Here is a 58,225-nt window from a genome sequence, read left to right as displayed (position 1 = left end):
AAAATCTCTCCAAATATAGTTGCATTCTGAGGTGCTGGGGGCTAGGACTTCAATATATACATTTTGGAGGGGGTCACAATTCAACCCTAACACTTGGTAACATTTTTATCATCATCACTTACACCTCCAATGAAGAGGCATTCCCCACTTTTCAGAATTTCCTCTGCACATCAGTAAAAATTTTAATATCTTCACAACTAGAAACCAGGGGCTATTGTTTCATTTAGTTTTAACTCCCCATTCTGACACTGGAAAAAGGCAGACCTAGGGAGAAGCTTCATCAGAAGAGGAGAGGAGGAGAGTACTCTTCTTAATCACTGTGGCGAGCTTTTCTAAGCTCTCATTCCAGACTCCCCAGGAGCCCTACCTATCTCCCAGCTGGCAGAAGGCAGGGATAACCTAATTGTGTGTGTGTGTGTGTGTGTGTGTGTGTGTGTGTGTGTGTGTGTGTGTGTGTAAAATTCACATCTCTTGATTCTGAACAGTCCTCAGGAAAAAAAAGTAGTGGGGGTCAGCGGAGGTGGTGGCAGGAATGAGATGACCTTACACTTGCCTCCTAGTAGCTGAGGCAGGTCTGTAGAAAACTGCTAGAATTTGGAGAGATGTCCCCATAAAGGTGAAGATGGCGTTTTTGAATGCCCCTTGGAGACCATAGGCCTAGCTGTTAAACCCACTGTGAATGAGGGAAGAAACCAATGGAAAGTTGAGAAGTCCTCAACGAAAAGTTGAGAAGCGTTGGTGGCCCACTCCTGCCACTAGTGGGAGCTCTAGGTTCATGCCGCCATCAACCCGAGGATAGGCTAGAATACGGGGTGAGGATATTTTGGTGGGGCCTTGGACTAGGGGATGAGAGGCTGAGGTCAGAACTCTCCCCTGCAGTGCTATCTTTTGAGAGTCTCATTATTCCACACAGTTAGTTTGGCAAGAGAGGCCATCTCTTCAGTTCCTTACATATTGTGAGATCTAGAGACGAGGGTGAGGGCCCAGGAAAAAACACCCAGGAGGCCAGAGGGCCTGCTTCCAGGTTGTAAGCTTTAGTTTGGCTGGGAATTGGACAAAAGGCATTCATCTTAAAAACTCCAGACATTCACCCTGGAGCAATCTCTAAGATGTATAGCAAAAGCTTTCTTGAAATAAAGTGGTCCCCTCTGAACATGGTGCCTGAGAACCAGGGGTAACAAGAAGATGCTGAGGTGGGCATGGGCATCTTCTTCCCCACCTGAATGCATCTCATTAAGACTAACATTATTATTTTTAATTCTGCAATTTGGGACATACCAGGTTTCTCCTCTTTCCAAGTCATTGTTTTAGGAAGTTTGGTGCTGAGCACAATAGTAGCTTTGTGGGGAAAGCTACTATTGTGCCAAAGGAAACACCTGCTGAGAACCAAATGCGGATAGATTCTTCCCCCAGGCCTTAGAACAAGGTCCTGCTGGCAACACACTGTTTTTTTGTTTTTTTGTGTTTTTTTGCAGTACGCGGGCCTCTCACTGTTGCGGCCTCTCCCGTTGCGGAGCACAGGCTCCGGACGCGCAGACTCAGCGGCCATGGCTCACACGCCCAGCCGCTCCGCGGCATGTGGGATCTTCCCGGACTGGGGCACGAACCCGTGTCCCCTGCATCGGCAGGCGGACTCCCAACCACTGCGCCACCAGGGAAGCACAACACGCTGGTTTTACTTCGCTGTACTTATCACTGTTTGTAGTAATGCATTTCGGGTAAGATGATTTGATTAATGTTGATCTCATCTACTAACCTGTGGACTCACGGGGCATAGACTGTGTCCATCTGGTTCATGCATGAGCCTCAGTGATCAGCAGATTTGCTGGTCCACAGCCTCTGCTCTTTTAAGACCTAGAATGGAATACCCAAGGGTGCTTCCAATAATTCCAAAAGGAGGTGTTTTAAAAGAGAATACACTTTGGCTCAAAGCTCTGAAGAACCACTACTTGTACAGAAGTATTTAGTCCTTCTCACCGGAGACACTATCCCATCATAAAAGTCTTTTGCGTGGTTTCCACCTAAACATTTTGGCTTTTGTGTGTATCATATTAATGATACTGGTTGGCATGAAGTAGAAGTTTCCACAACATAAAATACAGATAATTAGTTTTTGGAAAGATATGCAGTAAAGCAGCCCTGGATTGAATTTTAGGTATTTTTAACTATAATGTGCCAGGAATTATTTATTCTAACTAATATTTTTGGAGCACCCGGTGAATGTCAGCCTCCATGAAAGAGACAAGAAAACAGGATTCTTGCCATCACACAAGGGTCCTACAGCAGGAGGGAGAGAGATGCAAGAAAGCAAACAAAAGAACTGCAGATGGTGGTTAATGCTAGTAAAGAAATGAATAGGGTGCTCTGCTCGAGAATAAACAGATTTTCAGAGATAGCCCTAAGGACATTCCGGCAAAGGAAGTGGCAGGGACACTGCTCCTGGCAGATATGGGCTTAAATCATTAAGAACACAGTCCTTGTGAGTAGACTTGTCCAGTCAGCAGGAAACGTGTCATAATAGGAGCATGTACAGGTTGCTGTTGGGACACACAAAAAGAGAGCACCCAACACCAGATTTGGGGGAGCTCCGTGGAGAAGATGTCACCTGAGCAGTAGACTTATAGCGAGCAGGTCGAGGGACATTCAGAGGAGGGGAAGAAAGGGTTCCAGGCAAAGAAGACAGCACATGCAAAGCAGAGCCTTCACTTAATTCAGAAACCAGCCATCAGTCTGGCTGGGTGCTTTTAGGTCCCAGAAGAGGCTAGAAAACGGTGGATTGAAATCAAAGTGGCAGGATTTTATACTAATTGTTCAAAGTTGACATCTCTGAAGAGAGTCATCAACTGTTGTTTGTCCTTAGTTCCAGCTCAGACTTATAAAATTTTCTGCTAGCACACTGGTGCAAAATCTGAAATTTAAGAACTTTATTTTTCTCTTCTGCTAATTTTCCTGGTGCCAGCCGTTTCTCATCTCTTTCTTTCTTTGATTCCGTTGTCATCTCTATTCATTATGTTTATCACATGGCAGCTGGAATAGTTACACAGTCAGACTAAGAATTTTGGAAATGAATTATTGCCTTAAAAAGGTTCAGTCCAGGGCTTCCCTGGTGGCGCAGTGGTTGAGAGTCCGCCTGCCGATGCAGGGGACGCGGGTTCGTGCCCCGGTCCGGGAAGATCCCACATGCCGCGGAGCGGCTGGGCCTGTGAGCCATGGCCGCTGAGCCTGCGCGTCCGGAGCCTGTGCTCTGCAACGGGAGAGGCCACAACAGTGAGAGGCCCGCCTACCGCAAAAAAAAAAAAAAAAAAAAAAAAAAAAGGTTCAGTCCATCAGCTGCACAGAGCCATTGGGTTTTTATTATTTTATAGTAACCTGTGGCGCCAAGCCCATGGGGGCCACTCTCTGTATTACTTCTTTTGTCTCTATATATGGATAGTCTTGAAGACAGTGCAGAGAGCTCAGAGCATTTTTTAAATTAATTTTTATTGGAGTGTAGTTGACTTACAATGTTGTGTTAGTTTCTGCTGTACAGCAAAGTGAATCAGTTATACACATGCATACATCGACTCTTTTTTAGACTCTATGCCCATATAGGTCATTACAGAGTATTAAGTAGAGTTCCCTGTGCTGTACAGTAGGTTCTTATGAGTTATCTATTGTATATATAGTAGTGTGTATAGGTCAATCGCAATCTTCCAATTTATCCCTCCCCCGCTTTCCGCCTTGGTAACCGTAAGTTTGTTTTTTACATCTGTGACTATTTCTGTTCTGTAAATAGGTTCATTTGTACCATTTTTTTAGATTCCACATGTAAGCGATATCATATGATATTTGTCTTTCTCTGACTTACTTCACTCAGTACATATATACAATGGAATATTACTCAGCCATGAAAAAGAATGAGATCATGCCATTTGCAGTGATGTGCGTGGACCTAGAGATTCTCACACTGAGTGAAGTCAGAGCATGGTTTATTAAAAAGAAATTCTTGGGTTTTTTACTTCTATCTTTTGAACTCCCCACGCCACCCCCAGCAGTAACTTCTCTTACCCAATCTTTTATGCTCCACCCTCATCAGAGTCGCAAAATCACTTTCCCTACTGGAGATGTGTTATTGATCTGTGTGTTTAACCTTAACTCCCCCCGACTTCTCTCCTTGCCGTCTCCTTAGTCAGTCTATCAGTCTAGCTCCTCTCGCTTTGTCCTCTCCTGATGCCTTTTCTTTATCTGGCTCTCTCTTTCTTTGCCCGTCATCCAACTCCGCACCACACAAGTCTCATAACCTGGCAGAGACAGACACAGCCCAGAGAGCAGGCGCTGGCATCCAACTGTGTGGTGTGTGCAATGCCAGCCTCCCTCCCCACTTGACAGCCTCAGCTAAAGTCAATGACCATTCCCAAGTCTCCGTTTCTTCTTCTAATACTAGTCATAAGCTGATTTAGTTAAGAGTGTTTGGCTGTAAATAAAAGGACACCCAACTAAGAGTGACCCAGGCAATAGAGACATGTAAGAGTCTCTCCTCATGAGAACTCTGGAGGCAGGTGGTACAGGCATGGCAGGGCACCTCCACAATGTCTTAGGAGCTCAGGCTCTCCCACGCTTCCCCCTCCCTTGTCATCCTCAGCCTTTCGGCTTGTCTCATGCTGGTCACCTCCTGTTTCCAAAATGGTCACTTCAGCTCTGGGCTGCTTGATCACAACTGAAGTCAAGGAGTAGAAGACAGATGCTCCTCTCTCTCTGAGGCATTGTCCTTTGATCTGGAAAAAGAAGCCTCCCCAGAAGACTTGCCTTAACTTCCCATTGCTCAGAATGGAGTCACGTGACCACTCATAGCTATAAAGGCAGCTGGGGAGGCGCACATCTGGCCAAACGGGGCAGGACACCTCGGTTTATTCAGATCAGTGATGAGCCATGCCATGGTGCAAGCTAAATTGGGGTTCTCTTAGCAAAGAGGCAGGAATAAGCAAGGGATCAGTTGGTTTTTTTAAACATCTTTATTGGAGTATAATTGCTCTACAATGGTGTGTTAATTTCTGCTTTATAGCAAAGTGAATCAGCTGTACATATACATATATCCCCATATCTCTTCCCTCTTGCGTCTCCCTCCCTCCCACCCTCCCTATCCCACCCCTCTAGGTGGACACAAAGCACCGAGCTGATCTCCTTGTGCTATGCGGCTGCTTCCCACTAGCTATCTATTTTACATTTGATAGTGTATATATGTCCATGTCACTCTCTCACTTCATCCCAGCTTACCCTTCCCCCTCCCCATGTCCTCAAGTCCATTCTCTACATCTGCATCTTTACTCCTGTCCTGCCCCTAGGTTCTTCAGAACCTTTTTTTTTTTTTTTTTTAGATTCCATATATATGTGTTAGCATACAGTATTTGTTTTTCTCTTTCTGACTTACTTCGCTCTGTATGACAGACTCTAGGTCCATAAGGGGTCGGTTTTTACTTGCTACTTCATGATGCTGCCATGAGGATTAAATAAGGTGTCACTCTTGGAATGATGCCTGGCACTTAGTAAGAGCTTAGAAAATGTTAGCTATTATTTTTTATTTCGATCTCAATCATTTTTGGTCCTGTCTCATCACCCCCTGGCTGTAGCATCCCAGTGTCTTGTGAGTAGCCAGTTCATGCTCACTTTTAACTGTGTGAACCTGTGTGCTATGTGGCACAGATGAAGAAATTAATGTTTATAGGCAGAGCTGAGGTGATAGATGTGACCTACAGGAGGTACAAGGGGCTCAGAGCATGAAAGGAGCGTTAAGGGTTTGGAATATCTAACCAAGTGAAAGATGGAGGTGGCTGGGGACACTTGGCAAGATTGTTGGACAGTATTGTGGTGAGAGACTCTGAGACTACAGAGACTGCACCCATCTCCTGGCTGCATGGTTTCCCCAAAGCAGCCCAAAGGCAACATAGAAGAAGGCAGAAAGTAATATGAACCCAGGCTTGGAGCTTTGCCTTGCGGATGAGCTGACAGGACAAGGAGACAAAGTGACTTGAGAATACAAGTCCAAGAGTGGGTAGACGGATGGACAGTAGATCCATGACACAGACATGGGAATGAAACTCGGAGAGGCTGATAAATTAAGATGAAATGCATGGGGGACGTGTGTGTCAAGGGATCTGGGATCTTTTTAAGTCCAAGAACAGGTACAGTCAGTGATGGTGAGGAAGCTAGTGGGGAGAGTGGGTACCTGGCTGAGTGTCTAGAGGGGGCAGCTCAAGCCGTGTCCCTTACCAAATGAGGACTGAACAAACCCATTCCTGCCTGCTTGTGCGACACACCGCAAGTTGACCTCATTTGGCATATGTATTTCTATAAGATTGTTTACAAGTTTCCATTTTTCTGTCAAGATTGATCAATTCCCATGTATTTCTATTACATTTTCACTAATGTGTTCCATCTCCCAATGTATCACCAGCAGAGCAAAGACTGACAGCACTGGCACCATTGCCTTCTCTTGGGTGATACTCAGGGATGAATCTTTAACTGGGGCCTTGACCTGTGACATGAGGACCCCACAGTCACTGCCCTACATTTGTCATGCTGACCCGAAAGCCGCAGGCACAGAAGTCACTTACCAAGAGAGAGGAGGCGTCCAGTAGGGTCTCTACCCTAGGATCTTAGGCAGAGACGCAGGTGGTCAGCCATGAACATGACAGCACCTGGTGGTGACTAGCAGACCAAGACCACCTTCCAGTTTCTCCGTATGGGTCCCCAGCCCTGACCTTTTCACCAACTCCACATTTCTATTTCTCACTGCTGGACACATCCATGGGCAAGGGTGGGCATCTCACACTCAGTGTTTTCAAGCTGGAACTCTTGGTTTTCCCCTTCTTACCTCCTCCTCTCCTTCATCATTCTTAGTTAAGAGTGTCACCATTCAATATATATACAATGGAATACTACTCAGCCATAAAAAGAATGACATAATGCCATTTGCAGTAACATGGATGGACTAGAGATTATCACATGAAGTGAAGTAAATCAGAAAGAGAAAGACAAATACCATATGATATCACTTAGATGTGGAATCTAAAGTATGATACAAATGAACTTATTTACAAAACAGAAACAGACTCACAGACATAGAAAGCAAACTTATGGTTACCGAAGGGGAAGGAGGGGAGGGGAGGGATAAAATTAGGAGTTTGGGATTAGCAGATACAAACTACTATATATAAAATAGATAAATAATAAGGTATAACACAGGGAACTATATTCAATATCCTGTAATAAACCATAATGGAAAAGAATATAAATATATGTATATATTAAGTTTTATATATATATATAAAACGGAATCACTTTGCTGTACACCAGAAACTAAAACAACATTGTGAATCAACTATACTTCATTTTAAAAATATACAAATATATAAAATTTAAAAAAAGAGTATCACATTCAACCCGTCATCCAAACTACAAAACACTGAATCCTCTGGGTTCTCCACACCCTGCTCTCTCTTCCCAACACATCCAAGCTATTCTATTTTTGAAAATATCTCTTGAATCCCTCCTCTCCCCTCAAGCATTTATACCGCCTCAGACCAGGCCTTTTTATCAACTTCCCTGCTGGACGCCCTACCTCCAATATCTCTCAACTAGGAAATAGGGCTACCCTGGGAGCAAGTGACCCTGGTGGAAAGGGACGGACAAATAGTGTAAGTCACAGTAAGTGGCCACTGAGTCTGAATAGTCAGTGACCTACCACTGTTGCAGCTCCTGGAACTAGGGCAGCGGGAGACGCTCTCTAGTATCGGGTATGAGGGGAGCGGCTGATACTCCGGCAGGCCAAGTACCACGGCTTCTGATTAGAGCAGAATAAGCCACGCAATCACTACTATGATTAGCTCCGGAAATTCAATTCTGTTTTGATTCAACACTAGGCCTGCCACGGTTTCCAGGTCCTGGTCAAGGCATTAGGGCTATCAGGCAATGAGTGAGATCAACATGAGCCTTTTCTCGTGAAGGAAACTTACAGCCTAGATGGGAAGAGTCATTACTCAAGTGTGTTGAATGTTACAAAGGAGAGGGGCAGGGTCCAGTGGAGTGTAACACTGAAGAATTTAACCCAGTCTGGGGGTTTAGGGAAGTCTTCCTTGGGAAAGTGATTCGAAAAGATAAGAAGAGATTATGCAGGTAGGTAGAAAAGGGAGAAATTGTGTCCCAGAGAAATGGACAAAAGAGACAATTGCCTTATTCATCCAAATTCAAAATACATTGGACTTTGGCAGGGTATAGAAAGGTTCTCACATGAGGCACATGGCCACAATACAGCTGCTTCTTTAAGACATCTAGTTTTAGCACCACTATAGTTTTCTCAAATATTCCACTGACATATCTCTAAGCCACTGTAAGCTAAAATTTGTGATGAAATACCATGTCTTATTTTCAACATTCATTTATTCATTTGTTCAGCAAATAGATTGACTATGAACTATATCAGGCACTGTTCTGGGAGCTGGGGAACAAGTGATACATGTGATATGAACAGAGGTCCATGTGATATGACATTTGTTTTTGAGTGTTGGCCTTAGTATAAAACTGTAACTCTAGGAAAATACCCTAAGTTGTATGCCTTCCCTTTTGTGTACCTTGTACACATAGCCACACATACATCTCCAGGGGAGCACATGGACCTCAATTTTGAGAACCCTGGAGAGTAGTAGAAAGGACTGTTGTTTGGGAGTTTTTGACTCAGTCCTGCTATGAAAGCGACTTTTGATCCCAGAAGTTCATTGAGCCTCTCTGGCTTCCACTTCCATGTCGAAAAAAAGAGTTCAACTAGATGAAATCTGAAACCATTTCCAGCTCTGCAAATATATAAATTTATATACTATGGAGTTGGAAGAGCCCCTAAACTTATCTTGCCCGTCAGGTACTTAAATTGGTCATTAGTAGAATCTTGAGGAAAGAGTGGCCAAGTGTCTGGGGCACTTAAGAACAGAAATGAGAAACGCAGAGCAAGAAGCTCCACTCCAGAGACACACAAGCATACAGAAGCTTTGCCACGAGGTCACCTTCCCCTTATGTCTGCAATGCTGGGGGAATATACACATCTGTCCGAATTCTTCCCCCAGAACTCCCTGAGTCAGCCAGAAGCCAAGTCACAGAAAGGTCCACAATAAACCCAAGACGTAGGTGCCTTTGCTTTCCTATCTCCTCTCCACCCTCATTGCTCTGGGAACATGAAAGTGAAAATTCTCTGCAGCCTAGGGGAAGGTTCTGCGAAGAGCAGAACGCGCAAATGCAAATCACTCCCTTTTTCTTATTCTGGAGGAGGATAGGAAGAAGATATGGCCTTCGTGTGAACAGCGGAATTTAGAAGAGGCAGCACTCCTCCAAAAGTCACCTCCTAACCTTTTCAAATGCTTACTGTGGAAAAGTCCTGGCAAGGGTGGTCTCTTTTTTTTTCAATCTGGAATTTTCTTCTCAGTGGTCATTGCAAAGCTGAAAATCTTGGAAATTCCATTTTGGCTTGTTTCTGTGGGACTTTCATTGCCAACAGAGACAGTTTCAGATGAGCCTCACTTAAAAATGTGTGTTTCAACTCCCCACCCCCAAATTCTAGTGTGCCAACTCCACTGGGCTTTGCCTTCGCTCAGAGCGGACCTCAGGTGGGCTCACTGAGAGCTCTGTGCTGAAGCCATCCAGGGTTATAAGGTGGTGCTTCCCCCATGACAACCTACCACGCATGTGCATGCTTGAAAGTATGATAAAATCAGCTTTATGCTCAGCCTTATGGGAAAAGAATGGAAAAATGGAACAGGAAAAGGTGAACAAATTTCAAAGGTGGCCCAAGGTTTCCAGTGGAGGGGACAGGGGGCTTCCTGCCTTTACTGAGTAACACAGTTAGTTGACATTTATTGCTTCCTTACCCATTGGCACGCGCTGTTCCAAATACTTTGTATGCATTAGCCCATTTGATCCTCACACTATGTCTATAAGGCGAGGTGCTTTCATTTTTCTCACTTAACAAATGAAAGAACGCAGGCACAGAGAGGCTGAGTAACAGGCAGGCTGGCTCCAGCACCAAGGCTTTTCGCCACTATGCCACATTGACCCTTGGGGAGCAGAAAGGAGGCAGGCCTGGCTGAAGGATGATTGCATGGCCATCTATAGGTTCCACAAAGCTTGGTAGTCTAGGGAGAACTGACCTCTTCCTTTCCACACCTCTGGCCAAAGCACTATCCACTATTAGTTTGTAAAACTGTGGCCAGAATGTGAATTTTCCTCCTATTTCTATTTTCTCCTTCCGGCTGACCCTTCTTTGCTCTTCTAATTTTGTTACCTTCCATGTCACTAGACCAGAGTGGCCGCAAACATTTGTTCAAAGCAGGTATATTTAAGAATGTCCACAACACCTAAGTAATGTGTACACACACACACACACACACACACACACCCCAAAATAGAAATTTAAAATACATTAAATTTAAAATACGTTATTTTCCCACTTGTTTAATAGAATTAGATTCAGAACTGAAAGGAAACTTACAGTTCATTTAGTCCAATAGGTCTCTGCTGGAGGCAATATCACCTGGGTGTGTTACAATGATTGAAGTTGGAGTGTGGTGTTACTTGTATTTAGTCGGGGAGCCAGGGATTTTTTTTCTTTTTTTCATTAAAGTATAGTTGATTTACAATATTGTGTTAGTTTCTGGTGTACATCAAAGTAATTCATGTATGTATATGTGTATATATATATATATGTGTATATATATATATATATATATATATACACACACACACAAATATATATTCTTTTTCATATTCTTTTCCATTATGGTTCCCTGTGGCCAGGGATATTAAATGTCCTGTAGCATGAGGGACAGTCCTTCACAACGACAAATTTTTCTGCCTTGAATGCCAGCGGTGTCCCATTGATAAACACTGATTTGAGTTCCAAACTTCATTTTACCGTTGAGACACTGAGCCATAAAAAGGTGAAGAAACTTTCTTCAGGTCTGTTAGCTAGTTAGTAGCACAGCCTGAGGTAGAATCTGGATCTATATATTTTTAGGCAAGGGCTCTTTTTGCTACATGAGAGGGTCTGCACAGGTCAAAGCTATTTTCATAATAAGACATGATTTGCTTTTAATCACTCTCATTCATGGAGTTTTCCAGAGGCCACAAGATATGTGTTGATATTGTACGTGAAATGTGTCAACATTTAGAAGATCTGTGAACAAATACTTTCTAAATAACGAATGCATGATATTATAGAATCCCTCTTGGCTCAAAGATCCATTAAAAGTGCAAGAAGACCAATGGCTTTTAATGTAACTAATTACAAAGAGTTCATTGATATCGTTTAAGATTTTACCTTGCACTTAACATTTAAGAAACTATCATTGATTGAGTTTTAGTGTAAGATCCAAGAAGAATACCCACAATTATCTGAACAAGCTATTAAAATGTCTCCCTTTTCTGCAGCAAACTTGTAAGAGGTCACATTTCCGTCATCTACTTCAAACAAATCGAATGGTAGGAGAATGCAGTTGTATTCTATTAAGCCAGACACTGAAACATTTTTGCAAAATTGTAAAGCAATGCCAATTTTCTTATGACATTAATTTTGCTTTGGAAAACATATTTATTATTCACAAAAATATGTTCTTTATATTAATGTACAATGAGTTTGTTAATTTTAAGCTGAATTGATAAATACATTTTTTAACTTGTCAGTCTAAATATCTAATAGAGTAAATATCAATAGCTATAACCTACATAAACACAAGCTCTTTGGGGTCTTCAATAATTTTTAAGGATGTGAAGGAGCCCTAAGAAGAAAACATTTGAGAACTGCTGCCCGACATTATATCCATTTGACTCAATGTGATTCTCTTTGCTAAGACCAGGACTCTTGTTTTAAAAATTATTTCTCAGATGATTCTAATGCACAAACTAGCTTGAGAACCATTGAGAACCACTGACACAGGACACTTCTTTACTGAAGAAAGTCTCATTCTAATGTTGAGCTGTAGAAATAGTGCCAGGATCAAGGGCATGCCTCAACAGGCCCACTGGGGACAGGCTGTCGGCTCTGCATCTACAGGTAGCAGAGGTAAACTTCCCAGAACTGGGAAGGGAGGTGATGCCAAGGAAACCCCTGACCCAACTCCTGGTCCATCTCATCAAGAGAAGCAGCTGGTAGTCAAACAGAGAATGAGCCTCAAGAGGAACAGTTCCATTTCTGGACATGATTGCTGGGTTCAGTGAGAAAAGTCATGGTCCCACTCAGGAGGATTATGATTCTCCCAGTGTCCCAACCAACCTCAAGGCCAGAAAGGGCAAAGAAGTAGCTTATGGGCCAAATTAGGCTCACAGGTGTATTATCTGTAATTCCCAGAATGTAGACACTTTCTGGAATCAGATGGAAAACTTAAAAAAATAAAATTTCAGATTTCTAATTTATCTTAAAATTGGAAAATCTGGCACACCCAGTCCTAAACTACTACAGCAACAATTGTCTGGAACCTCACAGCTGCTGCTGCCGCCAACAGCTGGAGGCTGAGCCCTCCGGTGGTCCTCAGTCTCCAGGTCTCCTCACCTGTGTATGTTACTTGCCTGGCCTCTGGGGTTGCCATCCCTGTTTTAGACAGTGCAAAGAGAATGGTGGGATCCCTTGATGGCTTAAGAAGAAGACAGGAAGTAGGGCTGTACCGGTACACGAGACAGCCATACAGCTCAGAGTGACATAACAAAGTCTGAAATCTGACAATGGAACTCCAAGTTGGTCTGATTTGCCTGGGCACAAGGGTTAGAGGCAAATAGTTTGATCCTTCTACTATTGATTTTAAGTTATTGTGCTAGTAATAGCACTAGTAGTAGATCTAAAGGGCTCATATTAGCTGTAGGTAGTTGATTAACTGCATCTTACTGGTGAATATCAGAGCTCGGAGAAACCAGTATTCTCCATTCAGCGTCTTTTGACATTACTGTGTGATGATGAAGAGAGCAGTTATAATAAAGCCCTTAATATCCTCCTTGTGGAAATCTCTTGCTGTGTTGCTGAATTTTCATATTTAGTCTTTGTTTGTCAAGCCAGTTAAGAAAAGCTACTTCCTCAAGTGTCAGCTCTGGATCCAAAAACATCTACCAAAGATAAGCAGTTGCCATGGCAAAAAACAACAAACCCAAAGGTGATGGATCATGGGACTTGGTTACTGTACTTGCCATGTGAATCCACACTGCCTTCAACCTTTACTTAACTCCACACGTAGCTTTTCAACACATGTCCTGGGCTGTCTCAAAAGCACTTTGCTTCTCACTTTGCAACTCCTCAAGCCAGTGGCATCCAACCACATTACGTAAATCCCTACTTACTAAATAATATTGCTTGGCAGTATTTGTCAAAATCTGGCTTTTGAACAACCACATTCATGAAGGTTTAGAAAATGCAGATTATAGTCTAGAAGCATCTGGAATGTTCTATTTGTTTGCTCCTCATTAAAACAAATCAGTATTGAGGCAAATCTTAAGAGGTAACTTTACTAAAAACATCTTGGTCACCTGAGGTTATGATATATCTAGGTCTTGTGATTAAGTCTTCCACTGACTGATTAGATGACTTTAGTTAAGTTACTTAATTTTTCTGCAACTCCTTTGTCCAAAGATCAAGAATTCCAAATAGAGCTTTAAAATAAAATAAACCAAAAGAGCTGAAAGAGGCCTCTAACTTTAGCTTAAACACATTGCTTAGCTATCTTGAGTCACCAAGTTTAAAGGCCTATCATGATTTGACTTAATTTAAGAAAAAAATTTTCCGATTAAGGAAGGATTTGCCATGCCTACAGATATCTTTCAAAACTTGATTTTAGTGACTATTCATTCATTTTGAATGTATCTTCATTTACTTAAACAAGCTCTTATTTTTGGAATTGAGGGGAGAGGAAAGAATGCTTGTCCTTCACCCCGTGTGTAGTCAGAGTTGCTCCAAATTACACCCCTCTGAGATCCTGATAGATGTTTCCTATGTTTGCAGGGTGGCACCTGGATGACTCAAGTCTGAGCCCCATCCAGGAACTCTAAGGTCAAAAGATGAGCTGGTGACCTGCTCTGGTGGAGGCGTGCAGAACAGTTACTGCCAAGCAGGGGGTACTCGCTGTCTCAGGATTAGGCAGGGCCAAGAATGCGTGTGTTTCCTGTGGCCCCAGTGTGGGAAGAGCACAGAAAAAAGAGAATCACCTTTGAGATTTCTTAGATATTAGCTATGGGGATTTTAAAAGATGGCTGAAGTTTCATCAACACACATCACTTTGGAAGATGGAGTCAAATCATGAGCTTGCTGGTTACAGATAGAATATGGCAGAAGTGATGTTGCCTGTCTTTCAAGGCTAGACATGCACCCTGGAAACCTTCTGCCACTGTAGAAGAACTCTGGTTACCCTGAGGTAGCCACATGGAGAGATAGCATGGAGAGACAGAGAAAGAGACCCAAGGTGCCCCAGGTCAGATGCCACACACGTGAACGAGGAAGTCTTGGAGATGACAAAGCCCTGGCCACCATCTGACTGCCTGAGATGCGAAGGAAGCCTCTCCCCCTGGAGCCTAATCAGCCCCCAGATTCATGAGCAAAATAAATGATTGTTATTGTTCAAAGCATTCTTTGGGTATGGTTCCTTATACAGTGGTGCATGATAGGAACACCATCCTATAAGATCGCCTAAAGACACAATGGGACATTAGTACAAAAGAGCCTGGGTGGACCCCTGGTTCTGTGGGTTTTGCAGGAGTCAGCAGTCAACCCTCAAGTCACAGGAGCTGCAGAGTCAAAGGCAATTGCAAAATAAGAGGTTTTTAAAGAACCTGCAGGAGAAAACAAAGCTTTAAACTTTTTCTAGGTCCAGTGTGAAATTGGCTTATGTTAGTTAGTCCTAGCCAGGAAAAACTTTCCTATTCTCTTCACTTCTTCTCCTTCCTTTGACTATTTCATTAAGCTGGGCCAAATATTACTTGGCCAGCGAAACATTTTAATAATTTTGAGACAGGGAAAGCACCTCTAAGCATGACACACAAAACCAAGAAGCCACAAAGGAAAAGACTGACAGGTCTGACTAAGTGAAAATGTAAGACTTTGAATGCCAAATACAATATGTTTGAAAAGTTGAAAGATAAGCAACAAACTGGGAAAACCACTGGTAGCATAAAACAAAGGATTAATTGCACATAATATATAGATTCCAACAAATCAGCTGGAAGAATATGAACAATGGGTAAGAGACAGGACAAGTCTATTGATGGAATAAAGAGGATTAATCAAGAAATATTTAAAAATATATTCAAACTCACCAATCATTGAAGAAATAAAGTTAAATTTATTTAATTAAATTTATTGTAATTAGCATCTGTATGAGTGTCCTAGGGATGCCATAACAAAGTATCACACACTGAGTGGCTTGAACGACAGAAATGGATAGCCTCACAGTTCTAGAAGCTAAAAGTCTAAGGTTATGGTGTCTGCAAGGTTGGTTCCTTCTGAGGACTGTGATGGAGAATTCATCCCATGCCTCTACCCTAGCTTCTGGTGGTTTGCTGACAATTTTTGGCATTCCTGCATCTTTACGAGGTGTTCTCCCTGTGTGCATGTCTGTGTCTGTGTCCAAATTTGCCCTTTCTATAAGAACTCCAGTCATATTGGGTTAGGGACCATGCTAGTGACCTCATTTTAACCTGGCTACCTCTTTGAAGACCCTATTTTAAAATAAGGTCACACTCTGAGGTACTAGGGGTTAGAGCTTCAACATATAGTTTGAGGGGGGACACATCTCAACCATCCCAATATCTATTAAGAAAAAAGCGATAAATTGAATATTGGAAACTACAGAAACAGACCTCTTGCATACAGCTGATGGGGTATGATGTGGTATAGCATTTTGGAGAGTACCTTGGTAGTATCTCTCAGAATGATATAGTCTAAATGTACACATCCTTTTTCTCCAGCAATTTCACTTTTGCGAATACAAAAAAATCCAAAATAGGTAAATTCAACATGAAAAATGGAAACTCTGAAGGTAAGATTTCCAGGGAAATGAGGAAGAGGGGGTGTTAGGGATTTGCTCCTGTTTTTAATATTAGGTATCGTGGTCAAGTGGATTTCAACGTCAAATCTCAAAGCTGTCCTTCAAAAATGAACACTGCTAGGTTTGATTTGTGATCCTCTGAGTAATCCTTTAGGGAATCGATGGAAGAAGTACTTCATTTCCTCCAGCTCTCTCCCCTCAAGGAAACTTCTGAGCAATAACCAACAAAGACTGCCAAATTTAGCAAGTAAAACACAGGACACCCAATTAAATTTGGAGTGAGATAAACAACGAATACATTTTGAGTATATCCATGTCCTATGCAATATTTGAGACATACTCAACAATTTTTCATTGTGTATCTTAGACTCAAATTTAACTGGACATCATGTATTTTATCTAGCAACCTAATACCTGACCCCATACTATACGAAGCGAGAGTGCCTGGCCCTTGGGGGTTAGGATGCGATAACATGATTTCACTGTGTTGTGCTTTTGTAGAAGCTTTTTTAAAAAAGCAACAACAAAAACCCCAAACAAAAAACAAAACCAGAAAACCTTAAAGAACGGAACATGTGACAGTGGCAGCAAAAGAGGTAACAGGAGCTGGTCTCATGTAAATACTATGTTAATTAAAACAGATGGATCTGGAGCATAAACAAAATAGCTGCAGGGGGCTGGTTTTTGTTCTCGATGCGTTTCTTAATATAGTAACTCAGTTCCCATCCTGTTAGCACTCTTCCCTTATCAAACATTGAACTGGGGTATAAGGAAGTTTAAATTACCAGTGATTGGAGAATCATTTTCTAAACACTTGAAACAGATGGTTTACTGCCTGAAAAGCATGCTTCTTTTCGGGGAATGGAGTGTTGAGCTTGGCTATTTCAGGAAAATGTTTGGCGGCAGCTCATGTACTGACATCACATTTGCCACGCGGATGAACAGTTTCCCCTCCGCTCTCTTCCTTCTGTCAAGTTTACCCACTGGCGAAGGTCTTATTTTGAATGCCGCTTGCTTGCTTCTTGCAGATTACATTGGGCAAAAGCCCGGTTACTCCTCCCCTATGACGTCTCACAGTTTCAGAGAAACACCAATAGCCATGATTTTTTTAAATGACTCTCATTTGAGAGTGTATGGTTGATAGAGTTCTGCTAGCTGAGCAGTAGTGGACTTAACAAAAAGAGAAGGTCCTTTTGCCCTTTCTGGGGGGATCTAGGATCCAGTCCAGGATCATGTGTTGCATATGGTTGTCATGTCTCTTTAGCCTCTTTTAATCTCTAACAGTTCCTCAGTTTTTCTTTGCCTTTCACCGAGGATTTTAGAGAGTACAGTCTGGTTATTTTCTAGAATGTTCTCCAAACGGATTCATCTGATATTTCCTCATAAGTGGTCAGGTTATGTCATACATTTTAGGCAAAAATACTAATGAGGGGTTAGAACTGGATTTTTCTAGCACCACTTCCATGCTATGGGAGAAACCTGGCCTTGTGTCCTGTGAGTGAAAATTTTCTGCTGAAACCCGATTTGACGACAGCGCTTCCCACTTCCCACCAAAGCATCTTAATTTGAAGTGAGTGGCCCAAAGTTTGTATAAGAGTCTCAGAATCACATTTAAGAGTAAAAATGGATTGGGGTGTCTGTGTGTTTCTGGGCTTTCTCCTTGGGGTGATACCAGCTCCTTTGGATCTGTGTGAATGCTCTGAGGAAGGTTAAGAGGGTGCAGGAGCTGGTTCTTGTAAACTGACAGTTTGGAAGAGTGAGTTGGAGATAATCGCATAATCCATTTATAACCACCCAAGTTAACAAGCTCTCACCTTCTCCAAACAGGCCCCTTATTTACAAATAGTCACTTCTGCACAAAAGCGGGCTCTCGTCATGTGACTGGAGCCACGTGCAGTCCGTCTCATGGCATTATTTTCCTGTAACACCACAAAGATCAATTCGCCTTAGGAGCACTAGTAGAACCTGTAAATATTATTAAACGCATAATCTAAGATTTGAAAATAATTTTTTATCTTACTTTGTAGACAAACTACCCCCCAAATCGCTTGCAGCCCTGTCTGCCCAACGCGATGCTAGGCTCTATCAGTATATGAGAAACTTCCGCAACGACGGTGGCTGGTTCTGCGCTGCCATGCTCAAGTCAGACCACGGGTGGAGAACAGTCCAAGCTCCACACTGGGAGAGGCACTCAGAAATGGAATTGTTTACAGAAGAGAATGAATGTGTTGCTAAAGAATTCAAAATCAAATCATAAGAATGGCTTTTCAAAGGTTTTTTCAGTCCAGCCCTGGCCTAGGCCCCATCTCGGGTTCTCAGCCCCCTTTCCTCCAGGACTGGAACTCTTGTCCTGCCTTTATCACTCCTCCTGATACCGGGAACAAGGGTCGTGCTCCCTGCTGACGCACTTGCCAGATATAGCCCACCGGCCAGCACACTGGAGGATCCCCTCCAAAAGAGGGGCAGGTTGATTGTCTGAGGGAAGGATTTGGTGCCCACCTGGGAATGTCTCCATGTCCTTCAAATCCCACATTCTTCTATAGAGTGAACTTCCTTCCAGGACAGGCAGCAGCATCTGTTTGTCCACCAGGCCTATTACCCTCTCAGGGCCCAAGTCTAGCCTAGGTGCAGGCCTTCCTTCTGTTTCCAGCTGGCCGAGGGAGCCCGCAGTTTCTGGCCATGTGTTCAAACACACACTATTACAGGAAAAGGGGGACAGTGGATGCAGAAGGACAGGAGAGCTGTCTGCAAGCCAGAGGGATGTCATGAAGATGGATTAGGTGTTCACAAGAGTTGGGAACAGGGAAGTTTTGAGGGACCCCAGGAGAGTCTTCAGTTCCATATAAGGAAGAACGCTAGCGACTTTCTGCTTACCTTTGTCTCTCCTGCAGTAACTCGTGGGCATGATGAACTAACCTATTTGATGAAATGAGTACAAAGCAATCCCTCTAAAAACGTACCAGCTGCCCTTAAGAAGGTAGTGTGTTCCCTTCTCATCACTAATATTTGCGGAAAAGATGAAAAGTACTTTGGTGGCTGCCAGAGGGAGTGGCCCTCAGATAACTTCAAAATTCCCTTCTAAGCTTGAGATTCTGTAAAGTTTCGGTAATCAAATTTCAGTGAAATTTAGCCTAGATATGTCTCCTAAAGTAATTTCTGTTTAATCTGCCTCATTCCAAACTCAAAGAAGAAATATTTCACAATTATTGACAAAGAGGAGACAAGTTCATTGTCTATGTATGTCTCTGGTATTGTTGGGATTCACAGAAAGTTGTGTAAAATGGGAGAAGCGTATCCTCACTCTCTGGTGAGACCACTTAGAAGCCAAAACCAACTCATCGATTCTTCAGGCCGTGCTCTACGAACATAGCAGGAAGCTCTACTCCATCTGGATAGACTGTGAAAAAGAAACGTTAAAAAGAAAAGAAAAGAAAAGAAAAGAAACAAAAAAGGGAGGCAGGGAACGCAGAAAAGATTTCATCTCGAGGAAAAATAAGCTGCACATAATTATTGTCAAAATAATTTTTCCATTTTATTTAACAAGATGATTCTGAATGTACACATGTGGCTTATGAACACAGTGTAAAATATTTATTTCCATCTTCACTGTAGTCTAATAATTACTATGTAAATTTGGACAGGGTTTTACACGAAAACATGAACATGCTTCAGCTGGTTCGGTGTGACCGTGGGATTCGTGGATTTCCCATGTTTGTGGAGGCTCGTTAGGTGGGCACGAACACGTCGACATCCCCACGGCAATCAGGCCAGACACTCACAAAACAAGTGCTCACGTGTGATAGGAACATGCGGATCACGACAAACGGGCATTCCTTGACAGGGTTGTTCAGATACATTTCCACACCCAGAAACACCCTTTTATGCTGCTCTGATACAACGTTATCTACTTGCCTTCTATCTAATGTGTGAAATCAAATGTCCTTGTTGGAGACAAGAAAATGCACAGGGTCACAGAAGCATTGCAATTTTACCAGATCCGAAAAGGGCTAAGTACAACGCGGTGACTCTGTGAAAAGATCCGAGGCCTTCAGATAGGGCAGCGTCCCCTCAATGTTCCAGACAAATTGTAAAGGGCTTTGCTAAAACACTGCTGGACTGTACGGTCTCTTGAACAGTCCAGTAAGAAGCCGTATGTAAAATTCCTTTCCATAGAAATATCTTTTACTTAGAGAATATAGATTCCAAAGGATACCAAAATATTTACTAACATTAATTTCTGGGAAAAATATTTGCCATTAATTTCTAAAACAAATTATATGCAGGGAAAAAATTTAGGTACCTTGAGACTGATTCTTTTGGGAAATCACTAAATTAGCTTTTTTTTTTTTTACATTTAGAGAGTAACGCTTCCAATTACAAATGGATTTGTCCAATTGGGTCTCTGAAATGGTAGGTCATTGAAGGTGATGAATACAGTCAGAGGGGAAGCACCAGTTTAGGGGCAAGAAAGGGCCCCATTAAATACCGTCTCCATTCACTGAGCAGCAGACATCGTCCCTCACAGCCTGACATTTGCCTCTCACAGTAAAATGACAGTGTCAGCTTATGAGAATGATATTTATTGGTTAAATATTTTCTGGAACACCTACACTTCAGTTAAAACTGTCCTATTTGGAAATCAGTGAATATGCCAAGGGGCTCACAGCATGCCTACAAGATACAAATATACACAGTTACGGCAAGCTTCTGGCAAGGCTCCTCGAAGTAACAGGAAATGTTGATGCAAAAAGATAGAGACGAAAATACAGGCCATACACTGTAGAGGAGCCATACTCAGGGGAAGGTACTATTTGAAAAGCACAGAAGACTCTTTTATCCAAGAGGGAACCACAAACATAAAAATAAAATATTTGGTATTCTACACTATATTACAAAAAATAAATATATCCATCAATAAATAGTAGGAAGCCTAGAAACTTTTACATGAATATTTTGGTTGTTGGCTGCCAAAGTCCCCCTGCTACCTTTCTCAAGAGTCATTTAGGTTTATCAACTTCAGCGATGATAATTCCGCCATAAAAGTGTAAAAAAGACAGGTGTGGCATATAGCAAAGGTCTATGACCAGAGAAGACAGTGGTGAGTTCTACTTTCCGAAGGATCTGACACCTTCCTGGCTTCATATTCATGCAGTGAGGTAAAGGAATTGCGAGCATGCTTCAGGAGGCCTGAGGGGAGCTGGCAGGCCTCCTCTATTTATGGTCGGTGTGTTTTAATTGTTTGATGACAAGAAAGCAAAAAAAAAAAAAAAAAAAAAATGTAACTAGCAACATTTGAATAACCAATAGGTGGCTTTCTGCACTCTTTCCATAGGGTAGAAGAGAATCTTAGAAACGCGTGTTTACCTCTGGACTGTGGTAAAAGGAGAAACATCTGATTGCCAACAGCCTAGATTTTCACATCCCTTTAACGGAAGGGTGACTATAAGGGCTCATAACAAAGCTTCTCTAGGAACCTGGCAGAGCCAGCAGAGGGCATGAGGAGAGCAGAGCCTGGCACGTCACATCTTTAGTGTTCTAATATCAGCGTGCTAATAGCAGGAGGGTACCAGAGTCGTCATGCGTGGCTCCCGAGAGCTTACGGTTACGTTTGCGGGTATTTTGCAAACCAGTTGACATCACCTTGGTAGCTTGAAGTAGGCCATGGAGGGGGTATCTGCGCCATTGAAACCCCCAAATCGGAGCTATTCCCTCCCCACAACCCGTACCCCGCCACTGCTGGGTATAAAGCATTCACCAGCATACCACTGTCTTATGTATTTTACATATAAAAGAAAATTCTGCTTGATTTGTATCTAGCTAGAACAATCCCATTCAACCAAGGTTTTACCGTATGTCTATTACAGTGTCCTTTAGAAAGGATAAGAAGTACCGTAGAGTATATGAGTGTCCAGTATGTACCGTGGATGTAAAGGATGTACCCCATCCCATGGAGGGCACTGAGCTTGGCTCTATAAAGCCAGTTACACACACACACACACACATACACGCAAGCACACCATTTTCTATGGAGGGTATCCCATAAATGAATGCTTCTGAGTCGCCTGGCTCTCTCAAATTGTCAATCACTGTATACCCACTGATGGCCAGAATACCACTCTTCCAGGGGCAATGGATTCTCCCACTCACCCTCTGGATACCAGTGGACAACAGACGTGCAGAGCTGAGGGCCAAATTGGGCAAAGTGTCCTTCAAAATAGCTTCCCTTGCCTCTATTTTCTAGGGCAAGATGAGATTATGACCCCAGACGTTTGTGAAAGCAAGGCTGATGTTTTCGCAGGGTAAAAAAAAAAAAAAAAAAGTGCAAGCCTTCTTAAAGAAGCATTCAGTGGGGTGAGGGGGGACAATGGACTGGAAACCACATTCCCGATTCTAGGTTGGACCATCCGTATTGTCTGCCTGGAGGTGTCAGAACAGTTTGAGAACTGCTCTGCTGTGGTTCTCCCTGCACAACGCCTGTGGTCCTGCACGGGGGGCACTGGGACCAAGTCTCAGTGTCCTTCCAACTGGCCAACTAATGGGCAGATGCCCCAGACCATTGTCATCAGGAATACTTCCCAGTCCCTTAGTCCTGGCCAGTTCCCAAACAGAAAGACTGCAGAGTGGGAAGGATGGGAAGGCGACAGGGTTTCCATCATGGGGCAAACCTGATTTCCAAATTCTGGCTTAGCTTTTGAGTCATTTGGTTGTGTGTCTATTTATTAATTCATTTATTTAAATGTATTCATTTGGACTGTGGTTCTCTTTTTCTTACACTTAAGCATTCTTCATGAACAAAACATTTTATATATTAGCAACTCAACTAAATAAAATATCAGGGGGAAATCTAGAAATTAGAGCACTAACTCCTTTTATCCCAAGAGCAAATGCTTTCAGGTTTTCTCTTTGGGCTCAAACCAGGGAAGGCCAGGGAAGATAGGGGACATGTGAATGGGAGAAGGACACAAGGTGCTCAGGCAAAAAAGAGGGAGGGAAGGGAAAAGGTGGAAAAAAGCAAGAGCAGAGGTTCAGAGGCAAAGGAGAAATATGAAGAATTGAAGAAAAACAGGAAGAAGAGTCCAACAAACAGATCCCTTCTGATTTTTCCTCCTCTTGGTCTTTGTTAATTTTATTTTGTCCAAAATATTTAACTCTCCAATTAGAACTGCTTATAATTTTACAAACACGTCCTAGGACAGCATCTCTATCCTTTGCCCCTCCTCCCCTGAGAGCCCCTCCCACCTCCTGTACCCTCTGCAGCCATAAAGGCCAATACACATGGCCTTGCCTTCCTGTTGCCTTAGGAACAGATGAAGTTCCCTCTGTTTTCCTTTCTTGACCAGGCACTGCCCTCTAGAGCACACTGGTCCCCTGTGGGCTCATTCTTTGCTGTTGTCCCTTAAGGCCACTGCCCCCTTGAAGCCACTTGGTTTCTGTGTCCAATAACCCTTCCCCTCAAACATGCAGCCTCCTTTACCAGGCCCTGCTGCTCTGAGTAATAGCAGAAACTCAACTGACAAAAGCTACCCCTACATTTCCAGTAGTATTTCGGAAATGTAATACTTCCCAGGATGGTTCAATTCCTGGTGCAAATTATCCTGATGGAAATACTACCTAGAGAAGAGGTGACCAAGAACCTCCCACTGTCTTTTAACATATACACGTTTGATTGGGTTATGCACGTGTGTGAGTAGAATCTGCCTCTATAGAACCAAAAGGATTTTATACGTTTATCTATGTACACATATACACACACAAATATCTACCTCTCTCGACAGTATTTTTCTGCTTAGGGGTGTTGCTTTCGAATCGGCCTAAAGGGCAAGTAGTGTGGGCTTGCCACTTACTATTAGAGATGGCATTGCCGGGAAATGGCAAGTCCAAAGAAACATAGATTGGAAGGGACTAGACTGTGGAGTAAATTATGCATTTCCTACAACAAAACCGCCCTGTCAAATTCCCTAAGGCAGCAAGCTTCTATGATCTGTACACCCTTATTAAATAATCTCATTAAATAGGAACACAAAATATACACATGTACAGTTATTAAATAAGCCACAGGTCTCCTCTCCTATCTACAGCCACACTCAGAGACGGCCATGCCCTCATATTTAAACTTGTAGGTGACGACCCCTTTGTCTAAATAGAGAATGGAGATGGGCTCCAGCTTGGTGGGCACACAGCAGGCTTTGGAAGCCTTCTGGGAATTCTTGAGGTGGACCAAGGCCTGGATAATCGCATGCTTTGTGGGGGTGAGGTGCTCTGCCAGGGGGTAATTGCAAACACCACGGCATTCGTAGGCTTCGTATCCGGGCGGGGCGATGATCCAAGAGTCCCAGCCAATCTCCTTGAAGTCGATGTAGAGCGGGGTCCTCTTGCAGTAGTTTCCTTTTGCGTTCCTTCTGATGCGGGCAGTGGAGTCATAGATGATGTTTGACCTCATCTGCAGCAAAGCCTCTTCCCCAGGTCCGCTGGAATAACCTTCCAGTCCCAGGTTGTCCATTTCCGGAAGTTGCTCGTGGGCAATCATTTCGTTCAGTTCCTCCTTCCTCTCCTTCTCACTGCTTTGGTCATCAGAAAACACGACAAGCAAAGGGACATGCTTATTCTGGGCACTAGTGTCTATTTCCAGTTGTCCCCTGCCAACATCCTCCATTTCATGTTTGCTCTCAATATGAACCTCCAGCTGGTGGGTGGATGAGCCTGACTTTTGCCAATGCCTGATGGCATCGGTGACATCAAAAGTCTCCCACTCACTGTTGGTTCCATAGATCTCCCCTGACACCAAGACCAGCATGCTTCTCTCACCCTCACGGTCCCCTTTGCTCTCTAATACTTCGAAAATGGTAATTTTCCGGTCCACTCCTTCATATATCATGCGATCTCTTTGCACCAGGGTGTACAACCTGAGTTCAGCCATGATGACCTCTTCATGGTGAGGGATGGACACGTTGAAGAGGAGAGGGTATTTTCGGAGCCCATTAAAACTGGCTGGTTGGGAAAAGAGATCTGAAAAAAAAAAGAAATCACATTTGCAGTATGTTACAGAGAAAAACAGATGCTTATTTATTCAATAAGAGTGCCTGTCCATTCAGGAGGCTTGATACAGAGAGAATGAGGGAAAATCAATGAAAACAAACACAGTGTTAGCATTCTCTAAGAGAGAATACTGAAGGTCAAGGGTAGAACGCTAGACTGAGTTAAGCTGACTAAAATGGAAAATGGCTGCCTCCTGAATGAGAGAAAACGCACCCAGCCTTATTTGCATAGCTTACAGAATTATAGACCTGGGAGGGACCTTGGAGATTGTCCAGGCAAGCCCCCAATTTTTCTAACCAGTGAGGAGCTATCAAACGAGACACGTGTGGTGGTTGTTTTTTTCTTGAAGCTTTTCAGTGACGATGTCATGGCTTTTCATATTTGTACTTGTAATGGATGGAGACCCTCACATAGTCGGGGTCTTCCTGAGAAACATCCATGTAGACCAGGGGGTGGTAAACCTAGCCCACAGGCCAAAGCAGGCCTGCCACCTGTTTTTGGAAATAAAGGGTTTCACCCATTCATTTCTGCATTGTGTTTGTGACTGTTGTTGTACTACAATGGCAGAATTAAATCCATTAAGTCTCGACCAAGGTCATACGGCCCACAAAACCCAAAATATTTACCATCTCCCTGGCCCTTGACAGAAAAAGTTTGCTCATCCCTGCTTTAGACAACAAAGTCTGACAAGGTCAACAGGATAGGCATAACACTAAGGGGGTCACAGCACTTGAATTTGGGGTTTGTGGTCCTCCAAAAGGAAGAATGAGGGGAAACGAACCTTGGGGATAGATTGGTTGCCTTAATTTTGTACTCTTAGCACCTGGCATGGAAGTGCAGCACATAGGAATCACTCAGAATGTTTATGAAATAAAATTGTAAAGGTCCTGTTGTCTTAGAAGCACACCTCCAAATATTATTATGTTGACACCTTATCTGAGAATTTTATAGGCGTCCAAATCTCCTCTATACCCGTCCCAGGTAACACCTGTCTACAAGGAATCCCTGAAGACATCTGTCATCAATCAAAAAGTTCCATGACACCAAAGATGCTGAGGACCACCAACTGAGGGGGTCGCTATCATCTTTGGCCGCCTTTCCCAATTGTATATCCAATTCATGATTTCAGTGAGGTCCTTGTTCCAGATTGTACTTTTAAATATTTTTCTTTAACTTGATATTATTGTTTTTATACTAACTTCCTCTTTTAGACTTGTCCTAAGCAACAGTATTCATGAAATGAGAGGGTTCGAGATGATAGTTACGTGGATTTTTTTCAATCCACTTTAATAAAAACATATACTGATTTCACATGATTCACAGCTTCCTCTGGGTACCACCGAAAATCATCTCATACACTGTCAGTGAGAAATATAGGTCACTGGAATGAATTTAAACTCTCTAGCGTGGCTCGCAAAGCTAGCTATGATTAGGTCTTAACCACTTGATCCAGTCATAGCTCCCATTCATCCCCTACAGCATGGAACATTGCAATTTATCAATTAATATTTGTAGAAATATTAAACAAAGTCTCCTATTTAAAGTAGACTGATAGGGGCTTCCCTGGTGGCGCAGTGGTTGAGAGTCCGCCTGCCGATGCGGGGGACGCGGGTTCGTGCCCCTGTCCGGGAAGATCCCACATGCCGTGGAGCGGCTGGGCCCGTGAGCCATGGCCACTGAGCCTGCGCGTCCGGAGGCTGTGCTCCGCAACGGGAGAGGCCACAACAGTGAGAGGCCCGCGTACCGCAAAAAAAAAAATAAAAAATAAAGTAGACTGATAACTTCACTACTTGCCAAAACAGTCCTTTGCTTTACTGTATACTGCACCTTTGGATATGTTCTTCTGACCCTTGGAAAGCTCTACCCCCTCATCTCCATCTATCTAGCTGTGACCTCTCCCTATGGGGCCCTCCCTTCTTCACCTCCCTATATAGGAGCCCACTCCTCTCTGGGTAACTTGAGTATTTACCCTCTATACCTCTCCTTTGACCTTGCCATTTACATCCTTGATTTTCAGTTGTCTATATGAATGGATTTTTCCCAACTAGATTGTCATCCTAATGGCACGTACCACAGCTTAACCTCCCTTCTATGCCTCCAATCTACCATGATGCTTTAAACAGAGGTAGCACTTTAAAAATATTGATGAGTTGATGATTCTGGGCATCAGACTGAATTGATTTATGGGCATGACGTGTGTCCTTAATACATCAAGTAATATGGTAGTTGTCCCCCGTCCCTTATAGGAATGGAGAAAACTTCATTCCCCTTGGACAGGAAACATGAGAAGACCAAAAGTAGGGGAAGAGACTGGTTGTTCCATCCTTTAGAAAAATGCACAATAAAAGCTCACTGTAGCGGGAGGAAGGGTTTACCAAGGAGCACAAGGACATTTTTGGTGGTATGAATATGTTCACTATCTTGATGGTGGTGATGGTTCCAATGGATGTTAACATATGTCAAACCCTATCGAATTATACACTTTAAATATGTGAAGTTTATTGTTTATGCCCATTACACTTCAATAAAGCTGATATAAAAATAAGTTCACTGTGCATGTGCAAATATAGTAATAATGGAGGTGTTACACTTCAGGCAAGGGAGCTAGTGTTTGCTGAGCCAATTTCACGTGCCAGGTGCTTTGCAAATTGTTTTATTTAGTTCTTACTATAACCCTATAATGTTGGTATTGGTATCCTGTTCATTTGATTCTGGAAGAAATCAAGCCTCAATGCAGAGAATTGACCTCCCCAAGATGACAAGGAGAGGTCAAAGCAGTGGTAGGAAATAAAGTCATGCTTTTTCCACCTTGAAGCAGCACTTGTTTTCCTCTGCTAGTTAGATTTGGAGGAGGTTTGGTTTTGTTTTGTTGGTCTTTGTCTCCTAGGGAGTTGCACTGAGCAAACGTAGAGAATCAAAGAAAGACAATAACAGCCGACAGGGCGAGCCCAGTGCAGGATTCATGACCTTGGGCTGTGCATTTTCACCAGTGGACTGGCAGAGGTGTGGGCAGCTGGGTCGTCTACTGAGAGGTTTGCTCCTACCCTCACTGATATTCAGTAATAAGAAGCTCATTTCCTCACCCGGACCATCGAAATCCTCCACAGAAGTGAGAACTGAAAAACTCCTATTTTCCCCAGGGATGCGAATACTTTCCCACCCACACCCTGAGCCAGCCACCCAGGGATCCGCACTCAGAAACATTAGGAAGGCTTCCCAGGGAAGGAGGATGTTTATTTTCAATTCAGACTGACCACAGAAAGAATCTGTAATTTCAGCTTTTCATTTCCATCATGTTACTAAATGTCACTAAGTCACATTTCCAATATGTTACTAAATATTTGAAATTTTGGCAGTCACCTAAATTTTAAAGGCAAATAGTATCTCCAGGACTGAGCAATACCTATTCAACATTTCCCCCAATGCCTAGAATTTAAGGAATTCATTAGTAAACACTGACATTTGTTTAATACTTCATAGCAAATGTAGTACTTTCTTACCTGTAACCTCTTTGAAATTGCTCAATTGTGTTACGTAGGTATATTGTCCCCAATTTACAGTTGAGGAAATTCGGATTCAGAGAAATTAAGCTAATTATCCACATCTACTAAGTCAACCCTGTCTGAAAAATCCAAATCTTGAGCTAAATCTTGTCACCGCCTTTTTGCTTTCAAGAATACTTGGCCAACATCTATCCAAACCCTCTTTTGTACCTGGTTAATGACTATAAAAGCATAATTGGTAAATATGAAAGAATTCGTTACTTTGGACCCACAACTTTTACCATAGATATTAGAAAAAAATTTTCTTGATTACTTGCACTATATTAAAAAAAGGATTAACTTGCTAAGTGATTAGATTTAGTACTGAATAAAGATCTGGGGGCAGAAAACGCACTTTTCCCGCTGGTATTTAAAGATTGTACATTGCTCTTCATAAACACACAGAATAAGCTGGATCGTTAATTGGACCATGCGCACTTCCTGGAAACTACAAACAGTGCTTCAAGGATATACATGTCACAACAAACAAAACAACACTTTAGGAAGAATCTCTAAAATATGTTTCCATCCTGTTTGAACATTTCTTAAATAAGGTCACAAAATGGAAACTCACCCAAAGTTTGAGCGAAACGCAAATCACAACTTTCTGTATTTTACCTATTGTCATCATTTTCATTCTATGTAGAAGTTGACAAATTTTGTAGTCAATTAAAAGCTAAACGGAACTGAGCCCTATCTGGAAAATGACAGACAAAGGTACAGCGGTAGACCAACATTAATATTTTTTATTACCTGCTGTTCAAATTGAAAATTTGCAAAGACCCAATTATAATGTCAAAATGGTAGACACTTTACGGCGTTGGATTAAAAGATATTCTTTAATACCTTTCAATAATATTTGGAAAATGACCATGAAAACAGTATAGACCAAAATGTGCCTTGTTTTGGGGTATCTGTGTACACACACCCCTATATAGATGTTTTCACCTTTATCATCTCCATGCATTGTAAATTTACTCACCGCTTCTAAAAACTCGAAGCCAAATTTGATCAGTAAAATCTCCACTTACCTTCATTCTTGAAACTCCTAATGATGTTGGCAGATGGCATGGAGGTCCTATCTGTTGCAAATTTGTTGTAGAGTTCCAACATGTACTCTGGTGGGTCAACTTTGGCTGCATCCTGCATCGGGATGTCCGACAGGTTCAACGTCTTGAGAAACTCTTTCTTCATGCTCTGTAGCAGTGTGTTAAAGTCGACACCATCTTGCTCTGAGAAGACATCATCAAACAGGGGCATATCTTCTTCCAGAGGCGACTGCTCCAGGCTCATGATGGGGCTGCCAGAAACCGAGTGAGCCACCAGGCAGGAGAGAGCACACAGCTGCAGGGCCAGGGAACCCATGACTCTGCTCCAGCCCCCAGGCCAACCCAGGAAGGTTTAGCGCTCCTGGGCTCTAAGTGGCAGTTTTATCTTGCGGAGCGTAAATGTCTCGTGTCACTGGAGACAAGTTTGGAAACTTCCCCTCTCTCCCTCCCCCTACCACTCTTCCTCTCACCCCCCAAAATCAGGTTGCAGTAATTGGATAACAAAATCCCCCATAGGGGCCTAGCCTTTCTTATCTCCCTAGTGTAAACTTGTGCACCAGATTTTGTTTCTATCTTGCAATCCTTTTTTCTTTTAATGAGCATTTTGTAAACATTTCCACATTCTGACACTGGCTGAGAGATAGGACAATTTTCTCCTTGCAAAGGCTCTGCTTCTCCTCCTTTCAATTCACTTCCTTTTGGCAGGAACGCCTAATTTCTGCTTTTACGTGGTTCAGTTTCACACATGCATATAATAGACACTGAGTCAATACAATACACGTCAATGGTGATATGTATTAATGCGAGTCATGGGGCTTTCATCCTCACATAAACATTTATGAAGAAAAACCAAATCTCCAACATCTCCAAGTTAAGCTAACAGATATAAATGAACTTATATAAATCTTTACAAGTTGACATTATTAGAAACAGGAAAGTATAAATTTCATGAGCAATAGCCTTTTTGGTACAGATTCGATCTGGCTAAAATGGCTTTTGAAAAATAGGGCAAGTGCTTCATTATCACAGCAACTAAAATTTATTAGGTGTTTTCCTACGAACAGGCATTGTACTAAGTGTTTGCATATATCACCGAATGTGCTTCCTATAATAACCCAGTTATTATCCCCATGGCATATGTGGGTCACTAAGATTCAATAAGTTGCCAGAGGTCACAAAGCTACAAAGTGATAGAGCCAGGATTTGAATCCAGGCAGTCTGACTCTTATGAAACAAGAAAACAATCAGACCTTTTAACCAGGGTTCCCCTAGTCTGGGGCACAGGCGGTGTAGCCAGATTAACTAAGCTGCAGCCCAGCCCGTCTCCAGGGAGTCCATGGTCAGTCCAAGGCAGGCGACAGTTTGTAGCTGGGTGTGGAGCTCAGGACCTTCACCTGTGTGATGAGTTATTAAAACGACCACAATCTCTGCCGAATCCATCTTTATGGTTAAATCAAATGGACCATCAAACGGTTCCAGTAAAAGCTTGGCAAACAAAGGTGAAAAATGCTAAATGCCTTGATCTGAAAAACAATGGTGGAATTGATTGTGTGTCTGGTGTAGGGAAAGACAAATCAAGGTCATCTCACTTTTCAGCCCTAATTAGTGGCAGTAACAGGGTGATTCTGTGGGCAACTCCAGGGGGTACTTTTCCCACTGAGGCATTGGGACTGGGGTCTCTCTGACCTGTTCAGTGCACGCCCTGGTGCTGAGTTCAGAGGGCTGCGTCTATATATTTGGTGCACTGGAATATTCTCTTAGTTTCTGAGTTAAATTTTCCTATGTTTACCCCAATAGGATAACTACAATAGTTCCCCTTTCCATTTTTCCTCTAGGCTCCCTAAGCTTTATAGTCATCTTCTGATTCTTCCCCTCCTAAAATGCAAGTTTTTACAGCAATTTTTTTTTTTTCGGTACGCGGACGTCTCCCGTTGCGGAGCACAGGCGCCAGATGCGCAGGCCCAGTGGCCATGGCTCACAGGCCCAGCCGCTCCGCAGCATGTGGGATCTTCCCAAACCGGGGCACGAACCCGTGTCCCCTGCATCGGCAGGCGGACTCTCAACCACTGCGCCACCAGGGAAGTCCTACAGCAATTGTTTTTGAACTACCAGAGAAAGAGCTGTATTTTAGGGGGGAAGAAAAAAACCCTCTACAAAATTGTTAATTTGTTTAATAGATGTGGATTTGATTCAATGTTCTGTTTCAGTGAAAGCTTCTGCTCCTACATTAAACAGACAATCGTAGACTGAAAATAGATTACACCCTGAACAGGTCCACAAGTGAGTGAGTCCAAGGGCCATAACCCATCCTACAGGCTTTACCAGAGGTTCCCAACAGCATACCAGCAGGGTCCTTGTATCACGCCCTGCATCGACACAAGCACCCGTTTATCTTCATACACACACACAGATGTCAACGCACACTCCAAAACTCTGAATGGCAGGCATGTGCGTGTAACTGCCACAAGACAGCCAAGTAAGTGGTGGTACTTATAACCCCGGGCGCGCTGGTTTCAGAGGTCGGAGGAGACACGGGCATCCCACCTTGCAGAGTTCTGGTTCTGTACATTCTCAGGGCTAAGATGTGCAATTGTGATTTCCCTGGCTTCCCTGTGCTCGGTGATAGAGTAATGATGGGGTTAAATATTTAGACCAGTTTCCCCATCACAAATGTCTACCTTTTTGGTTGATTTAAAAATAGAATAAGAAAGTGTCTATAACCACATCTCAATGCCTCTGACTTTTTTTTTTTTTTGCAGTACGCAGGCCTCTCACTGTTGTGGTCTCTCCCGTTGTGGAGCACAGGCTCCGGATGCGCAGGCTCAGCGGCCATGGCTCACGGGCCCAGCTGCTCCGCGGCACTTGGGATCTTCCCAGACCGGGGCACGAACCCATGTCTTCTGAAGCGGCAGGCGGACTCTCAACCACTGCGCCACCAGGGAAGCCCGCCTCTGACTTCTTGAAATGAAACACAAGGTCCTTCTGTTCCTCACCTGTGCTGGGCGAACAAGGAAGGAGATTGGACTTTAGCCATGAACGAAGGGAACACAACTTCCTGCCTCTTCTAGGTCACAGACAACTTACATGTTAGCTGCAGAGTCTCTTTATTCCTAGGATTTTCTCTAGCTTTTCCTGATGACTCTCCTATGACTCTAAAAAGTCCAAATATCTCCACATTCCTTCTTCATTTGATTTTTCTAGACATAATCTATTCTATTACTTTGCAGGTATGATAATAAAAATGTTTAGCAAGCTATATAACAGGTCCCAGCCAATTAAAGAGATACTAGCAGGATCCCAGGGGCCCCAAGCTTCACCTCTAAAGCTCTGCATCCTGGGGAGATTGGGCTGGGATGCTGGGGTAGAAGCTTGAGCAGCAGCTATTTACCAGCCCGTATGGGATTATTCTGATATTTTAGCACGACATAGTACTGCTCTAAGGTGTATAACAGGTGAATCGAAGTTCTGCCCAAAATTCCCCAGCCAGAGCTCCATACGCTACATGCAGTTAGAATTTGCAAGCTCAACATGAGGCTGATAGCTTGCTCTGATCATTCCTTGCTTGCTACGAAATCTGCCCTCTGGCTGCCGTCTTTCTCCAGCCCAGAGCTTGCCCGCTGTTCCCAGACCTAGGAAACCAGCCAGGGGTGCCTTTGTCCCTGGGACGGGCCTTTTCTCCTCTGATATGGTCTGCCCAGCGCCTTCTTCTAGTACTAGACGTTGTCTTGACAGTGGCATTTCTCATTAACTCTTTAGGCCAGAGTCCACATTCTCAGTAGGAGAAGTGTTCCCTTGCCTCTACTGACCCCTCAGCATCTAGGTTACAGCTTACCCGAGGCTTACCGGTGTGCCAAGCGCTTCTCATGCCCTGACACACAGGGGCCAGCCCCTCAACTCAACTTCTCCGAGGTAGGTAATTTCAATAGACCCTTAGCTCCTTCCTTTAATAACCTTCCATGTGATCCCCTCATTCTCCAATAAGGCCTAGAGTGTGAATCATCAATAATTGTTAACAATTTTTAAAACTTCAGGCCTTTGTCATAGTCCTTCATTCAACAATTTCTTGTGTGTACCTACTCTATGCCAGGTACGGTTCAAAAACAAAACCTGAAGAAAACAGACCCCTGCCCTTGGGGAGTTTACTTTTCAGTTGGAGGGAGAGAGACAATAAGCAAATACACAAATAAAGCGAAGTGCCTGTTGGGTAGTGATAAGTGTGGTGGGAAAAACAAACCAAATCAAGGGGATAGGAGGTGCCAAGGGAGAAGGGGGTTGCTATGTCTGTCAAGGCCTCGCTGGTGAAGGTGAAGAAGTCAGTCATGAAGGCCCATGAGGGCCACAGAGTAACGGCCCTGCAGGCAGAGGGAGCAGCCCATGCAAAGACTCTGAAGAAACAGCATGCTTGGGAGGCTTAAGTATCAATGGGAAGGTCAAGGTGTTTATCGGAAGGCAAGCAAGGGGGAGCGCGACAGTACATGAGGTCCAAGAGGAAGTGGCCTGGACCAGCTGGAAGGTCATGGATGTTTCTTGCTCAATAGTCGTACTATACAGATACACAGTTTGCCTCTTGTTTTTATATTTCACGGAACATTTCGTCTTGAGGGTTGTTTTCTTTTTTTGCGGTATGCAGGCCTCTCACTGTTGGGGCCTCTCCCGTTGCGGAGCACAGGCTCCGGACGCGCAGGCTCAGTGGCCATGGCTCACGGGCCCAGCCGCTCCGCGGCATGTGGGACCTTCCCGGACCGGGGCACGAACCCGTGTCCCCTGCATCGGCAGGCGGACTCCCAACCACTGCGCCACCAGGGAAGCCCCGTCTTGAGGGTTTTTCATGTTGTCACATAGTCCATTTACAACCATTAATTATAATAATTGCCCAACTCTATTGGGTAGAATTCCCATAACTTTATAAGAGGATTTTTAAAGTAGTAAAGGAAAATTTACAATTCTATTGAAATGTAAAGATATTGGATATTTAGATTTCGAATACAACTGCCAACATATTCTAAGATTGAGAGCAGTTGTTCAGATATTTGCTTACTTGGAATGTAGGTCCAAGAAAAATGCAGAGTGCTTAAACAACATTTTTTCTCCATAAAATACCGCCAATCTCAGAAATACTTGGAGACTCTCTGTACCACATCACCTCTTGCCTGGACTGTGGTAACAGGCTACCAGCTGCTTCTGCCCTCAACACCTAACAGTCTGTTCTCAACACGACAGCCAGATTCTGATATGATAGCGAATCATCACCCCTTTCCTCACTCAGAGAAAACGACGAAGTCATACGAAAGCCCTCATGACCCTCCATTGCCTCTCTGACATCATTGCCACTTGCTAACTCTACTCCAGCCCCTTGCTATTCCTTAAACACCCCAGGCATGCTCCCATCTTAGGGCCTTTGCCTTAGCTGTTCCCTCCACCTAAAACAACCTTTCCCCAATAACCCGCATGGTCACTCTCCCATTCAAGTCTTTGCTCGGAAGTAAGTAAACTCCTCCGTGAAGTCCCACCCTGTCCACCTTGTTCAAAACGGCACATCATCAAGCAATCCTGAACTTAGGACCCTGCTCTAGTGGTTGCTTCTCACCTCCCAACATAAGATACAATTTATTAACGTAGTACGCTCACTGTTTTCAGTCTGTCTGTCTCTGCCATCCATCCTCACCCCTAGCTAGAGTATGTACTCCAGAATGGCAGGAATCCTAGTTATGTTCCATGATGTATCATAAGTGCCTAGAGCTTTGCTTTCCCCACAGCAGTTAATAAATAGTCACTCAAGAAAAAGAAATAGCGAACATTCAAATATTTTCTTCCTGAGACTTCTTACAGTAATATCATAAAAACATAAATGCCATTTAAAATAAATAACCATCATTAAAATATGCATGCACTTTCTTGAGACCCACTATATATGTATATAGATAGATAGATAGATTGGTTTATTACTATTGTATACCATTCAATTAAAAATTTGCAAAGAATTACTTTATCATCCTTCTAAAATTTTATTATGCAATGTGCCATACACATAGTGTTTATAGAAAATATAGCAAAATTTGAAGACAGTAATAAAACAGACACACCCGTGCACCCACCACCCAGTTTAAAAAGTACAAAAGACCGGGACCTTTAAAACTTCCATGTAACCCTTCCCAATTCATCTCTTTCTCCCCAACAGAGTAACTACCAGACTACATTTTTTTATTAATCAACCTGTTATACTTTTGTGAGCTTACTACATATGAACAAATCCCTAAAAATATATAGCTTAGTTTTGCCTATTTTAACTTACATATAAATTGAATCATGCTATATGTTTTCCTATATGACTCGCTTTTTTGCACTTTTTAGCTGTAGTCCATTGATTTTCACTACTGCAGAGTTCCAAGTTTTACAAATATATAAAGATTTATTATACTGTTGATAGTCACTTGGATTAGTTCTTGTTTTCCGCATTATGTACAGTGCCACTATGAATAATCTTAATTGACAAATTGTTTTCCCAAAGGTTTCCCCAATTCTGTTCATCCCAGCAGGAGTACTTGTTCTACCACCTGTGTTGGTTGACTTTGGGGGTTGGTTGAGGCTTGACGGCTCTCTCTTCTGTTGCTGTCCCCATTCATTCTCAGGATCTACAATAGAGCAAGAGATGGTCTCCTGGACAAAAGACATAGTTTAGGTGTGAAAGCAAGCACTGTTTAAAAGTATTGTGTTGGTTCCCATAACTCTATAATAAACAATTCAACCCATGTAAAACACAGTACCCAGGAGCAAAAAAACTTATTGAAGGACAAGAAAGGAGACATAAAAATGTAGCACTAATCTAAGTTCATGAATAGGAAGACAATATAACAAAGATGTCAATAATCCCCAATCAATACATAGATTCAATAAAATCTCAATCACAATCCTAACAAGACATTTAATTGACTTGAAAAGATGATCCTAAAACTTGAATGCAGGAGTGAAGGCTTAAGAATAGCTAAGCTACCCTTGGAGAATTAGATGGGAGACTTTTCTTACCAAGTACCAAGACCTATTAAAAATCAGGAATAATCAAGACAGTGTTGTGTCATTGCAGGAATAGATCAATAAAACAGAAAAGAATCTGGGGAAAGCCTCATACAAATATGAAAAATTGATCTATAATAGCTGGCTGGCATTGCAGATACAATAGGAAAAAGAGAGATGATTTGATAAATTGTGCCGGGATAGTTTATTGAAAATATTGACTCTCTACCTCGCTCTTTATGCAAAAATAAAATCCAGATAAAGTAAGAGCTTAATATGAAAGAATCATTTTGAAACTTTGTCTTGGTAATAGAGAGGCTGTTGGGGAAAAAAAGTCTGGGAGGAAGGGTCCTTTCATCCCAAGAACTAGTGCCTCCTATGCTATCTCCAACCGTAGAAGATAACAAGGAAATAAATGATTATCCTATCCCCTTTTGCTCAGAGAGAGAGAGAGAGAGAGAGACAGCCCACGGTTTTTGAAAAGTATATAAATTGATATTATCTATCAAATTCCAAAGTAGCTAAATAGTATTATTATTATTAGCTTTAGAAGAAAACTTCACCGAGTTCCTTGGAACAGAGAATTCCCCAATTACATTTTAAATTGAGTTTGTTACACTTATGCTCCTTTCAGAAACACGATTATTCATGGAGTGCGACAAGCTTTATGTGTTACAGAAGACTACGTTATCTGTATCTTAATTCATATTTCATAGTTCTTTAAAGCTAACAAAATCTCTTTTGGCACATACTTCTTAAGGAGTCAATGCTAAAAAGGAAAATGCCCACTGACCTAGGATGTCCTAGGAGTGGCATAGACTGTCCATCATCATGCTCTTAGGATCACTCGAGGTGTTTGACAGTTGTGCTAAGCAACCATACAGAGTGGAAAGACAAAGCAGCAAAGCCAGCCAGGGCGCTCTGCCACCACCCTGAGATAAGTCAAGCCCTTTAACACCAGAGGCTGCTAAGGTTTTATTCCACACTCTCAGCAAGATAAGCTGCCATTCACGCCTCACAAGACACTCAGATCTGGAAAGCAGCTCAGAGGAAAAACGAAGATACTCAAATAAGTGCAGTTATTTCAATGAAGAAAATTAGTAGATTTCAAGTTTTTTTGACTCCCGCTCCATGAGGGGTTAAGAAGCACGTGCCTTCTGGGCTCTGCAAACATGTTAATGTGGACAGGGGCGTGGAATAACCTCAGAGCCCTGCGTGCCTCTCGGTATCAGCCGTTTTGCATTTATATCTGAGCCTCACTCCAAAAGGAAGCATTTGTTTCCCCATTTTACAAATGAAACAGGTTTTGAAAGGCTAAACGAATCACCCCGTGTTCATGCATTGGGGAAACTTGGATTCAAAATCACCCTCTTGCCACTGCTCCCTCCGATTTGTCTAAACAGCTAACAGTCCATACAGTTAGACGCTGAGAAGGTGGATAAGGCATGATAGGGCATACCTCTTTTTACTATGCTTTGCTTTATTTTTTTTTTATCACAAATACTCCATTTTTTATAGGTTTGCAGCAACCCTTCATGGAGCAAGTCTATCAGCACCATCTCTCCAGCAACATTTGGTCACTTCATGTCTCTGTGTCACATTTTGGTAATGCTCACAATATTTCAAACTTTTTCAGTTATTATATTTGTTATGGTGATGTTACTATTGCAAAAATATTGCGATTTGCTGAAGGCTGAGGTGATAGCATTTTTTTAGAAGTAAAGTAGTTTTAAATTAAGGTATGTACATTGTTGTTTTAGACATAATGCTGTGGCACACTTAATAGACTACAATATAAACATAACTTTTATATGCATTGGGAGACCAAAAAAAAAAAAAATGTGTGACTCGCTTTATTGTGATATTTGCTTTATTGTAGTGGTCTGGAACCAAACCTGCAGTGTCTCCAAGGTACGCCTGTATAAAACCTTGACTGTATGATTATACACATAATTCAAGCCCAGAGTGGTGGGATATTCCGTACTAGTGGATTAGTCTGTACTCTGTTCTGTGGTTTTCCTAAAAGCTGTATGAATCCTGCAATATTTTTAGATTTCCTAGGAAAGCTCCAATTTCAAATGTTCTGTCCAGGCAAAACGTGGGTCTCCTTTCTTTTTTTCATTAAGGAAGTATGGTCACCTTATCTAAGAACTCAGTGTACATACATTTTGAAGGGGCAACACACATTTGCTCTTTGAGTGATCATGACCAAGACCTTCCCTAGAGAGCTGCAAGGTCAAGGCAAACCACTCACGATATTATTGAACTTGGAAAGTGACTATTACAAGATGATGAATACCTGGAGAAGGGAGGAGGAATGTGGTTTTATAAGAAAGATTCATCTCAGCCAAATCAATCTACGAATGTCAGTGTCACAGTCCGAGACCGTATAACCACCTAGAACGTTACAGAATAACCCTTTGCTCCCCAGTTTCGTGATCCACTGAGGCAAGTCCTATGACTGAGAATCGTTGACTCTCCAAGTTGGAAGGAACACAAGAGGTGGCCTCAGACACTCTGCAGGAAGAGAGAAGGAAGGAGAAAAATAGCTGAGACCTGCCTTATCAGCAGGCAGCCACTTTTCAGATTACTTTCACTTGACAAGTTCAGAAGGTTGCATGCCAGAAGGGCTTCTTGGAGAAGGTCTTCCATATCAGAGCGATAGCCTAAGTGTCTTGTGACAGAACCGTTGCTGAGCATCATACATTTCTTTGTGAAATTAGAGTCTGCATGTGACCCATCTTCATTAAATACCATGCGTAGAACAAAGAGAAAAAGAAAATTGAAGCCATGAATAATCGTTAGGTAATGTTGGAAGAGCAGATCCATTTACAGAGTCAGACGTCCAGTTCCTAAACAGAAAGGGATGGTCACTTTTGCCTTAAAAGGCTTAGTTACCTCCCTAAGAAAATCTCTTTTTCTTTTTTCCCTTCCATGGAAAAAGGTCAGGTTACAGAGTCAAGTTCCAATCTAATCATATGATGTCATAAGACAGTAATTTAGTTTAAGCAGTCCTTACAAAGCGATATGAATATAGGACTGGAAGATGACAAAGTGAATTTTAGATGACTACCTTCAGTTAAGCTTGTTCTGATGTAGAAGTCCAGGGGATCAAAGCCATTTATATGGTCTTTCATATACCCTCCCAAATTATTATTAGTGAATTCTCTGTCAAGGTGTTGTTTAGGACTCATTGACTATCTCTGGGGATTTGGTGCAGTTAGGATTGAAAACAACACCTAAAAGAAATTCTAGTGAAGGATAAGAGCAGAATTCTTTAAATAGCCAATCAAACAGCTAAATGGAGTTTGGGTAGCCGAAGAATGGAAACAGGTAGGACTTGGTTTAAGGAGATTGCTACAGTCACCTGATTCTACCACTTTCACCACATAAAAATCATTGGCTTCGCTAAGGTGAAACGCCCAAGTGAGCTCTGTCATAAAGCCAAATGACCAAATCTGTGATAAAAAGAATCCCAAAATATGCATCCCCCAGCTGTTATTCCAGGCAGAAGAATGGCCATTCTCTGTTACGTGGTTGACATACTTGTGAGTTGTATCAGCTTTCCTGAGATAAGGTTAGAATGCCTGTCTTCTCAGACAAGTTGAAGGCAGAGGCTGTATTTCATTCATTTATCCCCGGAACCTAGTATGAAGCTGGGCACATAGTACATGCTCAATAAATCAATAAACAAAGAAACACACTTTTGACATGAGGCCATCACATATTTATCTGCTTTGGGTTTTCTATAGTACTGTAAAGAGAATTGAGCTTAAAGATATTCAAGGGAATCTACATTTAAATTAAGGATACTAACCTTCCTAAGTGTCCCAATCTTCCTCAAAACTGCTGCTTCATCGAATCCCTAAAGGCACTTACATCTCCTGCCTCTTGCCATCCACTTTCTATCCCATGACACACCGGCCTACTCTCCCTCCTTGGTGTCACCTTTGAAAATACTGAGATTCTTTTTTGATTATATTTCTACGGATTAAGTTTTTTGGGAATACTGGCCAGGGCTTGACTCATGGGAATCCTTCATCCACGTGGCTGAGAGACAAGAAGAGTCTGGGCATCCTCCAAGCAGGAGGGCACACTCTTTCCAAGTCACCACTCTCTTTGCTAGGTTTTCAGGATCCAAGTGTCTGGACCCCTTCTTTCTCTTACTGTGCTTCTATAGGGTTACTTTTCTTCTCAAATGGATTGAAGTGTGGTCCCCAAGAAAAAAGACAAGGAGACTGCAGCCTCCCTTGGGTTCTAAGCTTAGAACCTATGTATAGCCAGAGAGGAAGTGTTCCTCTGCCTGGTCCAGTTCAGCTTATCTGGAGATTACATTAGGTTCGGGGCAAAATCCTCACAGAAATACAATGTTTTTGCCTAGAGCGTCCCCCTGCTACACGAATGTTGGTCCCTTGAACTTGTGATATCAGGCAGCTCTCTAAGGAGTCAGGAATCTTGAGCCCCGGCCAGAGCCAACTTATCATGGCTAATAATTCATCATTCACCACCATCTCTAGAACAAATGTTTATCAAGCACCTACACTGTGTAATGTACAGTGGCACGAGGCTGGCAGCGCTCACAGACATAGCAATGACAATAAAAGGCTGCCATTTATTCAGGTCCTACTCTGTGCCAGGCACTGAGCCCCATGCTTTATGGTCATTATCTTATCTCATTCTCCCCCAAACTCTATGAGCTAGAGTCATAAAGCCATCGTCTCCACTTTACAGAAGAGGAGGCTGGTCGGAGAACCAGGAAGAGGGACCTCCAAGATTGACACCAGCTCTGTTCAGTTCCAAAGTCCAGTCATTCACTTCAACACTACCCTCCATCCCCAAGAGGGGCGGATCTGATGGACTGAGGGGGATGGCAAAGAGCTGGGAGGAAGAGAATAAGCCATAGAAAGGGGCACATCTTTGTCTACAATGAAGGAAGAGAGGAAAAGATGGGCAGGGACATAGTCACCTGCCACACTGGAGGTGGTAGGAGAAGTTGAGGAACTTCATACTTAATATCCTCAATTTCCTCTGGGAAGTGAGAGGCAGAATCATCTGGTGAGTAAAATGAATGCAAGGATGGGGCAGGGGTAGTTAAGATGATGATGATGACAGCAGTAAATATGGAGTTCACTATGTGATGGCAATGCACTAATATATTTACATGAGTGACCCCTTTTAATTCTCACAATTCCATGAGAGAGGCACTATTTTGGGTTCCAGGAAGCCAAGGCTCATAAAGTGAAACAGTAAGCCTATTGGGGGACTTGGACTAAGCAATAGAGCTGGGATTTTAATCCAGGAAGTCTGATTCCAGAGCCCAGACCACTGAGGGGAAAGTGAGAAGACTGCTTGGGGTGTGTAAAAAGATGACTCCTCACAGACTTTTCATTTAAAAGATAAACATTGGAAAATCAGTGATCTGATAGGTGGTTTGCGGGGAGAATTTTAGCTTAGAAAGTTAGAGCAGAAAATGGAGCAGCGAGGCCAACCTGCTGAGGAAGCATTTAGAGTTGCTAAAACTGGAGTTTAGGAGAGAAATTAGATGTAGAGTTTCTATAGTAATAACATATCATATATGTATGATACGTTACAGTCTCCAGAATTTTGACTAAGTGATACATTTCAACACATATAGAGAGAGGTAGATCCCAACATTCGTGAATGTGGGTAAAACGTATCATTTCTGTCCATAAAATTCAGTTAAATATAACATAAATTTGAGGCAACCCCTATAGAATCTCAACCAGTCTATACAAGTAGGACTAGAGCCATTTCCATTTTTACTAAAGTCAACTCTACTTTGAATTTCAGTAACATGGAAGTAATACTGTAAACTTCAGGAGGAAAGTAACTTGGTCCGCAGAACCACAGGGATGATGACAACTATGGTAGGCTGCCCTGAAACAGTATATAAACTGAGTGTACAGGTGAAGGAAATCGATAAGTGGTCTGTAGCACCAGAAGCAGTCACGTTTACAGCAAGACAAGGTTCTCCATGGAAACAGCCAGTGGGTTCAGCAGTGAGAAGAGGGGGAGGACAGCTGTGAACGAGGCTGCCAAAACCAGAGGGAGAGGGTCTTGGGGAAATAGGGGCTTTCCAGGGAGAAGATAAAGATTGGCTCCTGCTTTATTTCCTTTGCTACTTGCTATTCTTTACTTGGTACAGAGCCAACAAGAAGTTAATTTCTCCATGGAAAAAAGTTCTTTCACTGCTGAATTGTTGCTGATGCAGAGGCCAGGTTCCAGGGTCACTCACTCAAGTGTTTTATTAAATGAACAAATGTCTCCAGTAAGTTGGTAACATTCTTTAAGAGGATCTTCAACTTTTTTTTTTTTTTTTACCAGTATCACCAACGTTTCTCAGACATTTTCCACCCCTTCCTCCCCATGACCCTCTGTTGACTATTCCCTGTCACTCTCAGTCAAGCCCACAAACTCTTGCTCTGCACACACTTGTTTCCGTGCTCTGTGGAAGGAAACCTCTGCAGGGCCTTCATACACGGGGCTCTCACCAAGCAGTCAACCTTTTGGTTCCCCTTTATAGCATCTTTAAGCTGCATTACCCCAGTAGCATCGTGGTATTCCCACTTCACCTATGAATTGAATCTGTAGGTAACTTTCTCTTCTTTCTATTCCTAGGAATAATTCTTGAAATTTTGAATATTTTATTTCCACTTTGTGACTTGAAAATAAAATTTAAAATGTATTGCCCAGAATCAAACGTAGCCTCGCCTAGGACTCCCTGCTGTTCAGAGTGTGACCCAGTGGGTCAGAAAAACTTGCTCTTTGCCCTAATTAGGCAATTTCCTTAAGCCCTCAAAGCCATAGGTGTGCCACCTATAATGCATGGATAACGGTGTTCAGCATAAGGCTTAGCTCTAATAACCGTTATGAATGTAGAGATCTGTTCATCTCCAGGCTTTGAAACCAGTTATTCTCCTTTTCAGATAAAATCTTGCTTTAAAATTTGCTATCTTCTCTGCCTTTTATCGTGCCCTAAGCTGTGGTTCAAACCCTTTTGAAAACTACTTAGAAAAAATTTTTTAATGATTAGATGAATACATATTTAACTCATTCAATGGGAAGTTTTCATTCATTGGATGGCCCATTTCTTTTATGCTGACTAATACGGCCATTAGAATACTCCATACAAGAGAAAGTCAAACCCTGGACTCTAACGAAGTTTCCATTAGCTGTGTCTGCAACAAGAAAATAAAGTTCATGGAAAACTGAGGTCTGCAAATCCAGGAGAGATAGGAGGAATCCTCCAGCTTGTCCTGTTATGGCCACGTGGGTGTGAATGAAGAAACTGCAGTCAATAGAGGTAAAGGAAAGGGGAAAGGTCTGGGAAACCCATAGCCTTTGTAACACGAGTTCCGGAATAATTTATTTACTGCCCCTTCCCTCCCTCCTTCTCACCCTCCCTTTCCTCCTTCTTTCTATATTCCCTCCCTCCCATCCTAAATATATGCTTTGAATGTTAATTTCAAACATTTGACGGTTTAGAGGTTAACCTCAGTTTGAAGGTTAACTTTTGTAATATATACATTTAAGGAAAGAAAACTTGACTAGTACAATACTCTCAATCCAATTCCATGTCATCAGATCCTCACCATAATCCTGTGGCAAAAGCAGGGCCTACAACATCATCCTTTTTTTATTAATAGGGAAGCCAAAATGCCAAAAAGTGAAATGACTCTTCCTGGGTCCTTGTCAAAGACCACTTACAGTCATCCTGAAAGTCAGGACTGAGGTCTAACAGTTAAACTAGGTCTAAGCTAAAGTGAACTAGGAAATAGGCAGTTTTTTTTTTGTTTTTTTTTTTAAAGAGTAAGAAATATGTTGGACAGAACAACGAATTTAGTAGGTTGGTTAATAGTTTTAATAATTTCAGGCTCTTAATACAGATTTAAATATTCTACAGAATGTTTGCTGACAGTATTTTAAAAATTGGAATCAGTAATTCAGGCAAAACGAGGCACAATCATATCTAATCTCTCTCATATATAGGACACGACATTTTCTCTATATTAATCTAAAAATATTTCTGATGTCCCAAATATGTCCAAATATAAAGTAATCCCTCCCCTTTTTCCCAATGAAAGATTAAGGAAAGAGATAGATTGGGGGGGAGGAGGGGTACGTCTTGAATATACACCTTTTAAAGATGTAGAAGAAATAGTCAAATCTTTACTTATATTATTTCATTTAATAACATTGATATGTATATTTAGAATAGTGTTACATAAAATATGAATTTAAAATTGTTTCCATGTTCACAGTTTTCAAAAGATTGCATTTAAACGCTTTACATGAATCTTCAACATCAGTGTCATCACTTACATCAGCCTTTCACTAGAAAACTAATCCCAAACACAAACGTGCCTTTGGATAACGTTAGCTGTCAGTTTTTCAATTGTCCTGAGGTATGTATTCATAACCTATCCAAGGAAACCATGCAATTTATTGCTTTTTAACCTGATCTTCAAATGGCTTTTATCCCCCTTGTAACACTGGCTGGTTGCAATTGGGAAGCATACATCCAGAAATAATTATGAAATACGGGTTAAATTTCTTTTTTATTTTATCAGTTCAGACAGACCTCAATAAATATCCAACTAAGGTTATTAGGTGGATGTTTTCTTCAAGCAGTACTTCATTGGTTGAGAGAAAGGAATTGAGACAGTAATTGTAGCATGAGACTTTGTAAGCCCTCAAATATAAGGTGGGCTCTTCTCTGAGGGAAACATTTGGGGGAAATCTTGGTCTTTCACTTGGGCCTCTACAACAGCTGGTCTGCAGGGCTTGGTGCCGTGATCCTGGGAGAGAGTTTTTCCATTTGCCTCTTAGCCATCCAGTCTCTGACCTCCTTGGGGAATAGAGTCGCCTACATGCAACACTGGGAGTGCCAGGGAACTCTAGGTCAAGGTGGATCTCTATCAATAAGATGCATCATCAACCTGCAAGTATGCTCCTGTGTGTTTGAGACATCGCTATACAAGGCCAGAAACAGGGTCTTGCGTCAATACATAAACACGGTTCTCCTCCTAGCTGCTCTTCTGGCAGAGTGAGAAGATTCCAGAGTAACTGTTTGAAATGTTACACATTCATTCGTCATCAGAATTTCAGTAGCTTTTCCAGCACAGTTGACATTTAGACCTCTGAATGGGGACCATCTCAGAATGGACCATGTATGGGGAAAAACGTGGAAATGACAGCCATTCCAGAGAAGGCAGAAATGAGAAGCTCCAATTGGAAACTAATTTTAGTTATCCTGCATGCGCTCACCCCCGTCACGCTGCTCTGTATCTCTCTTCTCATTGAAGATTTTGCTCATGCGGCAGGCAGGGCCTGATGGCATTTATGGGCATCTTTGAAATGCTCTTCCCAGAATGCTTTGGAAGAACTTAGCATTGCCCTTTGGTACCAATGACTTATGAGAACGACTTGTATCATTCTATGGCCCCCAAACATTGATAGATGTCAGGACTCTAAAATAGCTGCAGAAGCCGTTGCCAGCACATACTTTGCAAACAAAAATTATAGAGTGGTGGATACCAATGACAGAACTTTGGGAAAGAGTATTCATCATAAGATGAAGTCAAGTGGTTCACACATTGGTGTTTTATCAGTTGGTGATTGTTGTTAGTAAACTCAGAGGTGTCTTACCAGGCAGATCGCCTCTGCCCAAAGACTGCCTGAATCATAGATGCAATAGAATTCTGAGTGGAATGTACTAGTCAGGACAGGACCCGTTCAGAGTTCGTATATCTCCTCTGATGTTTTGTATCGCTATTCAATTTTCATGAGTATGTATCTCATCTCTTAACTAGTTTATGGTTGGATACTGGGACTATCTGGAGTCCATAGGAAGAGAAAAACTTAATATGGACATTAAATTTTTGTCCAACTGTTTGAAGATTCTTGGTAGTGGTCAGAGATTACTGACTGAAGGGGAATTGAGTGGAGCCTTCATTTTCCCAGAACCTCTGAAAACAAAATCAGGCAGAGATAGGGCTCAAGGGGAGATGGTACAGCATGAGGGGACATTATTCTGTATGCTTTAGAATATAAAAGAAAGATAGGAAAATAATTTCATGCTTTGGCATTTGTATTAGCATTAATCATTCCTTTCTCTGACCTCTAATTTTATTAAGCACCTACTGTATTCTAGACACTTGGATACCAACTTTTCCATAGCCATTTCTTTCTCTACAATTCCCTTAATGTTTTCTATAATACAATATTTAAGAACATAATCTTTTGTGTTACACAAACCTTTCTGTGTGTCATACAGAGCACTTATTGACCATATGAACTTGAGTTGATTACTGAGTCTTTCTGAGATTCTGTTTTCTTGTCTATGAAATACTATGTATAAAGTAAATAAGCTACAAGGATATACTATACAGCACAGGGAATATAGTTAATATTTTATAATAACTTTAAATGGAGTATAATCTATAAAAATATTGAATCACTTGTACACCTGAAACAAATACAATATTGTAAATCAACTATATTTCAATAAAAAAGAAATTAAAATTTAAAAAAAGAGATCAAAATACTACTTACCTCATAAGGTTGTTGTGAGACTAAATGAGATAAATCCTACAAAATAAAGTCTACTACTGGTAAATGGTAAGCATTCATTATCATTATTTAGTGCAAGTTTTTCTTATTTTGTTAGGTTGAGCCATTTGCAATTGCCATTTTTGTATGTCAGAATGGTAGAATATTAGTGGTTTCATGTGATCCAACTTCGTGTATGTTGTGCTTCTGGACGGGCTTTATGTTGGTTACCATCAGAGTTAAGGAGACTGATCTCCTTAATAGTGTACATAAGGAAAAGGATTATGGCGTCCAAAGGCTGGAGGTCCAGGCTTACAGATTTTAAGTTTATTTCAGTCAGATTACACTTCTTTGTATAACTGAGCATTTGACTCAGGGCTGTCTACGTAGCAGATGATTAATAAATATTAGAGTAATTTATATACACAAAATAGCTGAACTTTAGGAAATAGAAAACTACTTTTTAAAACTTACCCTATATTCCTTAGCTATAACATTCCATTTCTGATACCTAAAACCAAGTTGACACATCATTTCAAAAACTCGAGTAGCAAATAGGTGTGACTTGAGTTGACCTGATTGAGTTTGTAAACTAGATCTATCATGTAGAAACTATTTCACTTCAAACCAGTGATTCTTGATGAAAAACAAGGCTGTGCAAATCATAGCATGAAAATGGATGCTGTTAAGGGTGAGGGTTTCAGTCATATCTCTGTCTCTCTCCAGAAAATGAAAAGAGATCCCAGATCAGGGATAAAAGGAGCTAAAACTTGCAGAGCTCTCTCTGCTTCTATCTCTCTGTCTCTCTCTGTCTCTGTCTCTTTCTCTCTCTCTCTCTCTCTCTCTGTCCAACCCAGGATGAGAGTACCATGAGAAGTCAAAGGAAGCTTGGGCTCTTCACACCTCAAGCCATGCCCTAACCCATCCAATGCTACCAGATCTAAAAACCATAGTTATAGACGCAACTTTGGTCCCTAGTTTGGGTCCAGAGAAAACAGTTCTGTGATGGTTGTTTACATGCGTGATCATTGGACGTATCTCAGGTGAGTTCTGCTGAAAAGCCAACTTAAGACATATAAATGTAAACTTAAAATATAAATCCAGAGGATGTTTTAAAATCTATAGAGACAAAAAGTAGATGAGTGGTTGCAAGGGTATGGGTGCTGGGGTGGGTGGGACTCAGGGGTGTTAGCTAAGGGATGCAAGGTTTCTTTTTGTGGTGTTGAAAAAGTTCTAAAATTGACTGTGGTCATGTAGTTGCACAACTCTGTGAATGTACTAAAAGTCATTCAATTACACACTTTAATTGGGTGAGTTATATGGTGTGTGAATTATATCTTGTTTAAGACCTTTAAAAGAACAAATGGGAAAAAAAAGAAAAAAGGAAGAAAAAATTTAGTTCACAAATCTTTAATCCTACTATGAAGATATATAAACCCTGTAAGCATTCTGGTGTGTAAGTCTTTCAGTCTTTTTTCCATGCTATGAGAGCTGTGTAGTAACCTACCTTTTTAAACTTAATGATATAACTTGAATATCTTTTTGTGTCAATGTGCATTTATATAATCTTCATTACATGGCTACATAATACTCCATTTATTTGCACAGACCTACATTTCCTTACCCAGTCTCTTATTATTAAATATTTAGATTGTTTCTTTCTTTTTTTTTTACTATTTAAATACTTCTTTGTACCTAAAAAACGAAAATGAACAGGGAGAATCTTTGATAAAAGACTAGATGATCTCATAAAATTGTCAGTGATAGAAGCAGAAAAACTGACTTTTTCCTTCCATTAAAATGCAGGCTTACATTGTGTAAACACGTCTCTATAATATGCATTGGGCTTTGTGCATCTTCAAATGACAGCAACTCTCTGTCCTTAAATCAGGCCTGAATTACCACTTCATAGGCAATATTCCTAATTCCTTTCAGATAATAATTCAAGGTAATGGTATATCATACACCATATAGTAGGTTGTTCTCTAAGACGTGTTTTGCTTTCACAAGCTAAACCATAGAATCCAATAATGTTAGTGCCTGAAGATCATCTATTGAAGCCCCACATCATTATATAGTAGATGTGAAATCTTAAGCCTAAAAATGTTAGATGACTTTTCCCAGGTGACTTAGTCTCTAATAGAACTGAGATTTGAACCCGATTCTCTGTGAGTCCAGAGTATTTCTGCCATTTCACATTGGCACCCACAGCCAATACCCTCTCTGTAATACCTTCCCTGCAATGCCCAGCTCTAAAAACACTTTCCTCTATCAACTCGTGGTGTGAGAGAAGGAGCTCGATCTGAAACAAAATTCTCTTTTTCCACTGCTAATTATAGTTAAGAATTGAGAGAATGCTATCTGCTAACGCAATTAACACTAAGATGTGAATGGCGATAGGTTACTCCTCCAGGGAACATACGTGTTTTAAAAGAAAAGAAGTCACCAGTATCAATACGGCCGTCTTCCAGACTAAGATGATAGACAATTTCCTCATCTCCAAAAGGAGCACAAGGCACTGCAAACATTAAGCTTATTTAAAATTCAGTTTTAGTGGGGGCCAGGTTGAAAGATTAAAAGGAAACAGATATGAGACGTTAAAAAGATAGATTTTATATTTCTTTAAAAAATTATGCACAGGGAAGCAAGACCTAATTCTCTCTAAATTCTTCCCCATGACCTCATCCCCCACTTGCTGCCCACATGAGGATCACCCCCTTTGCATTATGGGAATCATCTGCCCTGACACGTCCTGGACGCTGCTTCTCCTTCCAGCCTTTCAGCACCAAATATTGGACACACATTCTTTACAGGCTGCGGCTGCTGCTGCCTCATGCGACCAGAAGCCACACACCACAGTCTACCAAGAGTGATGGAACGGGTTATCACAGATCAAATTCCTGCGGCAGTCACTTCCTTTCCTTATCGGGGAATCGAGGCTTTTTATGAGGGACGGGGTGGATGTTAGCCCGTGCAGAGCACCAGCAGTCCTAACAAGCCTGACTTCTTGCAGTGCAGTCTGGGAGGGAGCTCTCAGCTGTGTTAAGAGAGGATGCTTTTAAAGAGGGAGACCAGACCGGCCAGCCTGGGGCCATCAGTCATGCACTCACTCACCCACAAAGGCCAACTGAACGCCTATAGTTGCCAGACCTGGCTGGGCACAGGGGAGATGATGAGTGAGGCTTGCGTGGAGGAGGGTGCGTGGACAGTACGATAAGTGTGCAGAGTGCCGTGGGGACCCTACACTGTCTGACTGTAAGAGGACCTAGGGATTATCAGGCTTTACTCACAAGAAGACCGACACTCAGCAGGTTTAGCATCCATCGTGTGGCCCTCCTTGAATGGGTTGTGCCGCCCGTATTAGAACTCAGAGCGGGCTCCCTACTCAGCAGACTCTGTGCCCTGTCCACAGTCGCCTCCCCCGAGAATCTATAGGATAAATCATAAAGAGAGAAGTTCATAGGGTCATTATTCACACACTGCTTCTCTCATTTCTGCGTTAGATCATCACGACATGTTGAGGCTGTCTTTAAACAGAGATTACCTACTCAGGGACACTTCTTGGCATAAAACTTTCGGAATATCATTCCCAGATTTATTCCCTTCAAGTCTAAACCAGCTCAAATATTCACCATTAAGAACGTTCACATAATACAGTGTTATAGTAGAAAAGCTCTCCTCTCCTTTACTTTGCCAAAAAGAATATATAAATAAACAAACGTGTTATTTCTAATCTTTTTCCTTCCCTTCCTAAACAATTTCTTCCCAGACTCATAAGGTGAGACCCAGCAAAGTTGGTGTCCATGCTGGAAGCATGGAGAGTGGGAACCATGGTGACCCAGAGCAGGGAGTCAAGGTCTGAGTGGGGTGCTTCCCACACAGGGAAGGAAGGGGTGCTGGTGGCTCTGGAGGAATCGGTCACTGCAGGATGATTCAGTCAAATCATCAGACAGGAGTCAAATCCCTCACTGTCAAAGAAGGGAGTTACAAATATGGAAAGTGGGAAACTGAAACGAACCCCATGGTGTTAAATTTAAATCAAGGTATTGGTGTTAACTATGATTTTCAATTAATATAGATCTAAATGATATACGATTGATAAACTGAAAAATTATCAATATCTATAGATATAAAATGCAGTACATATACATCTATTTCTAAACTTGTATGACTATTTTAAAATATGTGTATGTACGTACATATCCTCCCTCACTCTGACCACTGAGAAGGTAAGGGCAGAGATACTGCGATATGAATATCTCTGTGGGTACATCTTGAGCCCAGATCCTGGCTTCTGAATGTTATTCTCCAGTAAAAGGAACCAGAGCTCCTTTTAGAAACGGCTGATTCCAGGACTGGAGCAGGGAAATTACAAGATGAGCCTGGAACATCTGTTGTCCTCAAAAGACAGTAAGGAAGAACACAGGAATGATAGGGGCACTCAAAAGGAAACAGAGGCCAGCGGAAAACCTTCCCTCTAGCCAAATCAAGGACAGTTTGAGCATCCAATAAATAATCATAGTAATGGATTGCAACCCATTGAATAAAATCAGAGACCTGGCATTGATAGATACAAATAAATAAATGAATCGATTGAATATTCAATGAGAGATGGAATAGTTACATGGTTCCCGAGTATCTCGCAACAAAAACCTCATAAAGTATAAAGAGAAAAGGAGTGACTACATGAAAAAGCTTGGGAGAAGCCACCTTAATCAAGGGATCAAAGTGAGCATCTTCAGTAACAGAACAAGACAAAGCCAAGCACCCGCTGTTGGCATGCGGTGAGAAGAATACAGCATCACTTCAGTGGTACTCCTGCCAGTGGTGTATAACCTGAATTTAACCCTAAGGAAATATCAAATAAAAGTAAATTGAGGGCTTCCTTGGTGGCGCAGTGGTTGAGAGTCCGCCTGCCGATGCAGGGGACACGGGTTCGTGCCCTGGTCCGGGAAGATCCCACATGCTGCGGAGCAGCTGGGCCCGTGAGCCATGGCCGCTGAGCCTGCGCGTCCGGAGCCTGTGCTCCGCAACGGGAGGGGCCACAACAGTGAGAGGCCCGCGTACCGCAAAAAAAAAAAAAAAAAAAAAAAGTAAATTGAGGGACGTACTACAAAATAACTGGTCTGTAACCTTCAAATGTGTCAAGGTCATTAAAGTGAAGGAAAGACTGAGGAACTGTTCCAAACTGCAGGGAACTAAAGAGGCATAACAACTAAATGCAACTCGTGATTCTGAACTGAATCTTTTTTCTAGAAAGGACCTTAATAGGACAGTTGGCAAAACTTGATTGGGAGCTTAAGAATTCGTTGGTAACAATGTACCAATGTTCATTTCCTGACGTGTTGATTGTATTGTGGTTACACAGGTAGAAGAATGCCCTGATTTGCAGGAAATGCAAATAATTCATAGGTAATGGGCATCAGGGTGACAATTTGCACTCACGTGGGTCGGGAAAATAAGGTTCTTTTCCTTCTACTTGCAACTTTTGTATAATTTTTTAATTGTGTCAAAATAAAGATAAATTATAAATAAATAATGCGGAACTAGTGTTCATCTGTTGATGAAATGTAGAAAGCTTTCTGCTCCACTGATTCTTTCTTATTTATATTGGCATGTGAACCCCTGGTTCCCACCCAATGAGACCATTAAAATGGGATATTAATTTGCTCAATATGTGATGTTACTTTGAACAAGAAAAGCCCCTAAGAGTGAGCATTGCAGCATTTCCTTTTCAGCAAAGGCACGAGAGGTGACATTCAGTTGACCAGCACACTGTTTAATTATTAAAATTAAGTATCCCAATGCACGCGAACTGGCTCTGGTGCTCAGTTTTTGTCTCAATGCAGTAAATAAATTGGAATAGACCCCTTGGTCTGGGAACATGGGAACAGTGTGGAGCTGTAGCTGGCCCTCTGCCAATCTTTTGCTCTGTGGCAACTGACATTGAAAATCTGCTGTGTGTGCGTGCGTGTGTGCGTGCATGTGTGTGTGTATGTGCACATATGCACACGGAGCATAGTGGTAAAAGAGGCCCAGAAACAGCAGGCATTTGATAGTCCTCCCAGCTCCAACATTCTAACGTTCTCAAATCCCTTTAGGAGGGAACCCTCCTGCACTGTTGGTGGGAATGTAAATTGGTACAGCCTCTAGGGAGAACAGTATGGAGGTTCCTTAAAAAACTAAAAATAGAATTACCATAGGATCCTGCCATCTCATTCCTGGACATATATCCAGAGAAAACCGTAATTCAAAAAGATACATGCAACCCTATGTTCATAGCAGCACTATTTACAATAACCAAGACGTGGAAATAACCTAAATGACGAATGGTTAAAGAGGATGTGGTACATATATGCAATGGAATATTACTCAGCCATAAAAAAGAATGAAATAATGCCATTTGCAGCCACATGGATGGACCTAGAGATTATCATACTAAGTGAAGTAAGTCAGACAAAGATAAATATTATATGATATCACTTCTATGTGGAATCTAAAAAATAGTACAAATGAACTTATTTATGCAATAGAAACAGACTCACAGACATAAAAAAAAAAACTTATGGTTACCAAAGGGGAAAGCAGGGAAGGGATAAATTAGGAATTTGGGATTAGCAGATACAACACTGAGGTCCTACTGCATAGCACAGGAAACTATATTCAATATCTTGTAATAAACCATAATGGAAAAGAATATGAAAAAGAATGTGTATATATATGTATAACTGAGTCACTTTGCTATACACCAGAAACTACCACAACATTGTAAATCAATACTTCAACAACAAAAAATATTGGAACCGTCACATCTCCTTTTGGATGTGTAGGATCTGAATTCCCTCCTGCAAGATACAGAATAGCTCTCAGACTGAATTTCTGAGTTTTACAATACTAACTTTTATAATATAACTGAACAGAATAGGTAATAGAGTCAATTATGGAATCAGATTTGGGGCAAGTTACAAAAATTATCTGAGTCTCAGTTCCATCATCTTTAAATTAATAGTAATAAGACTCACCTCGTATACCTGATGTGCGAATTAAATAAGATGTTACATGGCAAGAGGCCAGGATGGGACTGGGCCCACAGGAATCCTTCAATGAAATGTCACTATTATGACTGTTTAGTTTGAAAGGAGGCACAGAGACAATAGCTGTGTGGCCTTCAACAAGTCCCACAGCCTCTCTAATTCTCATTTTTCAACATGAAACACATACTTAATGCTCCATTGAAAGCCATCGTCCTCTTCTGATGGAGCAGGTTGACCCACTAGCTTTAGGAGCCTGGGGTTGAGGATGCCATGGAGGTTCTATTGCTACCATCACTCCTGCTGCCCCCCAGTCTTCCTTGGTTAGTTCTTCAGAGGGAGGCAAGGGTCAGAGCTGAGTGTTGCAGAAGACAAATGGATTTTCCAAGGGAATGGACCTGGGCAAAGAGGTGTGGACCAGAGGTGCCGTCCAGGACCCCTTCAACCATATATTGAGTCCCTGTTTGGGGTTATAGAAGCAGTTTGCTGAGAAATGGCATGGGGAGTTGGATAAATGATGACTTCTGAGTTTTAATGAATCTCGAGCAATAGCCCTCTGACCCTACATGGGCAGCTTCTTCTCTGCTGCAGTCAGAGCGGTAACAGCTTCCTTACACCATCTTTGGCTTGCTGGGCTGTGCCCTCTAGTCTTTCTGGATGGTCAAAGATCCCCCAGGAACAGGTCTGGGGATGTCACTGATGCTATATGATAAGATGCAGGAACGGAGTTGGGCCACATAGATGCTGTGTATTGGAGTCTTAAGGAACAAATATATAACACCATTATTTCCAGATTCAGATATGGGAGTTAGACGCACTCATTAGGAGCAGATATACGGAGATCAAAATATCATCTTTAGGGCTTCCCTGGTGGCGCAGTGGTTGAGAGTCCACCTGCCGATGCACAGGACATGGGTTCATACCCCGGTCCAGGAAGATCCCACATGCCGCGGAGCGGTTGGGCCTGTGAGCCGTGGCCGCTGAGCCTGCGCGTCTGGAGCCTGTGCTCCGCAACGGGAGAGGCCACAACGGTGAGAGGCCCGCGTACCGAAAAAAAAAAAAATCATCTTTATTACCAATAAGAGGTGGGTTGGTTTCGATGTTTGCCCACAGACAGCTGCACGCCAACACACAGGGTTTGTCCCTAGGGGTTTACCACACAGCTACATGCAGAAGATGACAAGTCTGCAGACAGACATATCCTGAAGGGAGCCTGGAAGGAGGGGGCTACCTACGCCAGCTCCCTCTCCCCCATCACCAATCCGATAAGGTGCATCTCCTCCCCTAGGAAGGAGGGAGGAGGAATAGGGCAAAGCTGGAAGCGTTTCTACTCTATTGTTTCCCTCCTGAAGAATGGAAGAAATGCCCTCCGCTCCCGGGAAACGTGAGGGTGAGGGGTTACTGCTCCCACCTACCTGGCGTGCTGTAGCAATAAACAACCCCCAAAGCTCAAAACTCCGACAACAAAGGTGTATTTCTTGCTAACAGGACATGTCCATTATATATCAGCTACAAATCTACCCGTCTTTTTCACTCTGGGACCCAGGAAGACAGAGTAGCCTCTACTTGGAATATCCCTGTCACTTGCGGCAGCAGGAAAGGGAATATGGTGCCACAGATGTTGGCTCCTAAAACTTCTGCCTGGAAGTGACACATCCCACTTCCCTTCACATTCATTGGCGAAAACAAGTCACGTGGGCAAGTCTGATGTCCATGGGGCAGGGAGATAAAATGCTTTCCTCCCTCTCAGGGAGGGGCATCCCATATCTGAAACAAGAATACAGTCTCCTTTACCTCCTTCCAGTGAGAATAGGGGAGATCGGGCTGGGTGAGCACGAACAGTTCTGCTCTGATAAGGAAGGTGGACACTTTCTATGGTAACAGGTAAATAGCTGGTGACCTGCCAGGAGAGCATATCTGATATTTTATGAACTGCTGTACTTGGCAATTAGTCTGTAGGTCATGGGCAGTAGATAGGTAATCGTGAAGGGCCTTGAACAGCATTTTCCAAAACCAGGACACTAACCAGGGAAAAAGGTTGGATGTCAGGTAACTTGGGGGTCCTGGGTGTGGAAGAAAGAGGCAGAGGAATAGCTCGTTAACAAGATGGCATTATAGTTGGAGCTTGGGTAAGGACGTAGGACGGGCCTTCTCTTTATAAGGACAGGGACTTCCCTGGCGGTCCAGGGGTTAAGACTCCATGTTTCCACTGCAAGGTGCACGGGTTCGATCCCTGGTCGGGGAACTAAGATCCCACATGCCTTGCTGTGTGGCCAAAAAAAAAAGGTTTTGAAGATGGGTGCAGAACAGTATTGAGTGTTGGGTGGCTAAGTTGGAAATGAGATAAGATGTGAAGGAATCTCAGGGGCTTAGAGAGGGGCAAGGCTTGCAGCTGTCGTCCGGGGGCCTTGGGGTGGTCCTTGATCTTTGAGTAGGAACACGGGTGGAAGCATACGGGCCACAGCCACCAAACATCTCCATCAGCCACATACAGGGGTTAAATGAACAGTGGCTGCACAGGGAGGTGACTTGACCCAAGAGAAACAATTGGATCAAGTGTTTCTTGGTCCTCCTCAACCTGCCCTAATAGTTCAAACCTCCTTGTCCTTCTCCAGGGGCCAGACCACTCCCCAATTCACTCAACAAATTACGCAGCATCCACTGTTGCCAGGCCACAGGGTCAACTGGAGCCCAAAAGAGAGGGGAAAGTGTCTTTTGCCAATTCTCCTTATTTTATTCCACTTACGTAGGAATCTACCACCATCCACTTGGGGTGTAGGGTGGGATTAAGGAAGGATGGAGTGAGGATGCTTTTGCTTTTATGACTCTTCAAATAAAGTGTTTTTTTTTTTTTAAGGTTGTGGAATGGTTGCTTTAAAAATGTTTGCTGTCTAGTGAAATTTTTTTAAAATCTAACACAGTTTCTGATTCTGTTCACCGGACTGGCTAACGCTTCCATCTTTTTCCTGCCCCTGCCCCGTGCTGGGCCCTTCGAGCTGATGTTCTCCTTTCAGAGGCATAGTTCCTGTAGATCTGCTTCTTTAGATGGTGGGAATAAACACCTCCCCTCCCCATGCCCATACCTGCAATAATGAATCCAGATTTTGTGAATTTAGAGGAAAAGAATTCACAAAACACAGAGGAGCTATGAGGCTTGCATGTGTGTGGTGGGTGAAGGAATCCTATCCTTTTCCCAACCAGAGCACAGCTCGTGTGTGTGTGTGCATGTGCATGTGTGTGTGTGTGAACATCTGTACTACACTTGCACAGAACCCTTCTCTCAGTCCCCCCTGCAGGCTTCCCTGAGTCACAGCCCCGCCTTCCCAAAGAGTTGCCCCAATTTGCATTATAAGGCAAAACTGGGGTTTCTGACTTCTCTTCTTAAAGCTGTAGGAAGTAGAAGCAGCCGGTGCTGAGAGGCGTGGCCCGGGGTCACATTTCCACCGTGACTCAGGGGGACTTCTTGGAAAACAGGTCCCAGAGGGTGCTCTTTTTCAGCTGCCTCTCAGTGATAAGTGGTGAGGGGTTGCCCCGTGCTGCCTGGTGCTGCCTGGTGCTTCGCCCAGCATGACTGCCTGCTCTGCCCATTGCCTGGGGTCAATGGACTACATGCCCTTGGCCTTGGAGGCATCTCAAGAGGCTCCTTGTGGGTGACAGTAGAACCGAGAAAGGTGCCACGGGCGGGGCCGCAGCAGATGCGGGGAATGCTGTGAGGCAGGCAGAGCCCAGTGGGTCGGGGCAGGTGTGCAGGTTGGGAAGTTCCAGGAAGGGAGTAAGGGTCACAGAGGGAGGCGCCCTGGCCTGGGAGTAGAATCAGGTGGCAGGGAGTCTGGGGCCCAAAAGAGTTGGTGCTCCAGGGAGGCAGATGTCCAGGGTCAGGGAGACCTGCGAGGCTGGGTTAGCACCAGGCCCTCAGGACCCGAGGCAGGACCCTGGAGCTGAAAGAA

At 42.5% G+C, this 58,225-nt stretch overlaps 1 protein-coding gene across 1 annotated transcript; it reads right to left on the bottom strand.

Annotated features, from left to right (window-relative positions):
* Window positions 1-24,105: 24,105 nt before the first annotated feature.
* On the bottom strand, window positions 24,106-29,980 carry BMP10 (bone morphogenetic protein 10). The gene is made up of 2 exons (XM_030877722.2): window positions 29,647-29,980; window positions 24,106-25,043 (listed from the first exon to the last, which is right to left on the bottom strand). The coding sequence occupies exons 1-2, from the start codon at window positions 29,978-29,980 to the stop codon at window positions 24,106-24,108; spliced, it is 1,272 nt and encodes a 423-aa protein (XP_030733582.1).
* Window positions 29,981-58,225: the final 28,245 nt, after the last annotated feature.

The sequence above is a fragment of the Globicephala melas genome, chromosome 12 (genome assembly GCF_963455315.2).
Source record: "Globicephala melas chromosome 12, mGloMel1.2, whole genome shotgun sequence".
NCBI lineage: Eukaryota > Metazoa > Chordata > Mammalia > Artiodactyla > Delphinidae > Globicephala > Globicephala melas.
This window is presented reverse-complemented; position numbering and strand designations above follow the sequence as displayed.

What these genes read in the sequence shown, in the direction of transcription:
- BMP10 (XM_030877722.2), bottom strand. Translation starts at nt 29,980, where the DNA reads ATGGGTTCCCTGGCCCTGCAGCTGTGTGCTCTCTCCTGCCTGGTGGCT. An exon ending in TAGGAGTTTCAAGAATGAAG is followed by an intron (nt 25,044 to 29,646) that starts GTAAGTGGAGAT and finishes TTTTTTTTTCAG; the next exon opens with ATCTCTTTTCCCAACCAGCC.